The 72,089-nt window shown below is 45.5% G+C and overlaps 1 protein-coding gene across 3 annotated transcripts; it reads left to right on the top strand.

Annotated features, from left to right (window-relative positions):
• The first annotated feature begins 13,452 nt into the window (after nt 1–13,452).
• PTCH2 (patched 2) lies at nt 13,453–55,419 on the top strand. Of its 3 annotated transcripts, none has more exons than XM_073544424.1 (25): nt 13,453–13,542; nt 19,281–19,426; nt 23,033–23,225; nt 37,617–37,806; nt 38,217–38,286; nt 38,410–38,501; nt 43,707–43,902; nt 43,995–44,116; nt 44,197–44,344; nt 44,725–44,856; nt 45,173–45,328; nt 45,417–45,509; nt 45,622–45,747; nt 46,172–46,290; nt 46,382–46,787; nt 46,874–47,186; nt 47,422–47,564; nt 47,908–48,088; nt 48,290–48,570; nt 48,653–48,790; nt 49,037–49,179; nt 51,720–51,819; nt 52,098–52,373; nt 52,633–53,109; nt 53,303–55,419. In XM_073544424.1, the coding sequence occupies exons 4-24, from the start codon at nt 37,661–37,663 to the stop codon at nt 53,107–53,109; spliced, it is 3,858 nt and encodes a 1,285-aa protein (XP_073400525.1). In that variant the 5' UTR covers nt 13,453–13,542; nt 19,281–19,426; nt 23,033–23,225; nt 37,617–37,660; the 3' UTR covers nt 53,303–55,419. The 3 variants fall into 3 exon arrangements, with proteins under 3 accessions (XP_073400525.1, XP_073400524.1, XP_073400523.1); XM_073544423.1 differs by lacking the exon at nt 13,453–13,542 and adding an exon at nt 13,774–13,947; XM_073544422.1 differs by lacking the exons at nt 13,453–13,542; nt 19,281–19,426 and adding an exon at nt 20,999–21,532.
• Nucleotides 55,420–72,089: the final 16,670 nt, after the last annotated feature.

Here is a 72,089-nt window from a genome sequence, read left to right as displayed (position 1 = left end):
CTCACCAGACGCTCCTGCTTCCATTCACTGCCACATCAGAGACTTGATTTTCATACATTAATTCATGCCGAATGCATATGCCCAACGCACCTCTGCCATACCCACGTGCCCAACGCACCTCTGCCATACCCAGGTGCCCAACGCACCTCTGCCATACCCAGGTGCCCAACGCACCTCTGCCATACCCAGGTGCCCAACGCACCTCTGCCATACCCAGGTGCCCAACGCACCTCTGCCATACCCAGGTGCCCAACGCACCTCTGCCATACCTTTGTGGCCAACCGGATCTGTAGTATCTCATATGAACACATGAAACATGCGTGAGGTACAGATACATGCAGAATCTATGAGGCATCTTTCTAAGAGTGTGCTTCAGTTCAAGAAACATTTTTTTTTTTGTTTTAAACATCATTTTTATTGATTTTGTAATGAAGTTGCATATTACAAATTATAAACATTGCATTGAATTGTTACAAAGAACATATTTAAACATGCTTATCACCTAAGCCTGAATAGAAGCAAAAATAAACTTAACAAATATAAAATTATCAAACCCCCTTACGTCCACATTTTCATAGATTACATTGACTGAAATCAGACAAACATTTTTATTTTACAACCAGCTGACAATTTTGCAACTACAGTCATGGCCAAAAAAAGTGTTGGCAATCTTGAAATTGTTCCTGAAAATAAAATATTTTTCCCAGAGAATTATTGCAATCACGTTTTTTATACAAAGATATATTTTATTTGTGTGTATTGGAACTACAGAAAAAGAGAGAAAACAAATTGGACATAATTTCACACTAAACTCCCTAAATGGGCTGCACAAAATTGTTGACACCCTCAACTTAATATTTGGTTGTACATCCTTTGGAATAAATAACTGCAATCAATCGCTTCCTATAATCATCAACAAAGTTTTTACACCTCAGCTGGAATTTTGGCTGACTCTTCTTTTACAAACTGCTCCAGATCTCTCATATATGAAGGCGCCTTCTCCCAACAGGAATTTTAAGATTTCTCGACAGGTATTCAATGGAATTTAGATCCGGACTCTTCAGAACTCTACAGCGCTGTGTTTCCACCCATTTCTTGGTGCTTCTTGAAGTATGTTTGGGGTCATTGTCCTGCTGAAAGACCCATAACCTAGGACACAAACTCCACTTTCTGATGCTGGGTACTACACTACAAATCATTTGTAATCTTCCGATTTCATGATGCCTTGCACACAGTCAAGGCACGCAGTGCCAGAGTCAGCAAAACAACTTCAAAACATCTTTGAACCTCCACCATTTTTGACTGTAGGTACTGTGTTCTTTTCTTTGTAGGCCTCATTCCATTTTCGGTAAAGACTAGAATGATGTGCTTTACCAAAAATAAATCTATCTTGGTCTCATCTGTCCAAAATACTCTTTCCCAGAATGATTTTGGCTTACGTACATTTGGCAAACTGCAGTTTAGCTTATTTATGCTCTGTGTCAGCAGTGAGGTCCTCCTGGGTCTCCTGCCATAGTGTTTCATGTCATTCACATATGGATAGATAGTCTGAGCTGACACTGATGCACCCTGAGCCTGCAAGACAGTGTGAATTTCTTTGGGACTTGATTGGGGCTGCTTATCCACCATCTAGACTATTCTGTGTTACAACCTTTCATCGTTTTTTTTCTCTGTTGTCCACGTCCAGAGAGATTTCCTACAGTGCCATGGGTTGTAAACTTCTTGATTATATTGCGCCCTGCGGACAAATTAATATCAAGATCTCTGGAGATGGACTTTTAACCTTGAGATTGTTGATATTTTTCAACAGTTTTGGTTATCAAGTCCTCAGACAGTTCTCTTCTCTTTATGCTCTCTGTGCTTAGTGTGGCACACACACACACAGTGCAAAGATCAAGTCAACATTTCCTCTTTTTATCTGGTGTCAGGTGTGATTTTCATATTGCCCACACCTGTTACTTGCCATGAGTGAGTTTGAATGAGCATCAGATGCTTGAAACAAAATTGTTTACCCAAAACTTGGGAAAAGTGCCAACAATATTGTCAGGCCCAAAAAAAAAAGAAAGCAAGCAAAAAAATAGTATGAAGATATTCCCCCAGACGTGTCACACCCTACTCCACCATTAAGAATGGCGTGTACAACCCCAATGTGTTGGGTTTTTTTGGGTTTTTTTTTTTTATATACCAAAGTCAGAAGTGTATCCATCAGTAGGAGTAGAAGTGTCTCATTCAAAGAAGAAGTCATTTTTCGGCCAAGTAAAGGGAAAACATGTCGGTGGCAAAACCACCAGCGAAGCTGCTTCAACAGAAAAAACAACTGGCTTCATCCTGAAGCTGCTTTGCCTAGGGAAACCTTGCCGGCTCCAACAGCATCTTAAAGGGAATCTGTCACCCCATTTTCGGCCTATGAGCTGTGGCCACCACCATCAGGGGCTTGTCTACAGCATTCTGAAAGATAAGAAAAACGAGTTAGATTATACACACCGGGGGGGGGGGGGGGGGGGGGGCGGTTGCGGTGTGTGTCGCGGTCCGGCGCCTCCATACTGCAGCGCGCAGGTGTCGGGAAAGGTCAGAGGCCAAAAATGGGGTGACAGATTCCCTTTAAAGACGTTGTGTGCACTTATTTACAGTTTGGAAAATAGGGTGCGGTCAGTCGATGATAAAAAATCGGTCCAACATCAGACTGGCATGCACGGACTGGCCGGCAGCTCTCTCAACCTGAGCATGTCAGCTTCATGTATTTCTATGCAGCCGTCTCGCTCGGGTCGGTAGAGCTGCCGGCCAGTCGGATCTCGGTCTGATTTATACGCCGTTCTGACTGCGCCATAACTCGATCAAAGCTACAGCCCACCGCAACTAAAGAAAGAAAATTTAAAAAAAAAACAACAAATCAAGACAAAGAAAATAGGGAACCCCTCTTCCATTTCTCCAAAACATGCTGAGTGTGAGACCACCCTTGAGCTTCCTCTGTATCCAATTTTTTAACACTTTTTGGTAAAATTGACATGAATTTCATGCAGTTCTTTTACAAGCTGTTTTTATTTTGGTTTTGGGGGTCATCCATGATGTTTTTGCTGCTTCTTCCCTATACACAGGTAGATGTAAATGGCTGCAGCCTGGTGCGTTTATAAAAGATTATAAAAACGGAGAAACGCGTCAAGCAAAGCCACAAAAAGAGGCACGGGCTGTAGCGCTCATCATAGTGACTGCCAGCTATAAAAAAAAAAAAAAAATTCCTTCCTCGCTCCCCATTAGATGCCTTGTTTTATATTGGCTGTATTTATTTTTGCAGACTGTCGCACAGAATTTCCCCCTCAGGCCGTCAGACCCGGTGGTCAGTGAAGAGGGTTGAACCTTGTAACCTTTAATTATGGTCATTTCTGACCTATTGACTGCCACACACTCCTATTAGATCTAGACCCATGGATAGGAGATTTGGGGGGTATCGCTCTGCTGTCCTCACTACTGGAAGGGGTCAAGGTTTTGTGTAGTAAGCAGCGACATCGGTGATGTCCAGACCTCGGGGTATATGGGCATGTGCCCAATCTATTAACCCAAATTTAGACAAAATGGAAATAAATTTGATTTTTAATTTGTGATCTTCAATTATATCAAATCTTACTCTCCAATCACATCCGGAGCTGCATTCAAAACAGGTGAGGTGTGCAACCAGAGCTCCGATACACATTAATCAACCGCTGATTTACGACATGCAAGCCGATGGCCTGTTTACACTGGATGACCACAATTCTATGTGCACAGAACAATCATTGATACAATCGTTCTGTGCACATAGGATATCATTGTTCTCGGCAGCACATCTACAGTTGTGGCCAAAAGTATTGACACCCCTGCAATTCTGTCAGATAATACTCAGTTTCTTCCTGAAAATGATTGCAAACACAAATTCTTTGGTATTATCTTCATTTAATTTGTCTTAAATGAAAAACACAAAAGAGAATGAAGCAAAAAGCAAAACATTGATCATTTCACACAAAACTCCAAAAATGGGCCAGACAAAAGTATTGGCACCCTCAGCCTAATACTTGGTTGCACAACCTTTAGCCAAAATAACTGCGACCAACCGCTTCCAGTAACCATCAATGAGTTTCTTACAATGCTCTGCTGGAATTTTAGACCATTCTTCTTTGGCAAACTGCTCCAGGTCCCTGATATTAGAAGGGTGCCTTCTCCAAACTGCCATTTTTAGATCTCGCCACAGGTGTTCTATGGGATTCAGGTCTGGACTCATTGCTGGCCACCTTAGAAGTCTCCAGTGCTTTCTCTGAAACCATTTTCTAGTGCTTTTTGAAGTGTGTTTTGGGTCATTGTCCTGCTGGAAGACCCATGACCTCTGAGGGAGACCCAGCTTTCTCACACTGGGCCCTACATTATGCTGCAAAATTTGTTGGTAGTCTTCAGACTTCATAATGCCATGCACACGGTCAAGCAGTCCAGTGCCAGAGGCAGCAAAGCAACCCCAAAACATCAGGGAACATCAGGGAACCTCCGCCATGTTTGACTGTAGGGACCGTGTTCTTTTATGTGAATCCCTCTTTTTTTCTCCTGTAAACTCTATGTTGATGCCTTTGCCCAAAAAGCTCTACTTTTGTCTCATCTGACCAGAGAACATTCTTCCAAAACGTTTTAGGCTTTTTCAGGTAAGTTTTGGCAAACTCCAGCCTGGCTTTTTTATGTCTCGGGGTAAGAAGTGGGGTCTTCCTGGGTCTCCTACCATACAGTCCCTTTTCATTCAGACGCCGACGGATAGTACGGGTTGACACTGTTGTACCCTCGGACTGCAGGGCAGCTTGAACTTGTTTGGATGTTAGTCGAGGTTCTTTATTCAATTTCCGCACAATCTTGCGTTGAAATCTCTTGTCAATTTTTCTTTTCCGTCCACATCTAGGGAGGTTAGCCACAGTGCCATGGGCTTTTAAACTTCTTGATGACACTGCGCACGGTAGACACAGGAACATTCAGGTCTTTGGAGATGGACTTGTAGCCTTGAGATTGCTCATGCTTCCTCACAATTTGGTTTCTCAAGTCCTCAGACAGATCTTTGGTCTTCTTTCTTTTCTCCTGCTCAATGTGGTACACACAAGGACACAGGACAGAGGTTGAGTCAACTTTAATCCATGTCAACTGGCTGCAAGTGTGATTTAGTTATTGACAACACCTGTTAGGTGCCACAGGTAAGTTACAGGTGCTGTTAATTACACAAATTAGAGAAGCATCACATGATTTTTCGAACAGTGCCAATACTTTTGTCCACCCTCTTTTTTATGTTTGGTGTGGAATTATATCCAATTTGGCTTTAGGACAATTCTTTTTGTGTTTTTTTAATTTAAGACAAATTAATTGAAGATAATAATACCAAAGAATTTGTGTTTGCAATCATTTTCAGGAAGAAACTGAGTATTATCTGACAGAATTGCAGGGGTGTCAATACTTTTGGCCACAACTGTACTCTTTACACAGGACAATATGCTGCTGAGAACAACAGACAAAAAACACTTTCTCCTGATGAACAAGCATCTTGTTTGTTCACTGGTTGTTTGCCGCCCTGTAATGCTAGAAACACTAATTGGCCGATCACTGACCAGTACAAATATTCCCCAAATTGAGCTGTGGGGTGAAGGAACGGGACCAATAAGTGTAACTGTCAAAACAGTACGGATACATCACTGTCTGATGAAAAATCTGTGTATCTAACCCTACAATGTATGATACTATCTGGTAATCCAGTGTATCTAATCCTACCACATGTGATACTGTCTGCTATCCCAGTGTATCTAACCCTACAATGTGTGATACTGACTGTTGAGCTGTGTATCTAATCCTATCCTGTGTGATACTGTCTGCTGAGCCGTGTATCTAATCCTATCCTGTGTGATAGTGTCTGCTGAGCCGTGTAGCTAATCCTATCCTGTGTGAAACTGTCTGCTGAGCCATGTGTCTAATCCTGTCCTGTGTGATACTGTCTGCTGAGCCGTGTATCGAATCCTATCCTGGGTGATACTGACTGCTGAGCCGTGTATCTAATCCTATCCTGTGTGATACTGCCTGCTGAGCCGTGTATCTAATCCTATCCTGTGTGATACTGCCTGCTGAGCCGTGTATCTAATCCTATCCTGTGTGATACTGTCTGCTGAGCCGTGTATCTAATCTTATCCTGTGTGATACTGCCTGCTGAGCCGTGTATCTAATCCTATCCTGTGTGATACTGTCTGCTGAGCCGTGTATCTAATCCTATGGTGTACACGACGCTACTTTACATTATAGAACAACTCACAGCTGCTGCTTTGTGACAGTGTTACAGGAGCGGACATACGATTGGTGCAACCAGTGTATACAGGGCCCGAGAGGACAGGGGACCCGTGTGTGGGCCTCAGTGAACGTTTTGGTCCGTATTCACTTTTGCAGGACCTGATGCTGATAAATGTGACTCTGCGGCGCTGACGCGCGTTCGGCCATTTTTCTCTATTTGATGGGCTGTGATATTTCTCTGCACATTTCCCCAGTTTTGACGCCGTTTTATTCTGCACATTCAGACACGAATCTTTATGGACGGTTTATGGGTGGATTTATCCGCTGCGGCCGTGAGGGGGTTAAGTCCGTCTCCCCCCCCAGGTTTGGAGCCTTCTGTAAATAAGCTGTTCCCCTCTCCTGGTGTCTTTGGTATATTTGTCTTTCTATCATTTTGGATCTGTGTCTGTGTAAATAAATGCCCCCTCCTCCCTGCGCTCTATGGTTGGGTGAAAACTACCCCAGAGCGGCCCCATGTGAGGCCTGAGCCTGCAGGGCCATGTGGAACAGTTCTGCAGCGGGCCGGTCATCCCCGCGTGTTTATATAGGAGCTGGCAGGCCTCAGATGGAGACCTCCCTCAGTTTGTTAAGGTTCCTGTCTGCCTCTCATCCCTCCACCAGCCTGAGAGACGTCCACACACGTTCCTGCAGACGGTGCCAGATGGAGGGCTAATCCCCCACTAGGAACACATCCTGCTGTGGACCCAAAAACCACCGGCTTCCATCATATTTACCCGAAATATTCAATGCAACGTTTCCCAATAAAAAGGGCATCCATAACAATAGACTGCCAAACTCACTAAATCAACGGGGTCAGTCGGGTGCCAATAGAGGGTCCGTCAGTTGCCAATGGGGGCCCATCAAGTGCCAGTAGGGGGTCTGTCAGATGCCAATGGGGGTCTGTCAGGTGTTAGTGGGGAATTAGGTGCCCATAGGGGGTCCATCAGGCGCCAATGGAGGCGCATCAGGTGGGGGAATGGGGGTCCGTCAGATGTCAGTGGGGAATCAGTCAGGTGCCAATGGGGGGTCCGTCAGGTGTTAGTGGGGAATCCGACAGGTGCCAATTGAGGGTTCGTCAGGTGTCAATAATGTGTCTGTCAGGTGCCAATAGGGGTCCATAACGTGATGGATCCTTTACTGAATTCGCCCTTTCTGCTCCTATCAACAGAATTTTTAACGCAAATGTGACCATTCAACCCAATCTGAGAGAAGATTAGAGATCGTAGAGTAGGCAAAGTTTTCATTCACTGACAGCAAACGGCATTATTGGAAAAGGCAGGGAAATGATCATTATCTTTTTGAGAGAAGAAAAAAACGTTTCAAATTCTGGTGCAATAATTTGAAATTTTTTTGATTCGCCGCTCACGGCACTTTTCTAAAAACTGAGGGCAGTTTACCAAAGTGGCGCGGCCTCTAGCAACCCAAAAGTATGCTATAATTTACACCAGAAGTTGACCGAATTCTAGCACGAATTTGCACCAGACTGGCGTAGGTTAGTTTTTTATCTGGCGGATAAAATAAGAAAATTAAACTTTGTGCGTCCACATGAAGCATCTCAAACATTCAAGTGTTAACCTTTATGGGGTTTTCTGGCCATGGAGTGACTGCAGACTTGAAATCCTCATATTGCACGCTTTGCAAGAATTCTGCATTGGGACTGCGCGGTCGTGTGACTGCAAGTATGTGATTTGCATACATTCAGTCACATACCAACTAGACTTGCGTAGTCTCGCTCAATACAATTGAATTGAGTGTGGCCAGACATGTCTAGTTGGAATGTGGCCGGAAGTATTCAAATCACATACTTGTAGTCAAATGACCACGGCTCCTGGACAATCCTCACAGTGTGCGCGATGTGAGGATTCACAAGTCTGCAGTTACATAGGGACTACAGCCTTGGACAAGTCTCACAGGGATGGGGGGGTTGTTCTGCCTCATTTGGCGTTAATTTCCAGGTTTTCATCTTTTTGTGTTCCACATTTCACAGCGTGAAGCTGCAGTTCTGATCCCGTCATCCATGGGACTCATCATAGCGGATACTGGTAACTTGTAAGGCAGCCACCGGACGGTTTATCTTGTATACCGGGATGCCACAGACACACAGTACCACGTCTCATATATACCGGGATGTCACGGATGCACAGTACCACTTCTCTTAAATATACCGGGATGTCACGGATGCACAGTACCACTTCTCTTGTTCAGGTGAACCTCACAAAATTAAAATATCATCAAAAAGTTAATTTATTTCAGCTCTACAGTACAAAAAGTGGAACTCATATATAGAGTCTTTACAAACAGACAGATCTATTTCACGTGTGATTATGGCTTACAGCCAATAAAAATCCAAAAGTCATTATCTCAATAAATTAGAATAATTAACCAAAATCACCTGCAGAGGCTTCCTAAGTGTTTAGAAAGGTCCCTTAGTCTGATTCAGTAGCTCCACAATCATGGGGAAGACTACTGACTTGACAGATGTCCAAAAGGCAGTCACTGACACACTCCACAAGGAGGAGAAGCCACAAAAGGTCATTGCTGAAGAAGCAGGCTGTTCACAGAGTGCTGTATCCAAGAATATTAATGGAAAGTTGAGTGGAAGGAAAAAGTGTGGTAGAAAAAGGAGCACAAGCAACCGGGATAACCGCAGCCTGGAAAGGATTGTTAAGAAAAGGCCATTCAAAAATTTGTGGTAGATTCACAAGGAGTGGACTGCTGCTGGAGTCATTGCTTCAAGAGCCACCACACACAGACGTATCCAGAACATGGGCTACAAGTGACACATTCCTTGTGTCAGCCACTCATGGCCAATAGACAACGCCAGAAGCCTTACCTGGGCCAAGGACAAAAAGAACTGGACTGTTGTCAGTGGTCCAAGGTGTTGTTTTCATATGAAAGTAAATTTTGCATTTCATTTGGAAATCAAGGTCCCAGAGTCTGGAGGAGGAGTGGAGAGGCCACAATCCAAGCTGCTGGAGGTCTAGTGTGAAGCTTCCACAATCAGTGATGGTTTGGGGAGCCATGTCATCTGCTGGTGTAGGTCCACTGTGTTTTATCAAGACCAGCGTCTTCCAGCGCAGCCGTCTACCGGGACATGTTAGAGCCCTTCATGCTCCCCTCTGCTGACAAGCTTATTGGAGATGGAAATGTCATTCTCCAGCAGGACTTGGCCCCTGTCCACACTGCCAAAAGTACCAATACCTGGTTTACACAGTATCACTGGGCTTGATTCGCAGCAAACTCTCCTGACCTTAACCCCATAGAGAATCTATGGAGTATTGTCAAGAGGAAGATGAGAGGCACCAGACCCAACAATGCAGACGAGCTGAAGGCTGCTATCAAAGCAACCTGGGCTTCCATAACACCTCAGCAGTGCCACAGGCTGATCACCTCCATGCCACGCCGCATTGATGCAGTAATTGATGCCAAAGGAGCCCCGACCAAGTACTGAGTGCATTTACTGAGCATACATTTCAGTAGGCCAACATTTCTGAGTTTAAAATCATTTTTCAAGCTGGTGTTATAAAGTATTCTAATTTACTGAGATAATGACTTTTGGATTTTCATTGGCTGTAAACCATAATCATCAACACTAACAGAAATAAACACGTGAAATAGATCACTCTGTGTGTAATGACTCTATAGAATATAGGAGATTCACTTTTTGTATTGAAGAACTGAAATAAATTTACTTTTTGATGATATTCTAATTTTGTGAGAAGCACCTGTAAATACCGGGATGTCACAGAAACACAGTACTACTCTTGCATATCCCGGAATGTCACGGACGCACAGTACCACTTCTCATGCAAATCCCAGGATGTCATGGACGCCCTCTGTGCTGGGGTGTGACGTGTACACAGCAATGTGGGAGCGCTGTGGGTGGCGGGAACATGCTCTGGTCAGCAGAGTTTAACCACTAATGCCAACCTCATCCTCTCAAATAAAAATAGGAGCCGCTCCAGACACTTTACAGCTGAGCCGAAAATAAAAGCACAAATCACAGGATCCGGAGCCCTGACTGGGAATTCTTTCCATGTGTGGTGTCCTGTCCGGGCTCAGACAAGTCACGTCAGCGGGTCAGGATCGTACGACTTCTATGGTGTTCATACATGGACACATGAAAATACATAGAGAATGTATCACACATTAGGGGCTTAGCTTAGATACCGTGTCTCAAAGGGCAGTATCACACGTGACAGGATTAGATACATTGGTTCAGCAGATAAACATTATCTAAATCTCGGTGGACAGTATCACACATGATAGGCCTAGATACATCTCGGCAGACAAGACGGCAAGTAATGGGTCAGCACCTCAGCACAGATCACATATGATAGGCCTAGATACAGTACCTAAGCAGAGAGCCTCACACATAAGACTTAAGTGCCTACAAGTAGTATTCAACCCCCTGCAGATTTAGCAGGTTTGATAAGATGCAAATAAGTTAGAGCCTTCAAACTTCACACAAGAGCAGGATTTATTAACAGATGCATAAATCTTACAAACCAAAAAGTTATGTTGCTCAGTTAAATTTTAATAAATTTTAAACATACAAGTGTGGGTCAATTATTATTCAACCCCTAGGTTTAATATTTTGTGGAATAACCCATGTTTGCAATTACAGCTAATAATCGTCTTTTATAAGACCTGATCAGGCCGGCACAGGTCTCTGGAGTTATCTTGGCCCACTCCTCCATGCAGATCTTCTCCAAGTTATCTAGGTTCTTTGGGTGTCTCATGTGGACTTTAATCTTGAGCTCCTTCCACAAGTTTTCAATTGGGTTAAGGTCAGGAGACTGACTAGGCCACTCCAACACCTTGATTTTTTGCCTCTTGAACCAGGCCTTGGTTTTCTTGGCTGTGTGCTTTGGGTCGTTGTCTTGTTGGAAGATGAAATGACGACCCATCTTAAGATCCTTGATGGAGGAGCGGAGGTTCTTGGCCAAAATCTCCAGGTAGGCCGTGCTATCCATCTTCCCATGGATGCGGACCAGATGGCCAGGCCCCTTGGCTGAGAAACAGCCCCACAGCATGATGCTGCCACCACCATGCTTGACTGTAGGAATGGTATTCTTGGGGTCGTATGCAGTGCCATCCAGTCTCCAAACGTCACGTGTGTGGTTGGCACCAAAGATCTCGATCTTGGTCTCATCCTACCAGAGAACCTTGAACCAGTCTGTCTCAGAGTCCTCCAAGTGATCATGAGCAAACTGTAGACGAGCCTTGACATGACGCTTTGAAAGTAAAGGTACCTTACGGGCTCGTCTGGAACGGAGACCATTGCGGTGGAGTACGTTACTTATGGTATTGACTGAAACCAATGTCCCCACTGCCATGAGATCTTCCCGGAGCTCCTTCCTTGTTGTCCTTGGGTTAGCCTTGACTCTTCGGACAAGCCTGGCCTCGGCACGGGAGGAAACTTTCAAAGGCTGTCCAGGCCGTGGAAGGCCAACAGTAGTTCCATAAGCCTTCCACTTCCGGATGATGCTCCCAACAGTGGAGACAGGTAGGCCCAACTCCTTGGAAAGGGTTTTGTACCCCTTGCCAGCCTTGTGACCCTCCACGATCTTGTCTCTGATGGCCTTGGAATGCTCCTTTGTCTTTCCCATGTTGACCATGTATGAGTGCTGTTCACAAGTTTGGGGAGGGTCTTAAATAGTCAGAAAAGGCTGGAAAAATAGATAATTAATCCAAACATGTGAAGCTCATTGTTCTTTGTGCCTGAAATACTTCTTAATACTTTAGGGGAACCAAACAGAATTCTGGTGGTTTGAGGGGTTGAATAATAAATGACCCTCTGAATAAACTTTTCACAATTTAAAAAAAAATTAAACAAAGAAATAACATTCTTTTTTGCTGCAGTGCATTTCACACTTCCGGGCTGATCTACAGTCCAAATGTCACAATGCCAAGTTAATTCCGAATGTGTAAACCTGCTAAATCTGCAGGGGGTTGAATACTACTTGTAGGCACTGTAGATACATGGTACAATATCCTTATCCAAGAGAAAATGCTCATTCTTGATGTATATATATAAATTTAGCATTTGGTCTTGAGTCAGTATTTAGTGGATTTGATCTGAGGCTAGATTTATAAAGGGGGTCTAGCATGAGGTCAGATAATTTAGGAGTTTGTTCTGGGGCTCCTAATTATTTAGGAGGTCTGGTGTGTTTTCTGAAATCATTTTCAGGTCTGCTCATGGGTCATCTCTATTAGTTGTTTTGGTTTTTTTTTTGGGGGGGTAGAGATGATTTTGGAGTGTGGTCTTAATTAAGGTTGCATTTAATTTAGGGGGTCATGGTCTAGGGTCTGATTATTTAGGGGGTCCTGCTCTAGGGTCTGAATATTTATGGGGTCTGCCTGGGGTCTCATTTAATTAGAAGTTTGTACTAAGGTCTTATTTATTTATTGGGTATGGGATCTCATTGATTTTAGGAGATTTGGTTTCTGGTCACTTTATTAAGGGGTCTGATCCGGGGGGGGGGTCTCTATTTACAGGTTTGATCTGAAGTCTAATTTATTTAGGTGGTCTGGTCTGAGGACTCATATACTTAGAGATTTAGTCTGGGGTCTCATTTATTTAGGTGGTGTGATCTGGGGTGTCTTTATTTAGGGGGTCTGGTCCAAGGTCTTTATTTATTGAAAAGTTTGCTCCGGAATCTCTATTAATAGAGGGTCGGTAAGGGTTTTAATTTAGTTAGGTGGTCTGGGGTTTCATGTCTTAGTTATGTAAGTTTGGTCAGTGTTTTTGGTTTATTTAGGGGGTCTGTTGTGGTCTCAGAATTAAAAGGGATTTGAGGTGGAAACAAGTCTACAGGTGATATCCTGTTGATTGATGGGGGTCCGTCCGCTGGGACCCGCACTGTTAGGCAGACAAGGTAACTTTTATCCATCCACCGGCCGCCCCGTTCATTCCCCGTGGGAGTCCCGAGCGCTGCAGCCCCATAAAGAACAGAGCGGCAGCTCGGACGTCCATTTTATAACGGAGGTAAAAGTACCCCGATAATAAACATTCCCCGTTCTGCAGAACGATGCAGGTCCTGAGATCGGACCCCGCTTATCAGGAAGCCATCACTTATCCCAGGGAGAGGTAATAGCCAATCCCCTTAATTTTGAGATTTGCTCATGGGAGGGTCTATATTAATCAGGGGCTGCTCTGAACTTCCGAGGTCTGGAGCATTATTTATTTTAGGACCGGACGGAAGGAACCATGCCTGGGCATTTATACAGGTATAGACGCTGAGGTGAATGATGTGGAGGAGCCTCATGGCTTCACCTCCGCTGCCTGACATAACATTACCGATACCGACACCAAACCCAACGTCACCGGGCAGCAGCTGGCAGTGTTCCCGCTCTTCATATTATCCCTCATAGACAGTAATGTTTCTTATTGGCTGATATAACCGTCAGTCATCCCATGCTTTCTCTTATTGCTTACTTTACCTTGGCTGGGCGGGACTCTCCTCTATTGGCTGCACACTGCGCAGGGGGTGTGGCCCGCTCGGGAGAGGTTAGACTGGTGTTTGTAGTTCAGTCGGTGTTATTTTAGTCTGACAGGATTAATATTAAACTACTTTTCCCATCATGCCTTGCTGCTGACCGACTGTCAGATTTGCAGCCTAGGACTCATGTGAGGTGAGCGAGAAGAAAGTGTCAGGAAGATTATATCCAGGGGCAAAATGCTGCTGAGTCACTGTATCTGAGCGTGTCTACTGAGTTCCTGCCTGTATCTAATCCCTTCATGGTCTATACTGTCTGCTGAGCCGTGTATCTAATCATGTTCTGTGATACTCTCAGCTGAGCGGTGTATCTAATCCTCTCATGTGTGATACTGCCTGCTGAGCCGTGTATCTAATCCTATCCTGTGTGATACTGACTGCTGAGCTGTGTATCTAATCCTATCCTGTGTGATACTCTGCTGAGCTGTGTATCTAATCCTATCCTGTGTCTGCTGAGCTGTGTATCTAATCCTATCCTGTGTGATACTGTCTACTGAGCTGTGTATCTAATCCTATCCTGTGTGATACTGTCTACTGAGCTGTGTATCTAATCCTATCCTGTGTGATAGTGTCTGCTGAGCCGTGTATCTAATCCTATCCTGTGTGATACTGACTGCTGAGCCGTGTATCTAATCCTATCCTGTGTGATACTGACTGCTGAGCCGTGTATCTAATCCTATCCTGTGTGATACTGCCTGCTGAGCCGTGTATCTAATCTTATCATCTGTGATTCTGTCTACTGAGCCGTGTATCTAAAGGTACTGTCACACTTAGCGATGCACCAGCGATCCCGACCAGCGATATGACGCGGTCAGGATCGCTGGTACATCCTAAGTGGTCACTAGTGAGCTACCACACAGGCAGATCTCACCAGCGACATAGCAGGGGTCGGGGGTCGCTACTTACCTGTCAGACGAGGCGATCCTGACGTCCTCCCGCACGCGTCCACGCGTCGCTCGTCACAGCAGGAAGCTGACGACGAGAAACGGCCCAGGACGTTCTCACGCGATCAGCGGGGGAGCGGTCGGAGGTAAGTATCAGACATAGCGATATCGCTATAGCGTCACAGTCACAAAAACCAGTGACGTTATAGCGATATCGCTTAGTGTGACAGGCCCTTAACCATGTTCTGTGTGATACTGTCTTCTGAGCTGTGTATCTAATCCTTTTCTGTTGTAAACGCTGCATTTTTAGCGCAGAATCAAATGCGGCTTCACATCTGCACCAAAAATGCATCAAATAAGCGGGAAAAGGCATAAAATCCCCACAACAAAAATGTAATAATCAGAAGAACATTCTTTTAAAAAAACAGATTAAAATAGCCTTATAATATTCAAGGAGGGGGGGTGGATGTGTTCGGTACAGGGGAGAGGATGTGCGCGGTGCAGGTGGGAGGATGTGAGCGGTACAGGGGGGAGGAGGTGCGCATGGTACAGGGGGGAGGAGGTGCGCGTATTGGGGGTTGGAGGTGCACGGTACAGGGGGGGAGGATATGCGCGGTACAGTGGAGGAGGAGGTGCACGGTACAGGGGGGAGGAGGGGAGGTGGTGCACGGAACGGGGGAGGAGGGGAAGTGGTGCGCTGTACAGTGGGGAGGGGGGGAGGATGTGGGAGGTATGTGCGTGGTACAGGGGGAGGATGTGCGCAGTACAGGTGTGCGGCCTCTCTGTGCTTTGTATACACCCGGCCGTTTGGGTTCAGACTGTATTAGATATGCATGGTACAGTGGGGGAGGAGGTGCGCGGTACAGGGGTGAGTAGGGGAGGAGGTGCGCGGTACAGGAGGAAGGAGGGGAAGTGGTGCACAGTACGGAGGGGAGGATGTGCGGTGTACAGAGGGGAGGTGGTGCACAGTACGGGGGGAGGAGGAGCGCGGTACAGGGGAGGGGAGGTGGTGTGCGGTACAGGGAGGAGGGGAGGTGGTGCACGGTACGGGGAGGAGGTACGCGGTGAAGGGGGGAGGAGGGGAAGTGGTGCACATTACGGGGGGGAGGATGTGCGCGGTACAGGGGGGAGGATGTGCGCGGTACAGGGGGGAGGAGGGGAGGTGGTGCGCGGTACAGGGTGGAGGAGGTGCGTGGTACAGGGGGGAGGAGGGGAGGTGGTGCGCGGTACAGGTGAGAGGAAGTACGTGGTACAGGTGGGAGGAGGTGCACGGTAAATGGGGAGGACGTGCGCGGTAAAGGGGGGAGGAGGGAAGTGGTGCACGGTACGGGGAGGAGGATGTGCGCTGTATAAGGGGGAAGATTTGCATGGTACAGGGGGGAGGAAGGGAGGATGTGCGTGGTACAGGGGGCAGTTGGTGTGCTGTGCAGGGGGGTGGATGTGCGCGGTACAGGGGGGAGGATGTGCGCGGTACAGGTGCTAGGCCTCTCTGTGCTTTGTATACACCCGGCCGTCTGGGTTTAGCCTGTATCTTTCAGTGCCTGAGTGTATACAACAGTGAGGATCTGCACCCTGGCTGTACGGGGTCACATAATGGGCCGGGGGCTGGAAACGTGAAACCTGCGCTCAGCGGAGTGTTATACAGTGTGGGAAATAATAAAGTCTAGGATTAGGTACAGCAGCTCAGCAGACAGTATCGCAAATTATAGGATTAGATACAGTCGATCAGCAAACACTATCACACATAATAGGATTAGATACAGCACAGAATCAGACCGCATCATGCTTTATATGATTGGATACAGCACTCAGCCTGAAAGTATCTTACGTGATAGAATTAGATGCACTAGGTCAGAGGACAGTATCACACATAATAGGCTTAGATACAGCATCTTAGGAGTCAGCACTACACATGATACAACAGCTTATCAGAGTATTAAAAATGATAGAATGAGATACAGCAGCTATGCAGAGTATCACATAGGATTAGATACACGGCTCAGCAGTCAGTATCACACAGGATAGGATTAGATATGCAGCTCAGTAGACAGTATCACACAGGATAGGATTAGATACACAGCTCAACAAACCGTATCACAAGTGATAGGATTAGATACACGGCTCAGCATACAGTATCACACAGGATAGGATTAGATACACGGCTCAGCAGTCAGTATCACACAGGATAAGATTAGATACACGGCTCAGCAGTTAGTATCGCACAGGATAGGATTAGATACACGGCTCAGCAGACAGTATCACACAGGATAGGATTAGATACACGGCTCAGCAGTCAGAATCACACAGGATAGGATTAGATACACAGCTCAGCATACAGTATCACACAGGATAGGATTAGATACACGGCTCAGCAGTCAGTATCACACAGGATAAGATTAGATACACGGCTCAGCAGTTAGTATCGCACAGGATAGGATTAGATACACGGCTCAGCAGACAGTATCACACAGGATAGGATTAGATACACGGCTCAGCAGACAGTATCACACAGGATAGGATTAGATACACAGCTCAGCAGACAGTATCACACAGGATAGGATTAGATACACAGCTCAGCAGACAGTATCACACAGGATAGGATTAGATACACGGCTCAGCAGTCAGAATAATAATAATAATCTTTTTTTTTATATAGCGCTAACATATTCCGCAGCGCTTTACAGTTTGCACATATTTTCATCACTGTCCCCGATGGGGCTCACAATCTAAATTCCCTATCAGTATGTCTTTAGAATGTGGGAGGAAACCGGAGTACCCGGAGGAAACCCACGCAAACACGGGGAGAACATACAAACTCCTTGCAGATGTTGTCCTTGGTGGGATTCGAACCCAGGACCTAACCACTGAGCCACCGTGCCAGAATCACACAGGATAAAATTAGATACACAGCTCAGCAGACAGTATCACACAGGATAGGATTAAATACACGGCTCAGCAGACAGTATCACACAGGATAGGATTAGATACACGGCTCAGCAGTCAGTATCACACAGGATAGGATTAGATACACGGCTCAGCAGTCAGAATCACACAGGATAAAATTAGATACACAGCTCAGCAAACAGTATCACACAGGATAGGATTAAATACACGGCTCAGCAGTCAGTATCACACAGGATAGGATTAGATACACGGCTCAGCAGTCAGTATCACACAGGATAGGATTAGATACACGGCTCAGCAGTCAGAATCACACAGGATAAAATTAGATATACAGCTCAGCAGACAGTATCACACAGGATAGGATTAAATACACGGCTCAGCAGACAGTATCACACAGGATAGGATTAGATACACGGCTCAGCAGTTAGTATCGCACAAGATAGGATTAGATACATGGCTCAGCAGACAGTATCACACAGGAGAGGATTAGATACACGGCTCAGTAGACAGTATCACACAGGATAGGATTAGATACACGGCTCAGCAGTCAGTATCACACAGGATAGGATTAGATACACAGCTCAGCGAACCGTATCACAAGTGATAGGATTAGATACACGGCTCAGCATACAGTATCACACAGGAGAGGATTAGATACACGGCTCAGCAGTTAGTATCGCACAGGATAGGATTAGATACACGGCTCAGCAGACAGTATCACACAGGAGAGGATTAGATACACGGCTCAGCAGACAGTATCACACGAGAGGATTAGATACACGGCTCAGCAGTCAGTATAACACAGGATAGGATTAGATACACGGCTCAGCAGTCAGTATCACACAGGATAGGAATAGATACACTGCTCAGCGGACAGTATCACACAAGATAGGATTAGATACACAGCTCAGCAGTCAGTATCACACAGGATAGGATTAGATACACGGTTCAGCAGACAGTATCACACAGGATAGGATTAGATACACAGCTCAGCAGACAGTATCACACAGGATAGGATTAGATACACGGCTCAGCAGTCAGAATCACACAGGATAGGATTAGATACACGGCTCAGCAGTCAGTATCACACAGGATAGGATTAGATACACGGCTCACCAGACAGTATCACACAGGATAGGAATAGATACACGGCTCAGCAGATAGTATCACACAGGATAGGATTAGATACACGGCTCAGCAGACAGTATCACACAGGATAGGATTAGATACACGGCTCAGCAGACAGTATCACCCATGAGATACAGTAGCTCAGCCGAGTATGTGCACATGTTAAGTGTTTGGTGTAGAAATTTCTGCACCTTTTCTGCATCTCTTGGCAGGATAAGCGCTGTGTGCACAGGCACTTTTTTCCCTGTTTTTGGTCCAGTTCTTTCCCCACTCATTAGTATGGGCGACGTCTGCATGTCACAAATAGGCAGCTTGGTAATGATGAAGAATCGTTTTTTTTTTTGTGCATATAATTTCCAAATGTTGATCCTGTGTCTTGTCTGCAGGAATCTTTATCAATAGACTTTTTCTGTTCATTTATCTCGTAAACCACCAATAATAGTAATGATGTAATCTGTGTAATGACCATGTGCCAGACTGTTGATGCGGGGGTAATAGTTCTGCATTGTCCTGTATGTTACACTGATACATTCTCTCTTATATTTCATTGCAGGACCCCGGCAGCATCCTGGAAATAGCCCCCTGCAGAGGGAGCGCCTGCACTACACTAGCCAGACACTCCGTCTGCTGGCCACTGCTGGTACTGCGTCCATCACTGATCACAATCTGCCATATATTCTGAATTTATGGGAGAAATAGGTGAGAATATTTTCCTGCAAATTTTAACACAAAAATCGGCATGAGTCAGAATTGATCCAAATTAGGAAAAAAAAATCCAGATTTTTATTTTTTACCGGTATTATTTCTATATAATGTTGTAAATTCACCTTTTTCCATTAGTGACCACTATTGTCACAATACAGAATAATTCCCATATCTGCGCAGACAATGGGATGGAAGTAAATTTGGAGACACCAAAGGATGAAACAATTAATTTCAGTTCTTATTTAATTGCTGCAAGATGGCCGGAGGAGTGTTTGCGGATTTTTTTTTTTTTTTTCTTTTTGGGGGGGGGGGTATTTTCTGACCCAATGTTTGTGCAGCGATGTGATGCGTGTGAAATGGATCATTTAGCGGCTGGGAGGGAGAAAGAGGCCCCGGCTTTTATAGAAATACACACATCCCCTTACATAAATAATCCATTTCAACTCTCTGCAATCTCGTTCTATAAACATCTGTCTGAAAAAATCAACTGAAATAGGGGAAGGCCGCGCTCGGGACAGCCCGCATTTCTCCTAGAAAAAAAGAATGGCCATATTATATATATATATATATATATATATATATATATAAATAAAATATAATATTCTGTGTCTTGTTTTTTCTTATTGTTTTTAAATTCGAACTGTACTGTATATATGTGTGTATGTTTGTGTGTGTGTGTATATATGTATGTATATATACATATATATATGTACACACACTATATTGTAAATACATATACTGTATATATAAACATACATGTGTGTATATATATATATATATATATATATATATATATAGTAACAGGACATTCTAAATTCCAAACTTAATAAAACAAACACAACATAATGTGCAAAAAAAATAATAAAAAACATATATCTGTATGTATATATAAATGGCGCTGTAATAGTAATATGGACACGCACCAACAAGGGTGATTAATTCCTAAAATTCCCAACTTAAAAATACCCGAGTCCCTAATACGTTCACTCTTAAAATTGATAAAATATAAAATAAAAATTTTTTTTAATTTTTTTTAAATATATGATTAAATATCCCCAGCAGTATTTGGGGGCGCCCCTGTTTCCCCCCTTGCCGGTAGTCTGGGTGTTCCCTTTGGCAGAGCAGGGGATGATGTGTGTTTTTGTCTCTGCCCCACAATGGCTGGGTTGCAGCTGTCTCTGTGCAGTCTGTCTGTTTGCACCACTAAATAAGAGATGAGGGGCGATGTGGGAAGGGTGGGTTTTCGGGGCTGTTTGGACAGAGCAGGGTGGTAAGAAATTTGTAGCATTTGGAGGTCTGCGGAGCAGAATTCCTGTAAAAGTTGTGCGGCTTCTATGTTGAAGCCCCCCTCCCTTCCCCTCCTGTCCCCTCATTGATTTGAGAGGGTGCAGCCTGGGTGGTCTCCTCGCTCCCTCCTCACTTTGGGGAGCTGTTGCTTAGCAGCTAATAATAGGAGTTGTTTAGAGAGTAATTTGCCTCTACCCTGGCCAATGAGAACCTCCACACATTTCCATGAGCCTCTCCCCCCCTCTCCTTCCCTTCCGCTCTCTCTTTACAGGCACAGTAGAGAGTAGCCTTAAGCACAGATGCTGAGAGGCCGGACACCGGATCACACAGGGCAGAGCTGTGCCATCATCTTCCTCACTTCCAGGGATTTCTCACATTGCAGTCTCTGGGACCAGACCCCCTTCGTGCATTTGGTGTTGACTCTTTGATTTGCATCAGATCAGAGCTGGGAAGCATGAAGGTGAAGACCTCAGGACCTAAGGAGTTGCCCACCTAGATGGAAACCCCTGCACCTCATCCAGCAGCACCCTCGTATTCCCCGTCTTCCTGACGGAGGCTGCTCACTTGTGCATGGATTATTTTCTGTTGCTTCTTTTTAACCGGTGATTTTCGACATTTCTACCCTCCAACCGCAGTCGCTGTCCCACTGCTCGCTATAGGATACCAATGGCCTCTGTTCCCCCCACCACGGGGGAAAGAGGCTTTACAGATTTACCCCCGGGCTACAATACTTCCTACCCTTCTCCGGGATCCGATCTGCTGCGGAGACCCAGCTATTGTCACGCCGCCTATGCACTTAAGCAGATATCTAAGGTGAGTTGTCAGAGCGGCTTTTATGTCATCATCTGTCACCAGGGTGATGGCCCTCACCCGTCAGGGCCATCGCTGGGGACGCCGTTGCCCCCAGATGTCATTAGCTTGGCGGTAACCAGCAGAGCTTGCACTCAGCTCCCGTTACGTCACTTTGCTCTTTCTACCTTTACTCACCGGTCCTGGAATCATTCATTACTTGGCTCCGCTCTTTTGCTCACTGTTCATATTTTGTAATAGATTTTATGTTTTCTTTTACGTTCTGGGTGGGACATGGGGGTCTCCGCATTCCTGCACATGTCCTAATGGAAATGTCATTGTGCTTTTATCCATGCCAGGTAGGAGCAGGGACCATCGTCTCTTATATCTATGCTGGTTATTATAGTCCAGTCACTAAAGGGTTCACATTTCCAGTAAAATGCCTGCAACACATGGACCCTCAGGGAAGGGTTTTGCAAAGTCAAAATATTCTGAATTCTCCCCATATGAGCGGAAGAGATGAGGGAAAACATCGCTGTCATTGCTGCACGACCCGCGGAGCTGACAGTCGGCCGGTGCGGAGGCATCGCTGCCCGGCGTTTAGGTGACCGGTGCAGGAACTGCAACAGCTGCTTCTTCAGACATTTGTGTTGGTGCCAAAAAGTTTATCATAAGTGGCGCCATTGAAAGGGTTACTGTCACGTTGTGGGGTCTATCTTTTTTTGGACCGGCTCCCTTTTCCTTCTCAGTCTTGACATTTGTCGGAGGGAGGAAACGTTGCGGCCATTGCGTAAGCAGGACCACCTGTGTCGTCAGAAACCTCCTATTTCCCTGCCGCAGGATGCCAGCTTGCCCTTTGCGGAACTCTCTGTGGTTGGTTTTAGTTTTCCAGCCACAGGGGACTGGCTTTGGGACAAGGCCACAAGAAATGCGTGGGCGGGGAGGGTCAGGGTTCTCATTCGCTTCCATCCAGTCTTTCCCCTATCATTTACTTATTTTTTTTTAGATATTTCTGTCCATTCCTCCGTAAATTCCCTCTCCCTGGTTGGTAGTCACCTGTCAGACGTTGCGAGCGCAGGGGGGCATGCTGGGCCAGGTGGGCCTTTTAATAAGTCGTCTGAGTTTTCACATCATCAGAAGAGTCTTTTATGACCTTGAGAGCTCATGAGCAACATCTATAAAGAGTCGTCCCATAAAACTCACAACAACCTGCTAGGAATTAGAGGTCATTGCATGACACATGGTCTGCGCCGCTCCCGTGCTGCAACATCTGCTCTTAATCTTTTCCTCTGGCACAAGACGCAACGCCAGGCATCATGGCATCGGGTCCGGGCCTCACTTGTTGCGTTGAGGGTCTGGTTGTCCTTAGGCTCAGGGTCTAGTAATAGAGGGGCAATCAGGCGACATGAACTTCATTCTGGCTATGATGCTGAGAGTTGTAGTCTCCCGTTAGTTATGGACGCCCTGGTTGGAGTCATGCTACGTCAGCCATCACGTTGTGACCCCTTCTTTTTCTCTTTTTAGGGTAAAGCAGTCGGTCAGAAGGCTCCGCTCTGGCTCCGCGCTCAGTTCCAGTCCCTGCTCTTCTCTTTGGGATGCTCCATTCAGCGACACTGCGGGAAGGTGCTGTTCATCGGTCTTCTGGTGTTCGGAGCGTTGGCCGTGGGACTAAGGGTGGCCTCCATTGAGACCGACATCGAACGTCTATGGGTGGAAGGTGAGTTAGGCGGCCATTGATGTATATTGTGTGTCACACAAGGATTTTGCTGTTGCTTCTTACTGTTGAACTAGTCCCATAACTTTGTTCATCAGCTTCTTTTTTGGGGAAAACTTCCCGACATGCTATAGGGCTAGTATTATAAATCTTGGTTGTTGCCTAGTTTCCTTAGACCCCTGAATGAAGTATCACTGCCGTTGTGGGTTGTATGAAAGCTGGATGACACCCCTGCAGGAGCAGTCATACCAACCACATTGGTTGTCACCCAGCTTCCTTAGACCCCTGAATGGTACATACCTGCTAAAGTATCACTGCCATTGTGGGTTGTAGGAAAGCTAGATGACAACACTGCGGGAGCTTTCATATCTGCCACATTGGTTACCACTCAGCTTCCTAAGACCCCTGAATGGTACATACTTGTTAAAGTATCACTGGTATTCTAGGTTGTAGGAAAGCTGGATAACAACCCTGCAAGAACTGTCATAGTGGCTACTTTGGTGGTCACCCAGCTTCCTAAGACCCCTGAATGGTACATACCTGCTGAAGTATCACTGCTGTGATGGGTTGTAGGAAAGCTGGATGATAACACTGCAGAAACTGTTATGGCGGCCACATTAGTTGTCACCCAACTTCCTAAGACCCCTGAATGGTACATACCTGCTAAAGTATCACTGCCGTTGTGGGTTGTAGGAAAGCTGGATAACAACACTGCAGCAACTGTTATGGAGACCACATTGGTTGTCACCCAGCTTTCTAAGACACCTTAATGGTAGATACCTGCTAAAGTATCACTGCTGTGGTGGGTTGTAGGAAAGCTGGATGACAACCCTGCAGGAGCTGTCATAGCGGCCACATTGGTTGCCACCCAGCTTTCTCAGGATTAGACATGTCTCTTATTATACTCATCTTTCCATAGTGAGGGTGAATGCTATTATTGATTACTTCTGCTCTGGCCGTTCACGTCTCGCTCCGATGCATAAATCGCGTCATGTATGAAGTGTAGTTTGGGATTTGCCGCTGTGTTTCCTGGCGGTGGTTCCTTGTGGTTTCTGCGCCCTGATACTCCTAAATCGCCAGCACAGGAGCCCCAGTGTTCCCGGCAGCACAGAGTGCAGTGTTTAATATTCACAGCTCTCACATCGGCCGGAGGAGAAGCTTCAGTAAACAGGACGCTGCACTGGACGGATCCCAGCTCTGACAGCCACCCCTGCAGCTACTGCAGAACCTCTTAGTGCCGGACTTTCCTCTAGACTGGAGGATGTAGATTAATATGACATTGCTTAAATTCCGTGAATATTTTCTGGCTCAGTAATTTCTACCATGATGGGTGGAGTAGTCCTTGCTTGCTTACTTGCCTGTTTCTCTCGTGGTTGTGCCTTTGATCTTCCTTATTGAATTGTGGTTTATGATGAGCGGGGTCTCGCGGAGGTTACGATATACATCCCTCCCATGACCCTGGGGTTGGCTTGCTTTATTGCAGTGTTCTCAGTTTTTTAGTGGTTGCAGGGGGTATGGGAGAAGGAGGCATACTGTGTGATTATTATTTTTTTTTTTTTTTTCACAAGCAGGAAGGCTGCAGAAGGAGGCAACGTACCATAGACAGACAGAGAAAACAAACTGTGCATTAGGGATCTGGCTTCCTATAGGCTCCTTTCTGTAAGCAGGAAGAGCAGGGAGGAGGGGAGCTGCGGGGAATGCCTGGGTGGTCACCATAGGTAGTGGGTGGTCTAGGACCTAATAGGGGGACCACAAAAGGCTTGTTGCTGGAGCTGAGTAGATGGTGAGCAGCTGTGTCTTGTAAGGAGAGGGGGGAGGGGAGGCCTGTTAAACATATACCGCGCTCTATACCGTAAAAATAACCCACCCGATGGACGCTTTATAGGTCCACGGACACAAGTATCCGTGCATCTGTCCCTGCATACATGGAAGTACATGCGTGTGACGTGTGCAGCAGATTATCCCTAATGTATGTGTGCACTTATATATGCAAAATGTTTATTCATTTTGTCATTCACTGCATCATTAAAAAAAATCCTGTGCAATTTTGCAATTAGTCGCACTTTTTTTTTTTTTTTTAAACAGATGAAATATTTATTTTCCATGTTTTTCCGATGCAATATTAATGCGTTTTTAACCACAAGGTTTGAATACAGCCTCATAGCTGACATGAGACAATGGGGCCCGATCCTAACCCCCCATCTAATATTTATTATATAGCGCAGACTAGAAAGTTGTAAAATACGTTAAATTTATCACAGATGCTTTCCCCCTAAAAGGGGTCATCCGATAAGATAACTTATCAGCGGGTGTTTGACTGCTGGGACCTGTAGTGATTTGCAGAATTTGGGAAGTTTTATCCCTGTTATAAGATGGCGCTGCGGGTCGGACGACCGAACACCGCTCTATTCATTCTGCGCACTGCTGCCCTGTTCTGCGGTTCGGTGCGGATCCTATTGGTCGGACCCCCACCAATCCGTTACCATTTGTCCTGTAGATAGGTGATATTTTGCCTTCACCAGAGAATCTCTTTAAGTCCGGGATCACACTTGCGAGAAACGCGCACCTCAATACCTGGCACTGCCGCCGGCACTCGGGACCGGAGTGTGTGGCTGCATGTATTTCTATGCAGCTGAGCGCTCCGGTCCGAGTGCCGGCGGCAGTGCCGGGTATTGAGGTGCGAGACTCGTGCGAGTTTCTCGCAAGTGTGATCCCGGCCTAAGGACGCAGTCAGACAGCCATATAATTCAGACCGAGAGCGTACCGCAGTGCACTGACTGGCTGGCGGCTCTCCTGCATCCTTAGGCCAGGGTCACACTTGCGAGAAACTCACACGAGTCTCGCACCTCAATACCCGGCACTGCCGCCGGCACTCAGACCGGAGCGCTCAGCTGCATAGAAATACATGAAGCTGTCACGCTCGGGTCAGGAGAGCCGCCAGCCAGTCATTGCACTACCGATTTATACGGCCATCTGACTGCACCCTAACTTTTTGAGTTGGCTACTTTGCCAGAATTTTTTTGTCACCCACACCCTTCCCCTCTAAGCCACCAACTGAGCGGCAAAACATATAGGGGCCAAGTCATCAAACAGTTTGCGGTAGAAATTTGGAGTAAAGCTTCAAGTGTTGTACGTTTTTTGCGTAACTCGTAGTTGGACTAAAACCTTATTCCTTTTAGGCGGTTTTACAGAGGTGGGTGGAGCTTTGTCCGCTAGGGGGTGTGACCAGCCTCAGCCTGACATCATTTATCCAATTTTACGCCAGGAAAGGGCTGTAAATGTAGACAGAAATGTCCTTGAGCTTCTGACGCTGCGCCGTGTGGAGTGGGAGCCGCTTTGCGGCTGTTTTTTGCGCCGTCGTTTTGTTATAAATTCTGCTTTTGGCGGCGGCGACGCTGGTTTGGTAGAAGAACATCCGACATTGTGACAGGATGATGGGGCGCGGGGGAAATACTGAATTCTGAGCCAGATATTTAGATTGTGATCTTTTATCTCGTCACATACACATAAGCCTGGAAGCAGCGAGTCCGAGCGTCTACATCCGTGATGGCGCACATAAATTATGGGGGATCTGGGAGCCATAAGCCTCAATTTCCAGTGAATTAGTTACTGAAATAAAGAACAGATTGTAGATTCGGCCCCTACAAAGTGTAAACATCTGTCTGAGGCGACAGCGCCGAGACGTGTGAGGTGACAGTAACCGATCTCATCCGCCGGCGAGCGTGAACCTCCATGAGGTGAACGCCCGGATTACCACTGTATTGTATCACTTTGTCAGGATTAATAAAGTTTAGTCGAATTTAAACCGGAGCAAAATAAAGGAAAAAAAAGTGCTGGTGTTGACCATAGCAACCAATCAAATCACTGCTTTCTTTCTTCAACCCGGAGGAGCTGACTATGACGACCAATGAGATTCATTATTATAGAGGATGAAAGAAGTTATCTCATTGGATATTATGGGAGAAAATGAAAGCAGTGTTGTGACTGGATATTATGGCAGTGATTTAATTACGGTAGTTGTTAGGGAGAACATAAAAGCAGTGATGTCATTGGCTGCTCTCTCAGTACATCAAAGCAGCGATGTGATTGGTTGTTATAGAAAGCAATGATGCAATTGGTTGTTATTGCAGCACGTGAGAGGAATGTGATTGACTGTTATAGAAAATGAAAGCAGTGATGTGATTGGCTGTAATAGAACATGAAAAGTGTTCTTTACAATTGGTTATTGTAAAACAGCATAAAATCAGTGATGTGATTGGTGGTTATGGAGAATCTGAAAGCAGTGATGCCATTGGTTCTTATGGAGAACCTGAAAGCAGTGATGTGATTACTTATAATAAAATGAAAGCAATTTTTTGATTGGTTGTTTTGGCTAGAAGCCTCACCTTTGCCTGTATATGAGGGTGTATGTGGCTGGTCACTCAGTTACTACCCCTCTGACTATTTCATTCATGCTTCAGTCATTTTTTTGTACACGTGAAATGTTTAAATGTTGTTTTTTTTTTTTGTTTTTTTAGACCCTGATATCTGCCAAACAGCAGGGAGGACGGCTTACACCCAGGAAGTGTGTAGGCCGCAGCCTGTCTGGCAGTGACCTGTAATTATTGTGTAGGAAATGTGTGATCTGTTCTGTGGTTCATACAGGAGACAGAAATATACCCGGGACTGAGAAGCCAGGACATATGTGTGTTATATTCCATGTATTAGAGGAGGTGCAGATCCATTCATAGCACCCAATGCATCACCATGTCAGTGATCTGCGTCTGCCGGACGGGAGCCCTGAGATCCGACTCTTACCTGAAGGCATTCACGACTCTTCTTTTGATTAACCGGCCTGGTGTGACGCCATCAATGCGGTGTGACGCCATCATTGCGGTGTGACGCCATCAATGCGGTGTGACGCCATCAATGCGGTGTGACGCCATCAATGCAGTGTGACGCCATCATTGCGGTGTGACCCCATCATTGCGGTGTGACGCCATCATTGCGGTGTGACGCCATCAATGCGGTGTGACGCCATCAATGCGGTGTGACGCCATCATTGCGGTGTGACGCCATCATTGCGGTGTGACGCCATCATTGCGGTGTGACGCCATCAATGCGGTGTGGCGCCATTATTGCGGTGTAACGCCATTATTGCGGTGTGACGTCATCATTGCGGTGTGATGTCATCATTGCGGTGTGATGTCATCAATGCGGTGCGACGCCATCAATGCGGTGCGACGCCATCAATGCGGTGCGACGCCATCAATGCGGTGTGACGCCATCAATGCGGTGTGACGCCGTTGTTGCAGTGGGACACCGTTGTTGCAGTGTGATGCTGTCGTTGAGGTGTGATGCTTTCATTGTGGTGTGGCACAAGAATGGCAGGCACTGTACTGAATAAGGATGGTGCCTCTGACTGTAGAGCCCCCATGGATTTGATGATAAGTAAACTCTGTGCAGTGCCTCATCCTCTCACACTAATCCCCCTCCCCAGGTGATTAGGACGCCCCACGGACCAATGGAAAGTGAATGGAAGGGGCGTCCGGCCATACCCCCAGGGGTTAAATTCAGATGCTGGGTGGGGGTCTCTCTCTTTCCTCCCCGGCTGATACCTAGAAGCTTTTGTCCCACCCTCCCTCCCTTATAGATTAGAAGATATGCGGTGGTTTTGTATTAAAATCTATAATTTCAACAAAAAAAAAAAAAAACACAATGTATATATATTTTTACATAATTGGTTGTGCACATATATTATTCATGTTATCTGGTTACTATGTCACAGCTGTAGTGTAGAGGGGGGCAAGGTTCGTAACCTCTCATCAGCCGACGTGCCCAGCGGTCGCGGGCCTACAGCTGTGAGTCTGTTGCGAATTGTACTTGCCTCACTCTGCTTATTAATAAACTGTGACCGACCTGTTCAACCCATCCATGCTTGTCGGTGTTTTGTTATTACGGGATTGGTGGGAGGCGGGATGGCACTGCTTATGGCACACAGGTCTCTGCAGTCAAGGAGCGATGTGGATGCCACCAGATAAGAGCGGTACTCAGGGATCCCGTCTGGCAGCCATAGATCACCGCCGTGGCTGCTAGAGACAACTAACGGTGGCGTGCCGCGCTATATGTCATCCTGCTTAGCCGCACCGTGTGCACATCGTCCTTACTGACACCCATCGACGCAAAACAGCGTCCGAGCGCCACTTTTATTTCGTACCGTCACCCTCAGCCTCTATAAACAAATCAGTCCTTTTATTATAAGTCTTATAATGAACTTGCTCCATCTCCCAAACGTTATGCTTCACTTTACAGAAGTTTCAGCAGAAACCTGGGCCAAATGAATGAGGGGTCTCGTGGAGGGGGTCATTACTGCCCTTCTCCTTTTCCCCTCTCTCCCTCTTATTCCTTGTGTCTTATTTGCCGTATAGAACAATCTATAGGAGGGAGGACAAAAGGCCCAGTCTTGACGGGTAAAGACCTTTTGAGGCTTCGGGAAGACGGTGCATCTGGTCTTGGTATTTATGGGTTGCAGCGCTTGGCTCCATCTTAAGTGCTATAGCAGCATTTATATGGGGTGTGGGAAGAAAAAAAAACGTTTGAGCCTGTGGTTAAGATGTTGGTCTGAAACTCTTTGTTGCCAACACGCCCTGCAATCCTAAAACTTTTCTAAACTTCTTCCAGTTTCTTGATTTTGCTTTTTTTTCTTCCTTCCAGAAATATCAGCTTCGGTATTAAAATATAAGGGCGTTCATATAGCAATAGTCTCGGTAAGCAAAAAATATTCACACGTGTGTTTTGTTTTTTTTTACAGAAGTAGCACCACTTTTGTTAATGGTTGCATCCGGTATTGCAACCGATTGTCATTCACTTAAATGCTGCAATACCAGATGCTGCCTGTGGAAAAAAGTGGCGCTGTCATGTGTTTTTTTTTCTTTTCAATCTCCCATAGAGCCCGACTCTCTCATTGTGTCATTTATTGAAGGAGTTTGGGAAAAACTTCCAAAACCGTCTCCTTCTCATTAGTATTAAGCTAAAAACTTTTTTTTTTGGGGGGGGGGGGGGTAAACAGGATTATGTAAATTAGAGGAAGGTGATTGGTCGGCGGCTCCATAATGGAAGCGGCTGAGTTTTTAGGGCTCATTGTGTTGTCTGGAGCAGGTAGAATACCCTCGGTGAGAGTATCCTCTTAAGCAACATGGTGCCTTTCACACACTCCTAATCCATATAATCCACCCAAAAACACTTAAACTTTGCTTGTCCCTGCAACACTTATGCAGATATCCTTGTGGAGGTGCTGCTAGCGGTGGCGTCAGGGGGATAAAGGGAGCCCCCAGGGAAGGCAAGCCAAAAAGGAAAGTCTGTGTCAGTCATCGTTTTACTGTAGCAAAATTGGAACAAAATTATAAGCAAATTCCTACATAATATCCATTTATAATGCCGGCGGTACATGGGGTCTGCGTTCTCACCTTTGCATCCACATTCCCACTAGAATCCTTATATTTCCTTCTGATAACGTTTAAATCCAGATAATCCCAAAAGTCTGATTTTGGGGGTACAGTTTTAATTTTTTTCCTGGCTTGACAATCTGATTCAACTGACGCCATATTAAAGGTCAGTTCCTGTATTCATTCCACCCCAATCACACGTGGGGTACACTGAACCGCGCGGTCATTACCGAGGATGCCGGAATTTTCATAGAAGTGAAAAAAAAAAACAAACTTGACGACATTTTACACGTGAAGGGTCTGCGTGTAATTGGTCGGGATCACGGTCGCTTACTCATTCCCAGTTGTGCTCACTCCCCGCGCTTGGGACGCTGCCATTACTTTTTTTATTTTGCTTGCGCGGCCCGTGCCAAGGCGGTGTGTGCGCTGGCAGCGTCTGAGCGCCGTGGAAAGACTCTGTGTGTGTGGTTGTTCAGCGCTTGTTATCACATCTGTGGCTGAACGGAGAGTTAACCATAGGGTGGGAAGATTTCCTTTTTAAACACGACTGGGTGCTGGAGACGATGGAAAAAAAGAAGCTTTAACCCCTTCCCGGCCCCCAGACGTAACGCCCAGGAATGCCGCTGTTTGTTTTACCAGTCGGCCCGCGATTGACAGATTTAACGCAGCCGCGAGTTCCAGACTAAGCATAAAAATATCGGGATTATTCAGTCTTTTTTTTTTTTTTTTTAATTTTCTCAGCTCGGGACGGAGAGGAGTTAATGGTGCGGCAAATTCACAGCGTTTTAACACCCCCAAACCTCCGAAACGCCCCCCCCCCATCCTAGAAATACCGAGAAGTGGCAGAATGTGCGCCCATAAGACGCTCACCTGCCCGTTTTAAGACGCGCTGCATGAGTTGACGTACGGCCAGGACCTCTGCTAACATAATATACAGCGCGCACGTGCGCCTCCGATTCCTGTGTCAGGAAATTTTGGCCATTCCAGAGCGGCAGTCAACCAGGGGGAAGCAAACGGGCCATTCTGGGCAAAAGTCTCACTGCAGAACTTGTAAAGATCCCATTCATCACTGCTTCCATAAAAATCTAGCCCTGAAATATTTAGTGGCCCTAGAAGCCTCCTGTCAGGCCTGAGCGGTGGAATAACACCGGAGCATTCTGGGGGGGAACGATAACATTAGGCTGATAAGGGCAACAGTGTTTTTATAGGGTATTTTATAGGGTTTATTGTATGTGATCCCTCGTCACGGTCTCGGCTGTAGGTTATCGCAGATCATACAGAGCACTAACCATCCTTCAAATATGGAGGAGTGAGATCTTCCCATTTGGGACCTCTCTTTAATGAGTAAAGCCCCCCATACACTGCCCGAATCAACCAATTTGGCAGAACTGACCAACTATATAATGTGTGCACGGGCCTCTGCCAGAGGAGTCTGGCAGCGACATTTCCTTTCTCCGTCATATTTCAGCCAGGCCGACTCTCCTATATGAGGGGAGTTGGATGAGATGACATTTGTGTCCTCCATATATGGGGGGAGTCTGATGTGATGACAGTTGTGTCCCTCATATATGAGGGGAGTCGGATGAGATGACAGTTGTGTCCCCCATATAGGGGGGAGTCGGATGTGATGACAGTTGTGTCCCCCATATAGGGGGGAGTCGGATGTGATGACAGTTGTGTCCCCCATATATGAGGGGAGTCGGATGAGATGACAGTTGTGTCCCCCATATAGGGGGGAGTCGGATGTGATGACAGTTGTGTCCCCCATATATGAGGGGAGTCGGATGAGATGACAGTTGTGTCCCCCATATAGGGGGGAGTCGGATGTGATGACAGTTGTGTCCCCCATATAGGGGGGAGTCGGATGTGATGACAGTTGTGTCCCTCATATATGGGGGGAGTCGGATGAGATGACAGTTGTGTCCCCCATATATGGGGGGAGTCGGATGTGATGACAGTTGTGTCCCCCATATATGAGGGGAGTCGGATGAGATGACAGTTGTGTCCCCCATATAGGGGGGAGTCGGATGTGATGACAGTTGTGTCCTCCATATATGGGGGGAGTCGGATGTGATGACAGTTGTGTCCCCCATATAGGGGGGAGTCGGATGAGATGACAGTTGTGTCCCTCATATATGGGGGGAGTCGGATGTGATGACAGTTGTGTCCCTCATATATGAGGGGAGTCGGATGAGATGACAGTTGTGTCCCCCATATATGGGGGGAGTCGGATGTGATGACAGTTGTGTCCCCCATATAGGGGGGAGTCGGATGTGATGACAGTTGTGTCCCCCATATATGAGGGGAGTCGGATGAGATGACAGTTGTGTCCCCCATATAGGGGGGAGTCGGATGTGATGACAGTTGTGTCCCCCATATAGGGGGGAGTCGGATGTGATGACAGTTGTGTCCCCCATATATGAGGGGAGTCGGATGAGATGACAGTTGTGTCCCCCATATAGGGGGGAGTCGGATGTGATGACAGTTGTGTCCCCCATATATGAGGGGAGTCGGATGAGATGACAGTTGTGTCCCCCATATAGGGGGGAGTCGGATGTGATGACAGTTGTGTCCCCCATATAGGGGGGAGTCGGATGTGATGACAGTTGTGTCCCTCATATATGGGGGGAGTCGGATGAGATGACAGTTGTGTCCCCCATATATGGGGGGAGTCGGATGTGATGACAGTTGTGTCCCCCATATATGAGGGGAGTCGGATGAGATGACAGTTGTGTCCCCCATATAGGGGGGAGTCGGATGTGATGACAGTTGTGTCCTCCATATATGGGGGGAGTCGGATGTGATGACAGTTGTGTCCCCCATATAGGGGGGAGTCGGATGAGATGACAGTTGTGTCCCTCATATATGGGGGGAGTCGGATGTGATGACAGTTGTGTCCCTCATATATGAGGGGAGTCGGATGAGATGACAGTTGTGTCCCCCATATATGGGGGGAGTCGGATGTGATGACAGTTGTGTCCCCCATATAGGGGGGAGTCGGATGTGATGACAGTTGTGTCCCCCATATATGAGGGGAGTCGGATGAGATGACAGTTGTGTCCCCCATATAGGGGGGAGTCGGATGTGATGACAGTTGTGTCCCCCATATAGGGGGGAGTCGGATGTGATGACAGTTGTGTCCCCCATATATGGGGGGAGTCGGATGTGATGACAGTTGTGTCCCCCATATAGGGGGGAGTCGGATGAGATGACAGTTGTGTCCCTCATATATGGGGGGAGTCGGATGTGATGACAGTTGTGTCCTCCATATATGGGGGGAGTCGGATGTGATGACAGTTGTGTCCCCCATATAGGGGGAGTCGGATGTGATGACAGTTGTGTCCCCCATATATGAGGGGAGTCAGATGAGATGACAGTTGTGTCCTCCATATATGGGGGGAGTCGGATGTGATGACAGTTGTGTCCCTCATATATGAGGGGAGTCGGATGAGATGACAGTTGTGTCCCCCATATATGGGGGGAGTCGGATGTGATCACAGTTGTGTCCCCCATATAGGGGGGAGTCGGATGAGATGACAGTTGTGTCCCCCATATATGGGGGGAGTCGGATGTGATGACAGTTGTGTCCCCCATATAGGGGGAGTCGGATGTGATGACAGTTGTGTCCTCCACATATGGGGGGAGTCGGATGTGATGACAGTTGTGTCCCCCATATAAGGGGGGGGTCGGATGTGATGACAGTTGTGTTCCCCATATAGGGGGGCGTCGGATGAGATGACAGTTGTGTCCCCCATATATGGGGGGAGTCGGATGTGATGACAGTTGTGTCCCCCATATAGGGGGGCATCGGATGAGATGACAGTTGTGTCCCCCATATATGGGGGGAGTCGGATGTGATGACAGTTGTGTCCTCCATATATGGGGGGAGTCGGATGTGATGACAGTTGTGTCCCTCATATATGAGGGGAGTCGGATGAGATGACAGTTGTGTCCCCCATATATGGGGGGAGTCGGATGTGATGACAGTTGTGTCCCCCATATATGAGGGGAGTCGGATGTGATGACAGTTGTGTCCCCCATATAGGGGGGCGTCGGATGAGATGACAGTTGTGTCCCCCATATATGGGGGGAGTCGGATGTGATGACAGTTGTGTCCCCCATATAGGGGGGCGTCGGATGAGATGACAGTTGTGTCCCCCATATATGGGGGGAGTCGGATGTGATGACAGTTGTGTCCTCCATATATGGGGGGAGTCGGATGTGATGACAGTTGTGTCCCTCATATATGAGGGGAGTCGGATGAGATGACAGTTGTGTCCCCCATATATGGGGGGAGTCGGATGTGATGACAGTTGTGTCCCCCATATAGGGGGGCGTCGGATGAGATGACAGTTGTGTCCCCCATATATGGGGGGAGTCGGATGTGATGACAGTTGTGTCCCTCATATATGGGGGGAGTCGGATGAGATGACAGTTGTGTCCCCCATATAGGGGGGAGTCGGATGAGATGACAGTTGTGTCCCTCATATATGGGGGGAGTGGGATGTGATGACAGTTGTGTCCCCCATATATGGGGGGAGTTGGATGAGATGACAGTTGTGTCCCTCATATATGGGGGGAGTCGGATGTGATGACAGTTGTGTCCCCCATATAGGGGGGCGTCGGATGAGATGACAGTTGTGTCCCCCATATATGGGGGGAGTCGGATGTGATGACAGTTGTGTCCCTCATATATGGGGGGAGTCGGATGAGATGACAGTTGTGTCCCCCATATAGGGGGGAGTCGGATGAGATGACAGTTGTGTCCCTCATATATGGGGGGAGTGGGATGTGATGACAGTTGTGTCCCCCATATGTGGGGGGAGTTGGATGTGATGACAGTTGTGTCCCCCCATATAGGGGGGCGTCGGATGAGATGATAGTTGTGTCCCCCATATATGGGGGGAGTCGGATGAGATGACAGTTGTGTCCCCCATATATGGGGGGAGTGGGATGTGATGACAGTTGTGTCCCTCATATAGGGGGAGTCGGATGTGATGACAGTTGTGTCCTCCATATATGGGGGGAGTGGGATGTGATGACAGTTGTGTCCCTCATATAGGGGGAGTCGGATGTGATGACAGTTGTGTCCCCCATATATGGGGGGAGTGGGATGTGATGACAGTTGTGTCCCTCATATAGGGGGAGTCGGATGTGATGACAGTTGTGTCCTCCATATATGGGGGGAGTCGGATGTGATGACAGTTGTGTCCCTCATATATGAGGGGAGTCGGATGAGATGACAGTTGTGTCCCCCATATATGGGGGGAGTCGGTTGTGATCACAGTTGTGTCCCCCATATAGGGGGGAGTCGGATGAGATGACAGTTGTGTCCCCCATATATGGGGGGAGTCGGATGTGATGACAGTTGTGTCCCCCATATAGGGGGGAGTCGGATGTGATGACAGTTGTGTCCTCCATATATGGGGGGAGTCGGATGTGATGACAGTTGTGTCCCCCATATAGGGGGGAGTCGGATGTGATGACAGTTGTGTCCCCCATATAGGGGGGCGTCGGATGAGATGACAGTTGTGTCCCCCATATATGGGGGGCGTCGGATGAGATGACAGTTGTGTCCCCCATATATGGGGGGAGTCGGATGTGATGACAGTTGTGTCCCCCATATATGGGGGGAGTTGGATGTGAAGACAGTTGTGTATCCAACATACGGGGGGATGACAGTTGGGCCTCCCATGTATGGCCAGTCTTGGAGCCAAAGGGCATCTGATTGCGCCCAAGACCCCCACGATCATCTAATATTTTAGGAGTTGTCCAAGCAGGAACAGGGGTTGTAGTGAAATGCATCTATCCTAAGGGCCCCCGGTATGAGCACTGGTGACCCCAAACCTGAAAACTAACAAAAACTAAAGTGCCCTCGCCGGCTGCCACTCATCCTCTGGACTGTTATTCCTAGAGATCTGTGTGTCTGCTCCGTTTTCTTGGGTCCCGACCTCTCATTTTCCTCAGATTTCGGCAATTAAGGCTCTTTCCATTTTTCTTGCTTGCCGTCCAGTAGGGAACATTTTTTTTTGTTCCCCTTGCGTGGGAGTTTGTGTGTCTGCAGCGAGCGAGTGAGCAAGCGAGCAATGTGTCTGCATCACATGGTGAACAGATGAGAGATGAACCTCCACTATGGGTGGTCCAGATGGATGAAGAAAGACAGGACAGGAGGCAACATAAAACATGGGCCCCTGTAATTACAACGCTTCCTTCTAATAAACTGTATTTATGGTCGACGTCCGCCTGTCCGCCTGCCCGATTCTGCTGCTCCTGCAGAAAGTTAGCGCCACCGCAGGCCAAATGTTGATTTCGGGTTAGCAGGGTCCCATGATTTGGGGTAGGCAGAACATTTTTTCTGGACGTTTGTATGTACCTTTTATTTGTCCGCCAATGCTAGCCACCTATATAGGGACAGGGCCACATCTCTTCCTCCGTGTCCCCTACTTACCCCCCACACACACTTCTCCAGTCCTTTGCAGTAACCTCTCCGTTTGAAGTTTGCGTCCTCGGGTCCCATCGCCGTCTCTTTTCATGTCTGTTCCCTGTGTTAATTAGGGAGTTGAAATTCCTCAGACTCCGCTCAATGGGCTTTGAAGCCCAGATGGACCAGCGCTCCTTCAAATTAACACTAATGACAAGAAACTTTCTTTCTTGCTCACAAAGTTCGCAAGCGGCGCAGTGAATACCCCGGCCATACAGTTCCCACAGACCAAGAGCTCGTTATGACGTGGGCACATTAACCCATTCTGCTCCACCAGATAATACGCAATCTAGATATTATTATTCTTTATATATATATATATATATATGCGCGACCTCCGAAGAGCCCGATAAGTCATACGAGGGCATTAACTCTCGGAATTTCCTGTCTTGTATAATGGACTTTTGCATTATGTCATACATTAGCCAGGAATGCAGGACGCTGGTGCAAAAATACTGAACACTCCTTCTTGCTCTCCTCCTCCTCCAGCGGGAAGTCGGGTGAGCCAGGAGCTCAGCTACACGAAAGAGAAGATGGGCGAGGAGTCCGTCTACACCTCGCAAATGCTCATCCAGACCCCGAAGACGGAAGGCGAAAATATCCTGACCCAAGAGGCTCTCCTGCTGCACCTGAGTGCCGCGCTGGCTGCTAGCAAAGTGCAGGTCTCAATGTATGGAAAGTAAGTGCCACGCGGCTGCAGACCACCATGACGGTGGGATTGTGATATTGTCTCTGAGTCTCTGGACTGGGGCTGTAACGCTGCAGAACCTCTTAGAAGGCAGAGCTGTCAGTCAAATTTCATGCAATGCATTAAGTATGGGAAAGGTTTGTCATGGACACTTTAGGCCAGGGACTACATGGCGACTTTGGCCACGTGACCCGTGATCGCTCTTTGTCGCTGCTACATCACATTTGAATAGGGTCGCTCAGGGGTGCCACAGCTGCAACAAGGAAGTTGCAAAAAATCGGACCCAGTTGGTTGTCACTAAACCACCCAGTTCCCTTGTGATGTAGCGATCTTTGCTGTCGCGACTGAGGGCGCCATATTATGTCACCGCATTGTTACTAATCATTTCTTTCTGTTTCCAGGTCGTGGGATCTGAACAAGATTTGCTACAAGTCAGGCGTCCCGATAATCGAGAATGGGATGATTGAGCGGGTGAGTGCAACGTGCGGAGAGCTGCTATAGTGGTCCTCCTTATGACGCAGAATTAATTAATTGGGGGCCAAAAAGTGTTTTTTTTTATTTTTAACAGCTGGCGGGATTTTTACTGTTTTGTAGATGATCGAGAAGCTTTTCCCATGTGTCATCATCACCCCATTGGATTGTTTTTGGGAAGGGTCTCAGCTGCAGGGAGGCTCCGCGTATTTACCGTAAGTAAATCAGCCATCCGCGCCCCCATCTGCTGTCCTCACTATCTTTGGCCGTCCGCGCCCCCGTCAGCCGTCCGCGCCCCCGTCAGCCGTCCACGTCCCCGTCAGCCGTCCACGTCCCCGTCAGCCGTCCGTGCCCTCGTCAGCCGTCCGCGCCCCCGCCAGCCGTCCACGCGCCCTTCAACCGTCTGCGCCTCCTCTAATAATCAAGTGATATTTGTTAATTTGTAAAATTGCATCTGTAGATAAATTCGTTTTTTTGCATGTCGTTGGCTGTTGATTTAATAATTTGATGGTGGTCATCTGAGCCGCCTCTTAAACAAACATGACAGACGATAATGGAGCATGTCGGCTTTCTGTCACTATCATGGAGGCACAGGAAAGTGTCCCTCCAGAATCCGGCCCCAGATTTACACATTGTGGCAACCTTGACTGAGCCGGTGTCGCCCCCGCAGGACTTCACATATCTCCCAGCTCACCCTCCCTCAATTTCACTCTGGCAATTATGTGTCTATTAAGGCTGGGGGGCTGCGTAGGTTTCTGGTGGGTTGTGGGGGGGAGGAACAGAAGATGGAAGCGGGGACAATAGTGACTATTCTTTGTGTTTACAAGTGTGTTTATCTATATGGGGCCCAAGCTGAGCCCCGGCTTTGTCAGCAAATGGTAACAGAATGTATTCTCATGCTAATGATGCTGTAAATGGCTTCAGTCACTAAACAAATTGAAATGCTGCCATTATTCAGGCCACTGGTGGAATAAAGAACTGTAAAAGAGAGGGGAGAACTGAGTGAGGGAGACAGTGAGAGAAGGAGAGAGACATGGAGAGAGAAAGAGAAGGGGAGAGAGAGAAGGAGAGCAAGACATGGAGAGCGAGAAAAGGAGAGAGACATGGAGAGAGCGAGAGAAGGAGAGAGCCGAGAGAGAAGGAGAGCAAGACATGGAGAGAGAGAAAAGGAGAGAGACATGGAGAGAAGGAGAGAGACATGGAGAGAGCGAGAGAAGGAGAGAAACATGGAGAGAGCGAGAGAAGGAGAGTGAGACATGGAGAGAGCGAGAGAAGGAGAGCGAGGCATGGAGACAGCGAGAGAACGACAGAGATACACGGAGAGAGCGAGAGAAGGAGAGAGAGACCAGGAGAGAGCTAGACATGGAGAGGGCGCGAGAGAAGGAGAGAGAGACATGGAGAGAGAGCGAGAGAAGGAGAGCGTGGGAAGAAGAGAAGGAGAGGGCGAGAGAACGAGAGTGAGACATGGAGAGAGTGAGAGAATGACAGTGAGGCATAGAGAGAGAGCGAGAGAAGAAGAGCGAGACATGGAGAGAGGAAAGCGAGAGAGATGGAGAGAGCGAGACATGGAGCGCAAAAGAAGGAGAGCGAGACATGAAGAGAAAGCGAGAGAATGAGGGAGCGACATGGAGAGAGAGTGAGACAAGAAGAGAGATAGAGAGAGCGACAGGGATAGAGCAAGAGGAGATCAAGACAAGGAGAGAGTGAGAGAAAGAGAGCAAGACAGAGTGACAAGGAGAGAGAGAGAGACATAGAGAGTGAGAAGGAGAATTACGAGGAGACATGAGACATGGAAAGAGGGACGAGGAGAGAGAGGAAGACATGGAAAGAGGGAGTGAAACATGAAGAGCAGACAGAGAGAGAGTAAAGCATGGGAAAAGGAAGGAAAAATGAAGTGAACCATGGAGACAGGGGAGAAGAGGAGACAGCGAAACATGGAGAGAGGGACGAAGAGAAGTCAGTGAAACATGGTGAGAGGGGCAAAGAGGAAACAGCAAAATATGGAGAGGGGTGAAGAGGAGAAAGCGAACAAAATATGGAGAGCGCGTCAAAGAGGAGACAGCGAAACATGGAGAAGGGCAAAGAGAAATCGGTGAAACATGGTGAGAGGAGCGAAGAGGAGAAAGCGAAACATGGATAGTCTGTAAGTCGCTGACCCGTATACTATTCGCCAATCTGTGCGATAGTCTGCAGGCCACTGACCTGTATACTCCACACCTCTCTATAAGATAGTCTGCAGGCCGCTGACTCTTTTATGCCACACCACTCTGTGAGATAGTCTACAGGCCGCTAACCCATGTGCTCTGCGCAATAGTCTGCAGGCCTCTGACCCGTATACTCTGCGCAGCTCTTTGCGATAGTCTGCAGACCGCTGAACCGTACGTTCTGCGCCGCTTTATGCGATAGTCTGCAGGCCGCTGACCCATATACTATGCGCCACTCTGTGCGATAGTCTGCAGGCTGCTGACCCATATACTCTGCGCCGCGCTGTGCGATAGTCTGCAGGCCGCTGAACCGTACATTCTGCGCAGCTCTGTGCGATAGTCCGCAGGCCGCTGACCCATATACTCTGCGCCGCGCTGTGCGATAGTCTGCAGGCCGCTGACCTGTATACTCCACACCTCTCTATTATGCCACACCACTCGCTGTGCGATAGTCTTCTGTGCCTCTGACCCATATACTCTGCGCAGCTCTGTGCGATAGTCTGCAGGCCGCTGAACTGTACATTCTGCGCCCCGCTGTGCGATAGTCTGCAGGCCGCTGAACCGTACATTCTGCTAAGCTCTGTGTGATAGTCTGCAGGCCACTGACCCGTATACTCTGCGCTGTGCGATAGTCTGCAGGCCGCTGAACCGTACATTCTGCGCAGCTCTGTGCGATAGTCTGCAGGCCGCTGACCCGTATACTCTGCGCTGAGCTGTGCGATAGTCTGCAGGCCGCTGAACCATACATTCTGCGCAGCCCTGTGCGATAGTCTGCAGGCCGCTGAGCCGTACATTCTGCGCCGTGCTGTGCGATAGTCTGCAGGCCGCTGACCCGTATACTCTGCGCCGCGCTGTGCGATAGTCTGCAGGCCGCTGCTGCGGTTTTAGGCTCAGGCCTCTTCCGCTTCAGTTCAGCCTTGGGGATCTCTCCCTCTCTGTAAGGCAGAATCAGAGGGAGAGGCTGCAGAACAAAGGAGCAGTAATGTGTGCAAAAAACAAAAGCGTTGAGTTGGCTTCAGTGAAGCAAAAAAAGGACGGATAAAGGGACTTCACTGTGGAAGCAACTGCCAGCCGCTTGGTATGTGGGAATCTGGAAGAATCAGCCTCGTTTCTGGCCAGATTTAATGAATTATTGCACTACCCCTCCCTCACCCACCAGAGCAATTCTCTATGTGTTGTGTCCCCTTCTCCGCTAATGTCCCCGTGGTGGAGCGGCGCCCTCCGGGGGAGGACGACTTTGTATCTTTTTCTTGTGCAGATGCAATCTGGACCTTCTCTTTCTAGATGCCCAATGATTGGTGGCTCCAGGGTGGTTTTTTCTCTCTTCTTCCCTGGTCCTGGAGTATTCTGCACTCAGGGATGTTTTGGACCATGGAGAGGCAGTAAAATAAAGCTGCCCCCCTCCACCTACCTCTCCTCTCCTTTCTCTTACCTCCTCCTCCCTCTCCCTCTTTCTCTCCTCCCTCCCCCTCATTCACCTCCCTTTATCTGGGGGCTTGAGAAAACACAGAACTTGTTACGTGGGGTCATCACATCTTTTGGAGGGGTAAAAATGGTGAATTTCCCAGCATCCAAAGAGGGGATGCAAGGGACCCATAGCCTCTCTATAAGCCAGTTGTTTGGGAGGCCCACCGATCCAAGTAGATGCCCCCTTTTCATGTGAGAATTTTCTTTGCTCGCAGTTAACCCATCAGTTGCTGGATTTCAAGTTCATTGGAGCTCGGAGACCCCCACAGAGAGGGTCCAACCGCCATATCTGTCAGGTTCTTCGCACACGGGCCTTCGTCCTGATTGGAATAAAATGTAATTTAAGACCAGGCGTCTTTCCACTTTATAAAGTCAATTTCCCATCCAATATGGCTGCTCCTAATCTATGCTGCTCAGCTAGAACCGACGGAAACCGTTGTCTAATTTAGAAGTCCGTACACTTTGCATTTTAGCTTTCAAGACCCCCGCTTGCTGTGAGCGGGTGGTATTATCGAGGATTCCTGGTATTCTGCTCACACAGCTGCGGTGCTCGTTACAGTGTCGCTTTTCCTTACACCGATACACTGGAATAAGTGAGCAGAACCGAGCCGAGACACGATTTCTGCCAATGAACGTTTCCATTCACCAACGGCAAGCGGAGAGCTTGGATGAAGCGAAGCACAAAGCATATCGGAGAGCCGCGCACCATGCCTACACGGCTCCCGTCGGGCATCGCCGGGCTCATTCCTGGAGACGTTTCCCATCGTGCTCGGCCTCCCAAGCTGCAGCCATGGTTCCCCCCCACCATCCCGACCACCTTCCCAGCATTTCTTGCAGGGATTCCCGGTCTATCAAGATGTTAGCGAGTTGCTGATAATCGCCCTGACTTGCGCTACGTGCTGATGAAATGGGAGCACACAGCTTTGTTCCCCTGTGTAACAGGATAATACATGCTCTTTTTTTTCATTCTCCCTCTTAGCATCTGGCACGCCTCATCGGGTAAGGGGGGACGCAGACCCCAGATCTTAGAAGGGGGTGGGGAAAGCATCAGTCAAATCTATTTCAATTGGAAAAAAAAATTAATATCAGTTTTTATTTCACCTTAAACTCGTACGGTCTGCAACCAAGAGATCAAGTGCCAGTGTGAACGGGGCAATATGGGAGAGCACGATACATCCAAGGTCTATGGTTGTGCACCCCAATTTGTGGCTCTTTGCAAAACTACAACTCCAAGCATGATGGGAGTTGTAGTAACTGAAGTGCCGCAAGCTGGTGTCACTGATCTACGTCATCTTTTAAGCTCCTGACACTAAAGCTGAGCATCCATACTTGTGTCATCCAAACCCGCCGAAATTGACAGGCTCGGCCGACAATGGTCTAATGTGTATAGGGGGCAGCGTCCAACTCAATGTCGGGAGAGATGTCGATCGGATATGTCCGATTTCAGACTGCCCTTCACATTGTTCTCCATCAGATAAGCCGCCATCCAACATGCCAGTCGACGGCTTTCTCATAGAGAACACAGGAGCACACGGCCGAGCGAGCGCGCGCCTGTGTATGAGAGAGTCGTTCGGGCCAACAGCCATCTATTGTGCACGGCCATCTTAATTCTGATCACATACATCACCCCCCTCGGTTAGCCCGTTGGACCCCTGAAAATGAGCCAATACAGGACTTGTAAAATGGTGCAGAAAATATTCTCAGATTTGCAATATTTAATAACATTTTTAATTCCGTTCTTATTTGCAGGGGGAGGAGAGACATTCAGTGGACAAACTTAGACCCCATCCAGTTGATGGAGGAGCTCAGCCAATTCACCAGCCTCGACGGCTTCAAAGAAATGCTGGACAAGGCCGAGGTGGGACAAGCGTATATGGAGCGGCCTTGTCTCGACCCCACCGATTCCGAGTGTCCCGAAAGTTCTCCTAACAAGAAGTCACAAGAGGTTAGCAGCAGTAATGTCATCTCCTACTGGAGCCATTTCTCCTGTAAGAGCCTGGATAATATTCTAACACATACGTCTGTGTTCCATCGTAGACCCCAGACATTGTCGCCACACTTCAGAATGGCTGCCATGGCTTTTCCAAGAAGTTCATGTACTGGCAGAAGGAGCTGATTCTAGGCGGGATGTCCAGGGGGACCAACGGAGAGCTAAAGAGGTAAAGAACTGTTCTCTAAGCAGAGGCTGTCATTTCTCTGTGGCCGATCCCCCGAAATTGACGTCTTTCTTTTCTCTTAGCGCTGAAGCTCTGCAGACCATGTACCTACTGATGAGTCCGGGGCAGCTGTACGAACACTTCAAAGATGACTATGAAATCCATGACATCAACTGGAATGAGGAGAAGGCAGCCGCCATATTGGAGTCGTGGCAGCGAAAGTTTGTAGAGGTTTGTGACTTTTCTTTTTACCTAAATCATATAATCTATAAATCATATTTTCAGCTTGTCCATGGGTGGGCTTCAATGGGTCATTTTTCTCTTATGGGGATGGATTTACCTAGAGGAACCGGAGGTCTCCAGAGACCAGGTGACCTCAACCAACCTCTGCCCTCTACGCCCCCAGCATCTGTAATCATCAGTCTTTTGTTTAGAAAGGAGATTTGTTTGGTGGGGAAGGATAAGATAACAAGGAGCAATCCAATAATCTATATTATATACTCTGCATTGGAGTCCTGCCGCCGCCGTAGCCTCCTCGTCCTCCTCACATAGGTAATGATATAAACAGATTGTAGACAGGGTAATGAGAACAAAATGTCACCTGTTCACAGCAAGCGCAGCAGTCCATCCCGCAGAACTCCTCGCAGAGCATCCATGCCTTCTCCACCACCACCCTGAATGATATCATGAAGTCCTTCTCTGACGTCAGTGCCATCCGTGTGGCCGGCGGGTACCTGCTGATGGTAAGGACTGACGTTTTCACCTTGGTAGTGATTGATGAGCATCCGTGATATTGGCTTATAGTAAAACGAAAAAAGTGGTTTGGTACCGTGTTAGCCAGTAGAAAAAAATATATAAAGTCCTCTCAGTGAGAGAAACAAAATAGGAATCTTGTGGGTATGATACCGAAAGCTTGCTTTGTAACAGCATTCACTATTATTTGTTAGCCATTAAAAGGTATCACACCCACAAGATTCCTATTTTGTTTCTCTCTCTGAGAGCACTTTATATATTGGCTTATAGGGAACAGGGTCAGTAAATCTTCTCCTCTCCCTACAGTTGGCGTATGCCTGTGTCACCATGCTGCGCTGGGATTGCTCCAAGTCTCAAGGAGCCGTGGGTCTGGCCGGTGTCCTCCTTGTGGCTCTCTCCGTGGCGTCAGGACTGGGACTTTGCTCCCTTCTTGGCATCTCCTTCAATGCTGCAACAACCCAGGTAAATTAATAAATCCTTAAAACTTACTTTCATGCCATGCAGCTCACTAAACGCTCTTCGCAGTCCTATAAAATGTTCCCTTTTGAAGGTGCTGCCATTTCTTGCACTTGGTATCGGTGTGGATGACATGTTCTTGCTGGCGCACGCTTTCACCGAGACCAGCCTGAGTACCCCATTAAAGGTGAGTGACCTCATTTACACCCATTAAAATAGTTCTCACCATATAGATCACCCACTGACGCTGCCAATCTCATCCACACATCTCATTTGTGGTTTTTTTTTTATTGTGGCAGGAAAGGACTGGCGAATGCCTGAGACGCACGGGCACAAGTGTGGCGCTGACGTCCATCAATAATATGATTGCTTTTTTTATGGCGGCTTTGGTTCCAATCCCAGCATTGCGGGCGTTTTCCCTGCAGGTAATATTACCCACATTACACAGTGAAACATAACAGAGGTACCCTCCTCCTTTTATGTGCAGAGCATATAAGGGGTCGAGGGGGTCCATGCATCTCTGCACTACAATCCCGGTGACCCTGGAGGGTAGTGAAAGGCGAGATTGCATCAGAAGTCTCTAATGGGAATTGTCCGAGCTGCTCAGGTGAAAGGTGACATCAGTACAAAGGCCTTGGATACATTAAGATGTCACTTCCCTGGGGGCTGTCGGAGGGGTAGGAGGGGGTAAGGGGCTGGGACTTTCTGGGTGGTCTGTGAGATAAGGGTGGACTGGAGACTACAGTATGCTTCCACCTAATTATATACACCAAGTCTGGAATGTGGACTAAAGAAACGTTACATAAGCAATGAGAATGATAGATCTCCATACGCTGATTCTTCTTTCAGGCTGCTATTGTGGTCGTCTTCAATTTTGCAATGGTTTTGCTTATATTTCCTGCCATTCTGAGCTTGGATCTCCAGCGTAGAGAAGATCAGAGGCTGGACATCCTCTGCTGCTTCTACAGGTAGATAATAATTAATGTTACATTATGTTATGATGAGTCAGGATGTTATTCTCATGGTGGATGATTTATGAACCCCGTTTCTTGTCTGTAGCCCGTGCTCCTCCAGAGTGATCCAGATTCAGCCTCAAGAAATGCCGGACGCTAATGACAATCACACTTACCACCCATCATCTTACGGGAACCCCACCATCACTACCAGCACCCATATCACAACCACTGTCCAGGCTTTCACCCAGTGTGACTCATCTGGGCACCATGTGGTCACCATCCTACCACCGACCTCCCAGATCTCCACCTCGCCCTCCGTCATTGTCCCCACTGTGGACCCTTTGGGGTCTCAGGTCTTCAGCCCCTCCAGCTCCACCCGAGATTTGTTGTCTCAAGTGAATGAAACAAAAGGAAGGCGCGAGTGCGTCCCTCTTCCATTCCTGAAGTGGAGCCTGTCCGAATTTGCCCGTGAGAAATACGCGCCTTTACTGCTGAAGCCGGAAATGAAGGTGAGTTATGCGGCCAAATGATCTTTTAGACCTGGCAAAACCTGAAGATTTTCTTGTACTGAGATCTCTGCTGCTTCTCTTTCTAGGGGATCGTAGTCGCTCTCTTCATGGCCCTTTTAGGCCTCGGCTTGTATGGAACCACCATGGTTCATGATGGCCTCTACCTGACGGACATTGTTCCTCGAGAGACCAAGGAATACAACTTTATCTCCGCTCAGTTCAAATACTTCTCCTTCTACAACATGTTCATTGTTACAAAGGGAGGCTTTGATTACCCCAAGGCTCAGACGTCCTTGTACGAGCTTCACGAGTCCTTTGGCTCCGTCAAGTACGTTGTTCGAGAGGAAGGAAGAGACTTACCCAAAATGTGGCTGCATTATTTCCAGGACTGGCTGAGAGGTGAGGACGGACTCTAACGTATTGTGATGTGCAAGGGAAGGTCACTGCACATGGTGGGACCACCCGTGACGGTTTATGGTAGTAATGGAGCCCCGTGACCTGATCAGAGCCATTACCTTTATGTGAAAGCAAATGTCAGGAATTCACTGGAATTTTTAAAGGGGCTTTCATCTTTTTGTTTTTTTTGTTTTTTTCGCCAAGTAAATTTATTGTAAATTTCCTTCCCTTCCAACAGGTCTCCAGGATTCTTTCGACAAGGATTGGCAGTCAGGCCGCATCACACAGGATAATTACCGTAATGGCACTGAAGATGGCATCCTGGGTTATAAACTCCTCATCCAGACAGGAAACAAGAAGGATCCCTTTAATATTGATCAGGTAGATTTTTTCTTTTAGTGACCTCTTATACAATAAATAGCTATCGGCTGCGATCAACCATCAGCAATCTGTCCCAACTCCTGCGTCCTTTACTGAGAGGGAGGCCAGCTGTCAGACTCCTCTGGCATCGGCTCATCTTGCCGAGAACAAAATCGGATTTACTGAATTCTTAACTCCCCCTGAGATCATCTGATGGGGGAGAGTCGGGAGGCCCCCAATACTCATTAGTCTGTCGGACAACATTGTCGGGCTTTGCCCTCATTGGTCTAATGTGTAAATTTCACAGACTTGTAAGTAAATTTGTGTTCCCTTAATGTATTGTTATGTTCTTCCCCCTGCGCAGCTGACTAGTCGGCGACTGGTGGACGAGAACGGCCTCATTCCTCTGGATGCTTTTTATATCTACCTGACGGTGTGGGTCAGCAATGATCCCCTGGGCTATGCCGCCTCTCAGGCCAATTTTTACCCTCAACCTCCAGAATGGATCCACGATAGATACGACACCACTGGGGAAAATCTGAGAAGTGAGTTTATATCCTTGCGCTTATATCCCATCATGTGAACGCAGTCAGTCAATATACCATGAATCGGCAGCGTCACTGAGGCATGCGGCTCGCAGTGCCTCGCCCCCCCCAGTGATGTCTCTGACGCTTAGCTAGTGGGTAGATGTAACCAGTCGTCTTTGTGAAAATTAAAATATCCCTTTTCTCCTCTTTCCTCCCCAGTTTCAGCAGCAGAACCTATCGAATTTGCCCAGTTTCCCTTCTACCTGAACGGCTTACGCCAGACGTCTGATTTCATCGAAGCCATTGAGAGCGTGCGCTCGGTGTGCAAGGAGTTTGCTGAGCAGGGGGTGTACAGCTACCCCAGTGGATACCCCTTCCTCTTCTGGGAGCAGTACATCGGTCTGCGTCACTGGTTCCTCCTGGCGATCAGCATCGTCCTGGCTTGTACATTTCTGGTGTGTGCCCTCCTCCTACTGAATCCATGGACGGCCGGAATCATTGTAAGAGCCCGTAATAATGCCGTGCTATCAGAGCGAGGAGCCACGACCGCAGGACTAATTTGCCCCTGATTTTGTGCTCTAGGTTTTCATCTTGGCTATGATGACGGTGGAGTTGTTTGGGATCATGGGACTGATTGGCATCAAGCTCAGCGCCATTCCTGTGGTTATCCTCATCGCCTCCGTTGGCATCGGAGTAGAGTTCACCGTTCACGTGGCATTGGTGAGTCGCCGGCTCAACCATTTGTGCTACTATGAGCGTCCATTGACATTCAGTTAGGCTGCGTTCTCTCGTTGCCAAATTGTGGGATAACCTGAAGAGTTTTTTACCGTAATTTTGGAAAATCACTTAAAAAAATCAATACGGTTTTACTGTGTTTCAATAGGTGTGAATAAAGCCATGGGAGATATTTAGGAAGCTTTTAAAATTTGTTTCTAGAAACTAATCCTGTATTTATTTTTCCTGCAGGGATTTCTCACAGCTATTGGTGACCGGAACCAGCGCTCTGTACTCGCCCTCGAACATATGTTCGCCCCAGTCCTGGATGGCGCCATATCCACTCTTCTCGGGGTGCTGATGCTGGCAGGATCTGAGTTTGACTTTATTTTAAGGTACAGTTCAGTTCTAGTGTCAAATGGATGTATTACCCCCCATTATACAGCTTTACTGTTACTCTGCCTCCTACCATGTTGAGTCAGTATCGGGTTTTTCCTGTAATTTCAAAGACTGCCTACGCTTTATTTTATCTTTTTTTTTTTTTATTTACAATGTGTGATGCGGCTCTCTGCAGATTGGTGAGGGTCCTTATCTAAGACCCCCACTGATCGCTCAAAACACTAGTCTGATGTGGGCTGTTCAAGAGCGCCTTGATTGGGGTAAGGGGGTCATAGATTTTTTTATTGAACCCATATACAGCTCCATGTGCACGCTCAAGAGATGCTGCACACACAAGTATTTGCAATTTTCCAGTAGGGCCTACCATCCACGTATCTTCCACATGTGAATTCACCCTAAGGTTGGGGTGACACCAGCTTGTATTCACTTATCCGAGAGAATAGGGTCGATTATGCTATGATCAGATTTTCTTGGATGAGGAGAAGATGGGGAAAAAAATTTCTCCATCTTCTCCATTGTGTCCATTGAAATCGCACCGTACTCAGATGTTATCTGAGTGCAGTCTGATGTTTTCCACAGGCTCATTTATTTGCATGCCCGAGTGTGATCCAATAATCCAATCCAACTCAGCCATGCTGCGATTTTTTTTTTTTTTTTTTTTCCTTGGCCCGGCTCGGTCCAAGAAAAAAATCAGACATGTACACGGCCCCATAGAATAACATTGGTCCAAGTGTGATCCAATGTTTTGTCAGAATGTACCTGCACCGAAAATACGGTCATGTGCACCAAACCCAAGGGTGGGTCCATACCACGTCTTTTTTGCCGGCAGTCAAAAACGTTCATTTTTCAAACAGAATCCATTTCAGGACTCGCTGAAGTATGTCTCTTTTTTAGTGGGATTTTTTTTGGTCATTTCCTTGAAGCGTGTCCAATGTTTATAGACCGTGGGACTCTCGACCTGAACTCAGCGGCCACATAGGCATATAGGAGGCCGCCAAGTCAAGGTCTGGACCCCCAAGGCCGCTCCGTGCATCGCGCTCCGTATTCGCACCGCAACACGCGAATGTGTGACTATGGCCCAAGAGTGAAGCTGCTGTGTTTGTTTTTTTTATTGTTATTAAAAAGTAAAAGAAAATCCAGCAGAAAATGTCTGTGTCCGCTCCTTAAGGCTATGTGCACACGGTGCAGATTCTGCTGCGCTTCCGCAGCAGTTTTGGCCCTGCGGAAACGCAGCAGTTCCGCAGACCAAGTACAGTACAATGAAAGCCTATGGGTTTTCAAAAACGCTGTGCTGACGGTGCGCTTTTTTCTGCGCGGATTTGCTGCGCTTTACAAACCGTAGCATGTCAATTGTTTGGGCGGTTTCCGCAGCAGTTTCACACCTTTAACATAGTAGAGGTGTGAAACTGCAGACCAAACCGCAGGAAAACCGCAGACCAAACCGCAGGTCTCTTTACCTGCGGTTCCGCGTGGAAAAAAACGCAGGTGAATCTGCAGCGTGTGCACATAGCCTTAAACTTTTTTGCATTTTGTTAAATCTGCAAATATTCACGTTCTGGAGCGTTCAGGCCATGAAGAGGTTAACAGAACAAACCCTCCGCAGAGGTTTGACGTAGTTTGGACTTGGGGTCAGGGGCTGAGCTGGCGGGAGATTACAGCCCAGTGTGCGGCCCGAAAAGACGCAGTGTCTGAATCTGATCCAAGAGCCTTCGTCAGCCTGGGAGGTCTTGTTTAGAAGAGCGGGGGCAGGAGGGAGCCGGAGCAAGTCCTGACGGATCAGGAAATAGCACAGCGATCCCTCATGTAAACAGACATCCTGCGCACAGTTTGGTGTAAACAGCTGAAGTCGCTCAGAGATCGGGCTCCATCCCCCCCAAACTCCTAAACCAAACACTCAATGAGAGCAGAGATTACTGCACCCAACATAAACACCAGTCCCACTTCTAAGAACTCTGCTGATTCACATCTTGGAGCAGAGGCCTCTTAACCCTTCCTCCGCTAGTGGCTAATGTGGTGGTGGCGGCGGCGCGCTCCCCCACGAGGACCACCAAGGTCTTTTTTTTTTTTTTTTTTTTTTTTTTTTTTAATGCGGTTTTAAAGCTTCCATCAAGGTTCGGACAGACCTCGTTCTTGGCACAGGGACAAGTGACCCAGTTCTGCTCACGTCAGTTTTACTCTGTGCCAAGAACGCTCTCCTTGCCTCTACCCTGCGCTCTCACGCTGTGTGTGACACTCTCCCATCCCCCCATTCCTGTGGGTCAGAATGCAGGTTGTAATGGATGGATATAGGGGGAGGGAGAGTTCAGGAAGCCGGGGCACCCCCACTGACCGGGAAGGAATCCCCCGGGCGGCAGCAGGCTCCTATGCTCTCACTTAGCCAGCCTGGCCCTTTAAAAGTCCATGCACAAACCGCTTCTGCTCGCTGGGAGTTGTAGTTTAGAAATGAAACGTGTTGCCCTGTTATAATAAAAAAAAATAAAAACGAATTGCATTTGTGCGAGGAAACCTTTGTGATGATGTCTCCTCTTCTTCGCAGGTATTTCTTTGCTGTGCTCACGATTCTCACCGTCCTGGGGCTGCTGAACGGACTGGTTCTGCTCCCGGTGCTGCTGTCTCTGATCGGACCACCGGCTGAGGTGAGTCCTACTATGAGACATTTTGTACGGGCGCATTCAGACATCCGCACAAATCAGTCTGAAATCAGACCGCGATACAAGGACTGGCCGCAGGCCTCCCCACCTATGTATTTCTGTGCAGCTGTCGCACTCGGGTCGGTAGAGCCGCCGGCCAGTCCGTGTATTGAGGTCCGATCTTTGCCCGTTTCGTACAGTTATCTGAATGCGCCCTTAGCGTTAAAATGCCAACCTTCTGTCATCTGTGAGATTATGGATTTACCAATATTTCTCATCCATAGGTGACGCCTGCAGACAACAGTAACTGCCTCCCGACCCCCACACCGGAGCCCCCACATCTCAACCACCACGCCTTCTACATGCAGCACAAAGCCAGAGGACGAGGGGGATTCAGTGACCCCGAGGACTCCTCAGAATACTACTCCGAGACCACCGCAACATCGGGGCTGGAGGAAGATGATCCTCAACTATATGAGCGCAGTCCATATATCATCCCCCCAAAACCATCACACATCCTGCTGGAAGCAAGCAAGAGCCCCTCCTATCCCAAAATCATGGTAAGTTATCCTGAGACTAAAACATTCATGAAATCGAGTAAAGGAACTACGATAGAACAGCACCACCTAGTGGCCATTCTCATGAGAAAAACCCTTGCAAACATGTAAAATATAGAAGAAAGACCATTGTAAACGTATAATAGAAGAGCGCCACCTAATGACCATTCTCTAAAGAAAAATCATTGCAAACATGATAAATATATTTTACAAGTGGTGAATGAGATCAGAAGATTAAAATGTTGTTATTTCTGTTTTATAGTTGGTAAAACCTTGCAAGGGAAACCAAGAAGACGTCCTTCAGGACGGAGCAGATCCAACTCTACAGGATGTAGTCCGGAACAGTAATCAAGATTGTAAGGACTCTCAGGAGCCTAAAGACTGGAGGAAGTGTAACCAGGGGTCTGCATGGGCTAAGCAGCCCCCCAATTACAGGACTCAGTATGGCGGTAGACCTCAGGGTCACAGAACTACACCTCCAGCCTACTGTACAAAAGTGACGGGACCCAGCGGCTCCATCACCACCGTCACCGCTACTGCCTCGGTGACTGTTGCGGTTCATCCGAACTTGCCAGGAGCCGTGCGGGCGTACAGCCACGAGGCCTATGAGGACAGCGATACGGACCGCATGGAACACAGGCCCAAATGGGTCAGGAGTAAAAACCGGCGGCCGGAAGTGTTTGAGCTGGAGGATCTGGAGCAGAACCGGAGCACGGAGCGATCCTCCGTTGTGCGCTAGGTCAGTATATGGAGGCAGGAGACATACTGCCATCAAGTGGTTGTCGGTGGTACTGCAGTCATCACTTTTAGGACCATCAGAAGCAGATTATCTGCCGACTAGATTCACCCAGAGGAATCACACTTGAAAAACATAAAATAAAAATACATCAACCACAAGTTTAATACTTTTTTTTTTTTCCCTTCTTTTTCAGAAAAGCGTCCACTTCCAGAACTTGCATCTTTGTACATTAGCGCCGACCTCCCCGGAGCCATCTACAAGGAGAGAAGAGAATACTAATAAGATTAGATCAATCAAGTATTAGAGACTGCGACCACAACGTCTATTTAATAAGCTGATAATGTACTGTAGATGCGGGGGAGGGGAAAGACCCCCTAAACCTTGCCCGGACCCCCTCCTCCCATCCAACCTTTTATGTCGCCTGCAAATCAGACTCGCCAGTTTTGCTGCTATGTGTTAACTCCTTTATTGCTGGAGTGTTTTTTTTTTTTTTTTTCGTTTTGTTTATTTTTTAAACGCAGTGTTTTTTTCACTTTGGGAATTTGGAAGAAAATGTTAAAAGGAAAAATGAAACAAAGCACTTTCCTTCCCTGTAAAAAGGAAAAATAATTCAGATTTCTTTACTCAATGTTAGTTCCTCGGGATCAGGATCCGTAATCAGCTGTCATTCCGGATACAGTGCATCTATGCAACATATTCCCACCCATCGTCCTTTTTTTTTTTTTTTTTTTAATCCTTACTGTTGTCTCAAAGGTCGATGAAAAAAAAAAACTATATTTTGGAACTTTAAAGTGTCACCTATGCTGACACGCAGGGTTTGTTTTTTTTTTTTTTTTTGAAACCGTTCCGCTCCAAAATCCTCCTTGAAAGTTGTTCCCATTCATTTCTATGGGAAATCCACTTTGCTGTTTATATGAAAAGTTTTTGGAACCATTTTTTTTTTCCTGAAGAGGTTTTGAAAAATTCCTGGTGTAAAGAAAAAAAAAAAAAGTGCAAGTCACCTAGAAGAATCCTGATGGGATAAGCTCCAAATTTTAGCGCTGTCTAATAAAAAAAAAAAAAAAAAAAACACTTTAGGGAAAATAAAAACTTTTCAAAATTCCTTCAGGAAAAGAAAAACTCTTCCCAAAATGAGCATTTTAAAAAAGTTTTTTTTTTTCAGACAGATTTCTCTTTTTTTAGAATTTTTTTTTTTTTACACGGATCTACTCTAAAAATCCTCCTTTAAAAAACAAACAGTTGGAAATCCCTTTCTATTCATTTCTATGGGAAATCCCTATTTGCTACTCACATGAAGTTTTTTCAGTATTTTTTTTTTAGTGAATGAAATGAATGGGGGGGAATTCATTTTTATAAAAATATTTTTAAACAACAGATCCTGATGTTATCTGCTCCAAATTAGGTACTGGCCCAATCAAAAGGCAGCAAAGAAAAAAAAATCAGGAAAAAAGAAAATAAAAAAAATTCCAAAGACAAAAAAGGAACAGATTTGTCAATGTTACGTCTGGTGGATATGGAGATATGGAGCTGGCGAGATTTATCATAAACCTCTCGCCTCAAATAAAAGTTGCAAGCTCCCAATAAGCTATTTTTTCCTTTTCTCCAAGCCAAAAAAATAAAATCGGAGGGTCCAACATTGGTAGAATTCACCCGCACCTCCAGCAATGTCGGATGCAGATTCTGTCTCCCCCAATCCTGTTCCCCCCAGAACTTGTAGCACTGCAGATTCTCAATAACTACATGACTAATTAACCTCTTAATGCCTTCACTGCCAGAATGTTGTCCAGCACTAAAGTGGTTAATCCCCACTTTGTCTTCGCTGTGAACGATGGAACCGTTATAAATGTCTCTATATAAATATATAGGATTATATATATATAAATGGCCTGTCCTTTATAGGACATCATTATATTTGTCCCGCTTCAGGGACCCTCTTATAGTATTCTGGTGTTTGTTAATTAATATAATAATTATTATTATTATTAGCGTGGTGTCTGTAAGATGTGAAACGGCAGCTTCTCTAACAAATATATATAAATATTAACCCTCGCGTCGCTGCCGGGAGCCGCAGGGCGGCGCACAGGTGACCCACGTGCCACCCTGCGGCTCCCGGCGACGCAAAGGGTTAAAGGTCTAAGTGTTTTGTGTCTGTTCTGTGGACTGAAGCTCGGTACAAGTGTCACTGCGCCAAATCTAAATTATTTATATTAAATGGAAACAAAGGTTTATTTTTGTAGATTGTACAGAAGTTGTAGCCGCCAACCGAAGTCTATTTTTAAAGAGTAAAATATATATTATATATGATTATAATCACCGGCTCTCGAGTCTTTATTCTTCCCTGTTTTGTTTATTTTGTTAAGTGGGAACAGTGATGAGGACAAAATCCCTTTATATCATTATCTATATGGGCAGTATTATAGTAGTTATATTCTTGTACATAGGGGCAGTATTATAGTAGTTATATTCTTGTACATAGGGGCAGTATTATAGTAGTTATATTCTTGTATATAGGGGCAGTATTATAGTAGTTATATTCTTGTACATAGGAGCAGTATTATAGTAGGAATATTCTTGTACATAGGAGCAGTATTATAGTAGTTATATTCTTGTACATAGGAGCAGTATTATAGTAGTTATATTCTTGTACATAGGGGGGCAGTATTATAGTAGTTATATTCTTGTACATAGGGGCAGTATTATAGTAGTTATATTCTTGTACATAGGGGCAGTATTATAGTATTTATATTCTTGTACATAGGGGCAGTATTATAGTAGTTATATTCTTGTATATAGGGGCAGTATTATAGTAGTTATATTCTTGTACATAGGAGCAGTATTATAGTAGGAATATTCTTGTACATAGGAGCAGTATTATAGTAGTTATATTCTTGTACATAGGAGCAGTATTATAGTAGTTATATTCTTGTACATAGGGGGGCAGTATTATAGTAGTTATATTCTTGTATATAGGGGCAGTATTATAGTAGTTATATTCTTGTACATAGGGAGCAGTATTATAGTAGTTATATTCTTGTACATAGGGGCAGTATTATAGTAGGAATATTCTTGTACATAGGGGCAGTATTATAGTAGTTATATTCTTGTACATAGGAGCAGTATTATAGTAGTTATATTCTTGTACATAGGAGCAGTATTATAGTAGGAATATTCTTGTACATAGGAGCAGTATTATAGTAGTTATATTCTTGTACATAGGAGCAGTATTATAGTAGTTATATTCTTGTACATAGGGGCAGTATTATAGTAGTTATATTCTTATACATAGGAGAAGTATTATAGCAGTTATATTCTTGTATATAGGGGGCAGTGTTATAGTAGTTATATTCTTGTACATAGGAGCAGTATTATAGTAGTTATATTCTTGTACATAGGAGCAGTATTATAGTAGTTATATTCTTGTACATAGGGGACAGTATTATAGTAGTTATATTCTTATACATAGGAGAAGTATTATAGTAGTTATATTCTTATACATAGGAGAAGTATTATAGTAGTTATATTCTTGTACATAGGAGCAGTATTATAGTAGTTATATTCTTGTACATAGGAGCAGTATTATAGTAGGAATATTCTTGTACATAGGAGCAGTATTATAGTAGTTATATTCTTGTACATAGGAGCAGTATTATAGTAGTTATATTCTTGTACATAGGGGACAGTATTATAGTAGTTATATTCTTATACATAGGAGAAGTATTATAGTAGTTATATTTTTGTACATAGGGGCAGTATTATAGTAGTTATATTCTTGTACATAGGGGCAGTATTATAGTAGTTATATTCTTGTATATAGGGGGCAGTGTTATAGTAGTTATATTCTTGTACATAGGGGACAGTATTATAGTAGTTATATTCTTGTACATAGGGGCAGTATTATAGTAGTTATATTCTTGTACATAGGAGCAGTATTATAGTAGTTATATTGTTGTACATAGGAGCAGTATTATAGTAGTTATATTCTTGTACATAGGGGCAGTATTATAGTAGTTATATTCTTGTACATAGGGGCAGTATTATAGTAGGAATATTCTTGTACATAGGGGCAGTATTATAGTAGTTATATTCTTGTACATAGGAGCAGTATTATAGTAGTTATATTCTTGTACATAGGAGCAGTATTATAGTAGTTATATTCTTGTACATAGGGGCAGTATTATAGTAGTTATATTCTTGTACATAGGGGCAGTATTATGGTAGTTATATTCTTGAACATAGGAGCAGTATTATAGTAGTTATATTCTTGTACATAGGAGCAGTATTATAGTAGTTATATTCTTGTACATAGGAGCAGTATTATAGTAGGAATATTCTTGTACATAGGGGCAGTATTATTGCAGTTATATTCTTGAACATAGGGGCAGTATTATAGTAGTTATATTCTTGTACATAGGAGCAGTATTATAGTAGTTATATTCTTGAACATAGGGGCAGTATTATAGTAGTTATATTCTTGAACATAGGGGCAGTATTATAGTAGTTATATTCTTGTACATAGGAGGCAGTATTATAGTAGTTATATTCTTGAACATAGGGGCAGTATTATAGTAGTTATATTCTTGAACATAGGGGCAGTATTATAGTAGTTATATTCTTGTACATAGGGGGCAGTATTATAGTAGTTATATTCTTGAACATAGGGGCAGTAATATAGTAGTTATATTCTTGTACGTAGGGGCAGTATTATAGTAGTTATATTCTTGTACGTAGGAGCAGTATTACAGTAGTTATATTCTTGAACGTAGGGGCAGTATTATAGTAGTTATATTCTTGTACATAGGGGCAGTATTATAGTAGTTATATTCTTGAACATAGGGGCAGTATTATAGTAGTTATATTCTTGTACATAGGGGGCAGTATTATAGTAGTTATATACTTGTACATAGGAGCAGTATTATAGTAGTTATATTATAAAATCATAGAATCGTAGAGTTGGAAGGGACCTCCTGGGCCATCTGGTCCAACCCCCTGCTCAAAGTAGGATTCGCTAAATCATCCTAGTCAGATGTCTGTCCAGCCTCTGTTTGAAGACTTCCATTGAAGGAGAACTCACCACTTCTCGTGGCAGCTTGTTCCACTCATTGATCACTCTAACTGTCAAAAAGTTTTTTCTAATATCTAATCTGTGTCTCCTCCCATTCAGTTTCATCCCATTGCTTCTAGTCTTTCCTTGTGCAAATGAGAATAAAGTTGATCCTTCTACAATGTGACAGCCCTTTAGATATTTGTAGACAGCTATTAAGTCTCCTCTCAGTCTTCTCTTTTGCAAACTAAACAATCCCAAATCCTGCAACCTTTCCTCATAAGACAGGGTTTGCAGACCGGTCACCATTCTGGTCGCTCTTCTCTGAACTTGCTCCAGTTTGTTGATGTCTTTTTTAAAATGTATTTTTTAAAATATTCCAGATGAGGTCTGACCAAAGAGGAGTAGAGGGAAATAATGACTTCACGTGATGTAGACTGTGTGCTTCTGTTAATACATCCTAGAATTGCATTTGCCTTTTTTGCTGCTGCATCACACTGTTGACTCATTCAGTCTGTGATCTATTAGTATACCCAAATCTTTTTCACATGTGCTGTTGCTTAGCCCTATTCCTCCCATTCTGTATATGCTTTTTTCATTTTTATTGCCCAGATGTAGTACTTTGCATTTTTCCCTGTTAAAAACCATTCTGTTAGTTGCTGCCCACTTCTCCAGTTTATTTATATCTTTTTGAATCCTCTCTCTCTCTTCTCTAGTATTAGCTATCCCTCCTAGCTTTGTGTCATCAGCAAATTTAATCAGTTTACCCTCAATTCCTTCATCTAAATCGTTGATATAGATGTTGACCATTACAGGGCCCAGGACAGAGCCCTGTGGTACCCCACTTGAGACATTCTTCCAACTGGATGTGCAGCCATTTACGACCACTCTTTGGGTCCGATCACTAAGCCAGTTATGAATCCACCTAACAGTTGCCTTGGCCATTCCATACTTAGTCATTTTTTCAATAAGGATTGTATGAGATACTTTGTCAAATGCTTTGCTGAAGTCAAGATAAACTATATCTACAGCATTTCCTTGATCCACCCAATCAGTGATTCCGGCATAGAAGGAAATTCAGTTAGTCTGACATGACTTATTAGTTACAAACCCATGCTGACTTTGTTTAATCACTTCATTCTTATCCAGGTACTGACATACATGTTGTTTAATAATTTGTTCAAAGATCTTTCCTGGTATAGAAGTCAGACTCACCGGCCTATAGTTGCCTGGGTCCACCTTCTTCCCCTTTTTGAAGATAGGAACAACATTTGCTCTTCTCCAGTCTTCTGGGACTTCTGTTCTCAAAGAATTTTCAAAGATTATGGAGAGGGGTTCAAAAATTTCTTCTGCTATCTCCTTCAGTACTCTGGGGTGTAATTCATCTGGACCTGGAGACTTGAATTCATTTAGGTTAGCTAAGTGTTTCCTCACTATCTTTCTGTTTATAGATATCCTGGATTCTTCTATTCCCTTAATAGGACAGTGAAGAACAGTTGATGTTACATTTCCTTTCTGAGAGAAAACAGATGCAAAATAGGAATTTAAAAGTTCGGCCTTCTCAACAGCCTGTCTTACCATTTCATAATTTTCATCCTGTAAAAATCCTATAGCATCTTTGACTTTTCTTTTACTTATGACATATCCCCAAAAGCCTTTATTATTGCTTTTGACATTCTCTTGCAAGCCTAAATTCATTGTCAGCTTTAGCTAATCTGATTTGTGCACTGCAGGTTCTGCAGACAGCATTATATTCTTCTTTAGATATGCCTCCCTCTTTCCATTTTATAAACATTTTTTCTTCCATTTTAGCATGTGCTTAAGTTCTGTGTTCATCCATCCTGGCTTCCTTAAATGCTTCCTATTCTTCCCTCTTTTCAGAATTGTTATAGTAGTATTGAAAGTATTATAGTAGTTATATTCTTGTACATAGGGGGCAGTATTATAGTAGTTATATTCTTGTACATAGGGAGCAGTATTATAGTAGTTATAGTCTTGTACATAGGGAGCAGTATTATAGTAGTTATAGTCTTGTACATAGGGGCAGTATTATAGTAGTTATAGTCTTGTACATAGGGGCAGTATTATAGTAGTTATATTCTTGTACATAGGGGCAGTATTATAGTAGTTATATTCTTGTACATAGGGGCAGTATTATAGTAGTTATATTATTGTACATAGGGGCAGTATTAGTTATATTATTGTACATAGGGGCATTATTATAGTAGTTATAGTCTTGTACATAGGGGCAGTATTATAGTAGTTATAGTCTTATACATAGGGAGCAGTATTATAGTAGTTATATTCTTGTACATAGGGGGCAGTATTATAGTAGTTTTATTCTTGTACATAGGAGCAGTATTATAGTAGTTATAGTCTTGTACATAGGAGCAGTATTATAGTAGTTGTATTCTTGTACATAGGAGCAGTATTATAGTAGTTGTATTCTTGTACATAGGAGCAGTATTATAGTAGTTGTATTCTTGTACATAGGAGCAGTATTATAGTAGTTATAGTCTTGTACATAGGGGGCAGTATTATAGCAGCTATATTCTTGTATATAGGGAGCAGTATTATAGTAGTTGTATTCTTGTACATAGGGGGCAGTATGGTGCCATCAGCAAGGATTTGGATTTCTGGATCACGGAGTGAATTACCTTTACGATGGACTACTTGCTAGAGGTGGGGTGCACCTTAAGAAGACTGGAAAACATGTATTTGGAAGTCGCCTTGCTACACTCATCAGGAGAGCTTTAAACTAAAACAATGTGGGAAGGGAAGTAAAAGGCCAGAAAAAGCCATACACCTGACAAATGCTATTGAGGATTCTGCTATTAGAAGTGGAAAGGAAGAACAAAGACAAAAATATCTAAATAATAAAAATACTGGAGAAAGAGAAACCAATCACAAACTAAAATGTTTCTGTCATGATCCAGTGTTGGATCTGGCGGTATTAAATTGACAAAGTGAACTTTTTTTACTTTGTCAGGTTCAGGGTGTCTTGACTGTCCCCGGTGGTGGTGAGTGGTATCGCACCCTAGCTTTAGTTTTAGGTTAATGTGCACGTTAATTACATGACAGGTGTTAGGCTCTATAAAGGACAGCCAGGGGTTTTCAATCACTGTTGGTGTTAGTTGTTCATTTGCAACCAACCTTGGTGGTGGAAGGAGCTGAAGAGAGTGCTCAGCTCAATCTGAGTCCTGGTGTGGAAGGAGTCACAGAGGGGAGTTCTTGGCAGCTATTCAGGAGGAAGGCTGCAGTCGGTCGCTGGACTCTGTGCTGGAGCTTTAGCACAGAGAGAGCTAAGTTTTCTTTTTCCCCTGTTTGTGACTTTCCTTATGTGTGTTCTAGTGCAGTGGTGGGATTAGTCTCCGCACCGACCTATTCCCTAGTTAGGGTTTAGGTTTAGGGCTTGCTAGGGTAGTAAGGCACGCGTGCGGCGACAGGCGAGGAGCCTGTATAGGGAATGTGAGGAATGCAGGGACACTGGCTCAGGGGAGCTTAGGAGGTCTCCACGTCCCCCATTCCCTATCGCAGGGCCCACCACTGTAATTGTTCCCTGTGTTTACCCTTATTATTTAAATTCGCCAGCTGGAGGCGGGGTATCCAGTTTTACGTGTATTTCTTAAATTCGCCAGCTGGAGGCGGTATATCCGGCTGCACGTCCCATTATTGTTTAAATTCGCCCTGCTGGAGGCGCTGTATCCAGGATCACGTGTGTCATAAATTCGCCCTGCTGGAGGCGCTGTGTCTAGTCACACGTGATCATTACATTTTCTATACTAATGCACAAAGCATGGGCAACAAACAAGGAGAATTGGAACGACTAACACAGGAAAAGAAATATGATGTCATTGGAATCACTGAGACTTGGTGGGACAATGCACATGATTGGAATACAAGACTAGAAGGATACAACTTATTTGCTAGAAACAGACTTGATAAACGAGGAGGAGGTGTCGCATTGTATGTTAGAAACGCGTATATCTGCACAGAGATCCAAGCTTCAGAGACTGGGCGTTCTGTGAAAACTGTTTGGGTAAGAATACAAGGACAGAACATTGGAAAGGACACCATTGTAGGCATTTACTACAGGCCACCTGTGCAAGCTGAAGATATGGATGAACTCTTTATGCATCAAATGGCCAAGTTCTCCAAAATTATGACATAGTTGTCATGGGAGATGTCAACTATCCAGACATTTGTTGGGAATCTCTCTCAGGCAAAACTAACAGGTCAAGGAAATTCTTATCCTCTCTTGCTGACAACTTTATCTTCCAAAAGGTAGGGGAGAAAACAAGGGGAACTGCTACCTTGGATCTAATCCTTATAAACAGGGAGGAAATGGTTGAGGAGGTATAAGTGGCTGGGACCCTAGGAGGTAGCGACCATGCTATTTTAGAATTTTGGATAACTAGAGGAGGAAGACCTGTGAAGACTCAGACGTCAAGGTTAGAGTTCAAAAAGGCAGATTTTAAGGGACTCAGAGAATTGGAGGGATCCAATGGCTGGATATCCTTAAGGACAAAAGTGTCCAGGAAGGATGGGAAATCTTGAAAAATGAAATTCTCAAAGCACAATTGTTAACAATTCCGAAAAGAGGGAAGAATAGGAAACATTTAAGGAAGCCAGGATGGATGAACACAGAACTTAAGCACATGCTAAAAGGAAGAAATAAAATGGAAAGAGGGAGGCATATCTAAAGAAGAATATAATGCTGTCTGCAGAACCTGCAGGGCAAGAATCATTTTACTAAAGCCGACAATGAATTGAGGCTTGCAAGAGACGTCAAAAGCAATAAAAAAGGATTTTGGGGATATGATAAAAGTAAAAGAAAAGTCAAAGATGCTATAGGATTTTTACAGGATGAAAATTATGAACTGGTAAGACAGGATGTTGAGAAGGCCGAACTTTTAAATTCCTATTTTGCATCTTTCAGAAAGGAAATGTAACATCAACTGTTCTTCACTGTCCTATTAAGGGAATAGAAGAATCCAGGATATCTATAAACAGAAAGATAGTGTGGAAACACTTAGCTAACCTAAATGAATTCAAGTCTCCAGGTCCTGTGAATTACACCCCAGAGTACTGAAGGAGATAGCAGAAGACATTTTTTAACCACTCTCCATAATTTTTGAAAAGTCTTGGAGAACAGAAGACTGGAGAAGAGCAAATGTTCCTATCTTCAAAAAGGGCAAGAAGGTGGACCTAGGGAACTATATGCCGGTGAGTCTGACTTCTATACCAGGAAAGATCTTTGAACAAATTATTAAACAACATGTATGTCAGTACCTGGATAAGAATGTTTAATCACTTCAGAGTCAGCATGGGTTTGTAACTAATAAGTCATGTCAGACTAACTTAATTTCCTTCTATGACAGAATCACTGACTGGGTGGATCAGGGAAATTGCTCTAGATATAGTATATCTTGACTTCAGCAAAGCATTTGACAAAGTATCTCACACAATCCTTATTTTAAAAAAATGACTAAGTATGGAATGGACAAGGCAACTGTTAGGTGGATTCATAACTGGCTTAGTGATCAGACCCAAAGAGTGGTCGTAAATGGCTGCACATCCAGTTATTATTATTATTATTATTATTATTTATTGTTATAGCGCCATTTATTCCATGGCGCTTTACATGTAGGGAGGGGTATACATAAAAACAAGTACAATAATGTTGAACAATACAAGTCATAACTGGTACAGGAGGAGAGAGGACCCTGCCCGCGAAGGCTCACAATCTACAAGGGATGGGTGAGGATACAGTAGGCGAGGGTAGAGCTGGTCATGCAGCGGTTTGGTCGATCGGTGGTTACTGCAGGTTATAGGCTTGTCGGACGAGGTGGGTCTTCAGGTTCTTTTTGAAGGTTGCGATGGTAGGTGAGAGTCTGATATGTTGTGGTAGAGAGTTCCAGAGTAGGGGTGATGCGCGAGAGAAATCTTGTATGCGATTGTGGGAAGAGGAGATAAGAGGGGAGTAGAGAAGGAGATCTTGTGAGGATCGGAGGTTGCGTGCAGGGAAGTACCGGGAGACAAGGTCACAGATGTATGGAGGAGACAGGTTGTGGATGGCTTTGTATGTCATGGTTAGGGTTTTGTACTGGAGTCTCTGGGCAATGGGGAGCCAGTGAAGGGATTGACAGAGGGGAGAAGCTGGGGAATAGCGGGGGGACAGGTGTATTAGTCGGGCAGCGGAGTTTAGAATAGATTGGAGGGGTGCGAGAGAGTTCGAGGGGAGGCCACTGAGCAGGAGGTTGCAGTAGTCAAGGCGAGAGATAATGAGGGCATGGACTAGGGTTTTTGCAGATTCTTGGCTGAGGAATGAACGGATTCGTGAAATATTTTTGAGTTGAAGTCGACAGGAAGTGGAAAGGACTTGGATATGTGGTTTGAAGGAGAGATCAGCATCAAGGATTACCCCAAGGCAGCGAGCTTGTGGGACTGGGGAGAGTGGGCAGCCATTTACTGTAATGGATAGGTTCGTTGGGGTGGTCACGTGAGATGGGGGAAAGATGATGAATTCTGTTTTGTCCATGTTAAGTTTCAGAAATCTGGTAGAGAAGAAGGATGAAATAGTGGACAGACATTGAGGGATTCTGGTTAGCAGGGAGGTGATATCTGGTCCAGAGATGTAGATCTGTGTGTCATCAGCATAGAGATGATACTGAAAGCCATGAGATTCTATAAGCTGTCCCAGGCCAAAGGTGTAAATGGAGAAGAGCAGGGGTCCTAGGACTGAACCTTGTGGGACTCCGACAGATAGGGGGTGAGGTGAGGAGGTGGTGTGTGAGTGGGAGACGCTGAATGTCCGGTCTGTTAGGTATGATGAGATCCAGGACAAGGCCAAGTCTGTGATGCCGAGGGATGAGAGGGTCTGTAATATATGGCGAATGGTCCACTGTGTCAAAGGCAGCCGACAGGTCCAGGAGGAGGAGGACAGAGTAGTGTCGCTTTCTCTTGGCGGTTAAGAGGTCATTGGTGACCTTAGTAAGGGCAGTTTCGGTGGAGTGGTGTGACCGGAAGCCAGATTGTAAGCGGTCGAAGAGGGAGCAAGAAGAGAGATGGGAGGACAGTTCAAGGTAGACGTGTTGTTCCAGTAGCTTGGAGGCATAGGGGAGAAGTGATATAGGGCGATAGCTAGATACAGAGGATGGGTCAAGAGAGGGCTTTTTGAGGATAGGTGTGATTGAGGCATGTTTAAAGCTTGAGGGGAAAACACCAGTTGTTAGTGATAGGTTGAAGAGATGGGTTAGGGTTGGGATGAAGACTGTGGCGAGGTTTGGGATGAAGTGGGAAAGGATCGGGTCAAGTGCACAAGTGGTGAGATGTGATCTTGAGAGTAGAGTGGAGAGTCGATCTTCTGTAATGGTGGAGAAGTTGGTTTTGGAGGTGGAGGGCTGGGAAGACGGGAGAAGGGGCTCTGGGGGTTGTTGACCAAAACTGTCTCTGATGTTATCAATCTTCTGCTTGAAAAATGAGGCAAAGTCTTCAGCTGAGATGAGTGGGGAGGGAGGAGGTGCTGGGGGACGGAGGAGAGAATTGAAGGTGTTGAATAGCTGTTTAGGGTTGTGAGACAGGGCGGATATGAGACAGTTGGAAGAATGTCTCAAGTGGGGTACCACAGGGCTCTGTCCTGGGCCCTGTATTGTTCAACATCTTTATCAACGATTTAGATGAAGGAATTGAGGGTAAACTGATTAAATTGGCTGATGACACAAAGCTAGGAGGGATAGCTAATACTGGAGAAGAGAGAGAGAGAGAGAGAGAGAGGATTCAAAAAGATATAAATAAACTGGAGAAGTGGGCAGCAACTAACAAAATGGTTTTTAACAGGGAAAAATGCAAAGTACTACATCTGGGCAATAAAAATGAAAAAAGCATATACAGAATGGGAAGAATAGGGCTAAGCAACAGCACATGTGACAAAGACTTGGGTATACTAATTGATCACAAACTGAATGAGTCAACAGTGTGATGCAGCAGCAAAAAAGGCAAATGCAATTCTGGGATGTATTAACAGAAGCATACAGTATAGATCACGTGAAGTCATTATTTCCCTCTACTCCTCTTTGGTCAGACCTCATCTGGAATATTGTGTCCAGTTTTGGGCACCACATTTTAAAAAAGACATCAACAAACTGGAGCAAGTTCAGAGAAGAGCGACCAGAATGGTGACCGGTCTGCAAACCCTGTCTTATGAGGAAAGGTTGCAGGATTTGGGAATGTTTAGCTTGCAGAAGAGAAGACTGAGAGGAGACTTAATAGCCGTCTACAAATATCTCAAGGGCTATCACATTGCAGAAAGATCATCTTTATTCTCATTTGCACAAGGAAAGACTAGAAGTAATGGGATGAAACTGAAAGGGAGGAGACACAGATTAGATATTAGAAAAAAATTTTTGACACTGAGGGTGATCAATGAGTGGAACAAGCTGCCACGAGAAGTGGTGAGTTCTCCTTCAATAGAAGTCTTCAAACAGAGGCTGGACAGACATCTGTCTGGGATGATTTAGTGAATCCTGCTTTGAGCAGGGGGTTGGACCAGATGACCCAGGAGGTCCCTTCCAATTCTAACATTCTATGATTATAAGGCTGGAGTCACACACAACCATTAAAAAAACGGTCCCATTTTAATGGTCCGAAATCGCACAAAGGTATCTTAACCAGTGATCCGTTTTTGATGCGATTTTTCTTAATTGATGCGATTTTAATCGCATGTAAGGATCCGTTTGACATCCGTCTGGCGAGATTTTCTTGCAGGATAGCTAAATGGGACATATAATGGAGCCCAATGACAGGTTTCCCCACACAAACGAATTAATAGATCTAGACACACACACATATATATATATATATATATATATTTTAGACATGTCATAGAGACACTTTAATATATATATTTCGAATTCATACAGTTCATCATAGCAGAATAGCCACTGAAACATTTGCCGGCTTTTGTATAATTATTCTCCTGCCCGACAGGAAATGACACATGGTTTACATATAGTTAACCATTTAATTTCATGTTTTTTTTGTTATGTCTATCACAATTAATTAGATGAGGGTTTGTGGGTAAAATTTTGGACTTGTAGGGGTTCATTTAAGGGGTTAATTCGTTGTATTAAATTGCGGGGACTCCTGCTGACGTCACTGAGGCTGCAGGGAGTCCCCGTAATTTCATACAACGAATTAACCCCTTAAATTAACCCCTACAAGTCCAAAATTTTACCCACAAACCCTCATCTAATTAATTGTGATAGACATAACAAAAAAAACATGAAATGAAATGGTTAACTATATGTAAACCATGTGTCATTTCCTGTCGGGCAGGAGAATAATTATACAAAAGCCGGCAAATGTTTCAGCGGCTATTCTGCTATGATGAACTGTATGAATTTGTAATATATATATTAATGTGTCTAGATCTTTTCATTCTTTATTTAACCGGTCTCTGTGATTTTACTGTATTGGAAGAATTGCCGGCTTTTGCTAAAGGACACCGGGTGCGATTTTATCGCAAGTCACACATCTAGTCCGTTTTTAGTCCCCTTTTTTCTCGCCCCCATAGACTTGCATTGTCGAATCCGATCCGAAAATCATCCCCTTTTTTCTCGCCCCCATAGACTTGCATTGTCGAATCCGATCCGAAAATCGGTGACAATCGCAGCATGCTGCGATTGTCTCGGTCCGAGGATCGGATCCGATCAAAAATCGCATGATGGGAGCTGCCCCATAGAATAACATTGGGATGAATGCAATGCGATTTTTTATTGCATTGTATTCGTCCGATTTAATCGCCAGTGTGACCCCGGCCTAATAGTTATATTCTTCTACATAGGGAGCAGTATTATAGTAGTTATATTCTTGTACATAGGGGCAATTTTTATTGTAAAAACCAAACAAATCCAAATAACATTCCTCCAATAATACAAAACTGAATTCACTAGGATTGTACATACATTCATTACATATCCAGTTTATACATATCAAATTAACTTAGAGTCCATACTCCTAGTTTGAGGAGAGAAAAAAAAAAAAAAAAAAACACTTTGCAAACAGAGCTCATCATGTTCCTACCCAGTGACTCATCCTTCTCTATCTTAACATTTCCTAATTTCTCCTAATGATTTTTCCTATCTGAGTTTGGACATTATCTGGTTGACAGCGTCACAGATCTGAGTCGGAGTTATTCTGTTCACCACCGGTCTCCATCTCAGACTCCACCCGAGTGCCCTCAGGTAAGGGCTTCCGCTTTGGCGGAGGACAATCCTCTACGTCCCTATCACACTCTGCATCAATTCTCTTAAGGTCATCTTCAAAATCGCCGTCAGACTCAGACAGAACATCAAACCTGTTAGATACGACCATTACACCAGCAGAACTCTGGAATTTCTTCCCGGCTCCTTGGCCAGTGTCATACCCCTCAGGTTTACGGGAGGCCTTGTCCTTTTTCTTCCTTTTCTGATTATTGCTATACTCTTCAGACACAGATGGTAGCACTGAAGTAATGCCCTCCTGTGACCGCTGCCCCTGAGGTACAACCTCCATACTCCCCTGTTCTCTCTCTGAACCCTGCTGCTCTGGTGTTAGCTGAGTAGACCCCTGGTGGACCTCTGGTCTGGTCAGTATTTCCCCTGACAGTAAAGCTGCCTCCTCCAGAATCTCTGCCCCTGCCACCAAGTCCTCGTCAGGAAAGTCCTTACAGATATTGTGCCAGGCGTCTGGACAGTCCCTGTGAGGGTGACCGATCTTCCCACAGAGGTTGCACCTGATGTTCTGGCAGTCTGCAGCTAGATGGCCGACCTCCCCACAGTACAGGTATTTGCCAGGTGACCTGCCTTGCCACATTTAAAGCACTTACGAGGCTGCCCAGGATAGAAACACACACCCCTCTCCCTCCCAATAAAGAAGGAGTTGGGTAAATGGGCAGTGATGTTATTGCACTGGCGCAGCTTCACCAAAACCCGCCACCCTCCCGTCCAGATGCCATCACTGTCTCTGCTTTTGGTGAGGTCCGAGACCAGGTCACAATGCCTCCGGAGCCACACCACAATGTCCTGCGGGGGAACAGCCTCATTCCAGAAGATGACATTTACGGTGACAGTATCTGGCTTAGAGATAGGAATAAAACTGAACTTACTCCAGCCCTCCGAGTCTCTAAACTTGGGGAAACTAGACCAGAATCTGTCCAGGTCAGACATGAGCTTAAAGCTGACATCATAGCCCTGCCTGTCTGGAAGATTAATCACTGCCAGGATGCTGACTGGCACAAACCCCATCTGGTGGCACAAGAGCTCCCTGATGACAAACCTCCTGTCTGGCAGGTCCTCCTTGGCACCTCTGTGCCGGAAACGCACAACATTTCACAACACATCTGCTGCAGGCTGCTGTGCTGGGCATTCTGAGACTTGTGGTACACCTGCTGGAATCTGCATAACATGCTGCTGCTTGGGGTCTGCCGCAGGCTGCTGCGGCTGCAGTATTTGACCCTTTTGGAAGCAGAAACTTGCAGGCTGCAGCACTGGCCGCACCGACTTCTGGGGCTCACCTGGGACAATGTCTGAGCTGGAACCTGCAGAGTCTTGCTTGTGTGACATAAACAGTTCCTGGTTCCTATAAATCTCTGCCAGGGGCCCCATCTTCTCTAGGACACAGTCCATGTCAGTCACCACTTTTGCCAGCTGTATACCAAGCATGTTCAGAGTCTGATCACAAAAGGTGTGATCCCCACCAGGATTAGCAGCCTTTACCTTATAGCCCATGTCTATCTGTTTCTGCAGCAAGTCTTTGTGCTGCTGTAACTCACCGAGCCTCTTGACCAGTCCTGGGATCTCCTCTGCGACCTGAAGCTCAGGTGCACGTGGCGTCTCCTCCTGGGATCCTGCTTTCAGCAATGTCCCCGGATGCTTGAAACCAGACGTCTCCTTAACTTTCACCAATGCTGGTTTCGTGGCTCCAGGCTCCACAGCACTTTTACTGCTGCCACCTGATTGCGACCTTGTGCGCCCAGAGCTCGCCATGCTGGCCACCACATGCTTCTGCTGCAGGTTCTCCTGGAGCGTCTGTCTCTCCAGTGAGGTTCTCCTCTGTCTGCTGGGAGTCAGCTGCACACCTGAAGTTGGTGATGGCACCTCCAGAGCTGCAGGCTGCTTTCCACCATTCAGCTTCTCACCAGTAGATTTCTTTTGGATTTCTCCTAGTTTCACTTCACTCTGCTTGCCTTGGCTGGCCGACTGCTTAACTGGAACTTTCTTACCCACAGCCATGGCTTTTCCTTGTTCCGTTACTTTACATACTTTCACAGCTTCATCTTTCTTGCTGCTGCTGCTACTTCCATTCTGAGCTTTCTTTCCCTCAGAAACAACTTTGGGACTTGCATCCGCCTTAGACACAACTTGGGTGTTACTTCCAAGTGTAGGCCTGGAAGCCTGGGCCTTGCTTGGGGAGTTACCCCGCCCAGGGTGGCCTCCCCCTGGGCTTGCTCCAGACATCAGGAGAGCTACAAACACACAACCTCACAGCTAGGAGGCAGTATTATAGTAGTTATATTCTTGTACATAGGGGGCAGTATTATAGTAGTTATATTCTTGTACATAGGGAGCAGTATTATAGTAGTTATATTCTTGTACATAGGGAGCAGTATTATAGTAGTTATATTCTTGTACATAGGGGGCAGTATTATAGTAGTTATATTCTTGTACATAGGGAGCAGTATTATAGTAGTTAAATTCTTGTACATAGGGAGCAGTATTATAGTAGTTATATTCTTGTACATAGGAGCAGTATTATAGTAGTTATATTCTTGTACATAGGGGGCAGTATTATAGTAGTTATATTCTTGTACATAGGGAGCAGTATTATAGTAGTTATATTCTTGTACATAGGGGGCAGTATTATAGTAGTTATATTCTTGTACATAGGGAGCAGTATTATAGTAGTTATATTCTTGTACATAGGAGCAGTATTATAGTAGTTATATTCTTGTACATAAGAGTAGTATTATAGTAGTTATATTCTTGTACATAGGGGCAGTATTATAGTAGTTATATTCTTGTACATAGGGGCAGTATTATAGTAGTTATATTCTTGTACATAGGGGTCAGTATTATAGTAGTTATATTCTTGTACATAGGGGCAGTATTATAGTAGTTATATTCTTGTACATAGGGGCAGTATTATAGTAGTTATATTCTTGTACATAGGGGGCAGTATTATAGTAGTTATAGTCTTGTACATAGGGGCAGTGTTATAGTAGTTAAATTCTTGTACATAAGAGTAGTATTATAGTAGTTATATTCTTGTACATAGGGGCAGTATTATAGTAGTTATATTCTTGTACATAGGGGCAGTATTATAGTAGTTATATTCTTGTACATAGGGGGCAGTATTATAGTAGTTATATTCTTGTACATAGGGGGCAGTATTATAGTAGTTATATTCTTGTACATAGGGGCAGTATTATAGTAGTTATATTCTTGTACATAGGGGGCAGTATTATAGTAGTTATAGTCTTGTACATATGAGCAGTAGTATAGTAGTTATATTCTTGTACATAGGGGGCAGTATTATAGTAGTTATATTCTTGTACATAGGGGGCAGTATTATAGTAGTTATATTCTTGTACATAGGGGGCAGTATTATAGTAGTTATATTCTTGTACATAGGGGCAGTATTATAGTAGTTATAGTCTTGTACATAGGGGCAGTATTATAGTAGTTATATTCTTGTACATAGGGGCAGTATTATAGTAGTTATATTCTTGTACATAGGGGCAGTATTATAGTAGTTATATTCTTGTACATAGGGGCAGTATTATAGTAGTTATATTCTTGTACATAAGGGCAGTATTATAGTAGTAATATTCTTGTACATAGGGGCAGTATTATAGTAGTTATATTCTTGCATATAGGGGCAGTATTATAGTAGTTATATT

The sequence above is a fragment of the Dendrobates tinctorius genome, unplaced genomic scaffold (genome assembly GCF_039654945.1).
Source record: "Dendrobates tinctorius isolate UK_male_01 unplaced genomic scaffold, ASM3965494v1 ptg000138l, whole genome shotgun sequence".
In the NCBI taxonomy this organism is placed as follows: domain Eukaryota; kingdom Metazoa; phylum Chordata; class Amphibia; order Anura; family Dendrobatidae; genus Dendrobates; species Dendrobates tinctorius.
The sequence above is the reverse complement of the archived record's forward strand: the minus strand, read 5'-3'. Positions and strand labels throughout refer to the sequence as shown.

Bases quoted from the DNA above. Each gene is read 5' to 3' on its own strand.
- PTCH2 (XM_073544422.1), top strand. From the start codon at position 21,386: ATGGCCTCTGTTCCCCCCACCACGGGGGAAAGAGGCTTTACAGATTTA. The intron at 23,226-37,616 runs GTGAGTTAGGCG...CTCCTCCTCCAG, and splicing joins CGAACGTCTATGGGTGGAAG to CGGGAAGTCGGGTGAGCCAG. The intron at 45,329-45,416 runs GTAAATTAATAA...TCCCTTTTGAAG, and splicing joins TCAATGCTGCAACAACCCAG to GTGCTGCCATTTCTTGCACT.